Source organism: Triticum urartu, chromosome 7A (genome assembly GCF_056163025.1).
Source record: "Triticum urartu cultivar PI428250 chromosome 7A, HENAU_Tu73, whole genome shotgun sequence".
Lineage (NCBI taxonomy): Eukaryota > Viridiplantae > Streptophyta > Magnoliopsida > Poales > Poaceae > Triticum > Triticum urartu.
In genome coordinates this window covers 594,937,538-595,009,626 of record NC_141879.1, presented here as the reverse complement: position 1 = coordinate 595,009,626, position 72,089 = coordinate 594,937,538, and the positions used below count along the sequence as shown (strand labels likewise).

The window sequence follows — 72,089 nt, the reverse complement described above, 5'->3', positions numbered from 1 at the left end:
AACCCTAGAAGCTAGCCTATGGTATGATTGTTATTGTGTATGTTGTCCTACGGACTAAAACCCTCCGGTTTATATAGACACCAGAGAGGGTTAGGGTTACACAAAGTCGGTTACAATGGTAGGAGATCTGCATATCCGTATCGCCAAGCTTGCCTTCCACGCCAAGGAAAGTCCCTTCCAGACACGGGACGAAGTCTTCAATTTTGTATCTTCATAGTCCAGGAGTCCGGCTGAAGGTATAGTCCGGCCATTTGGACACGCCCTAATCCAGGACTCCCTCAATCAAGTTTGAGGCAAAGAAAGCTATCAAGTCCCAGGCAATAGCAGATTTCGTCACCGAGTGGATTGAACAACAACTGCCGACTCAGGTTCACTCGGAGCATTGGACCATGTTCTTCGACGGTTCCAAAATGCTGAATGGTTCCGGTGCCGGGGTGGTATTGGTCTCCCCCCGAGGAGATAAGCTCAGATATGTTCTTCAAATCCACTTTGATTCCTCCAATAACAAGGCAGAATATGAAGCACTTTTATATGGGCTGCGCATGGCCATTTCACTCGGCGTCTGTCGCCTCATGGTCTATGGCGACTCAGATTTGGTGGTTAATCAGGTGATGAAGGAGTGGGACGTCAGAAGTCCAGCCATGACTGGTTATTGCAATGCAGTGAGAAAGCTGGAGAAGAAATTCGAGGGGTTAGAACTTCATCACATACCCCGACTGAAAAATCAAGCAGCTGATGATTTGGCAAAAATAGGTTCCAAAAGAGAAGCCATTCCCAGCAATGTGTTTTTGGAACACATCCACACACCATCAGTTCAGGAGGATCCCTTCACTGAAGAGGCCCCGCAGCCAAAAAGTGCCACGGATCCGACTGAAGTTGAAGTTCCAGCTGTGGTCGACCTGATCATGGAAGTCTTGGTCATCACTCCCGACTGGACAATACTGTACATCACGTACATCCTAAGGAAAGAACTCCCAGAGGACAAAGAAGAGGCTCGACAGATCGTCCGTCGATCCAAGGCCTTTACAGTCATAAAGGGACAGTTGTATAGAGAAAGCACGACTGGAGTCAGTCAGAAGTGTATAACACCAGAAGAAGGTCAGATGATCCTTGATGATATCCACTCGGGGACCTATGGTCATCATGCGTCCTCTCAGACCATTGTGGCTAAAGCATACCGAGCGGGATTCTACTGGCCAAGAGCGAATGAAATGGCAAAAGAGATAGTCGACAAGTGTGAAGGATGTCAGTTTTACTCCAATATGTCACACAAGCCCGCATCAGCCCTGAAAACCATTCCACTCGTCTGGCCCTTCGCCGTTTGGTGACTGGACATGGTAGGACCACTGAGAACGGACAGGAGCGGCTTCACTCATGTGCTAGTAGCAGTCGACAAGTTCACCAAATGGATTGAAGCCAAGCATATCAAGAATCTTGATGCTTGCACTGCTATCAGTTTCATCAGAGAGTTGATATTCAGATATGGAGTTCCGCACAGCATCATCACTGACAATGGGTCAAACTTCGATTCCGACAAATTTAGAGCCTTTTGCGCCTCTCAGGGCACACGAGTCGACTACGCTTCGGTCGCTCACCCCCAGTTGAATGGACAAGCGAAAAGAGCAAACGACTTAATTCTCAAAGGATTGAAACCTCGATTGATGCGCGATCTCAAGCACGCGGCAGGTGTATGGGTCGACGAGCTTCCATCAGTTCTTTGGGGATTGAGGACAACCCCGAACCGATCGACCGGGAGAACCCCATTCTTTCTGGTCTACGGAGCCGAAGCAGTTTTGCCGAGTGACCTGCTTCACAACGCACCCCGAGTCGAGATCTACTCTGAAGATGAAGCGGAACAAGCCCGGCAGGACGCAATCGACCTCCTGGAAGAAGAAAGAGAAATGGCCATGATCCGATCGACCATCTATCAGCAAGACTTGCGTCGATTCCATGCCAGAAATGTGAAGAGTCGAGCCTTCCAAGAAGGAGACTTGGTCCTCTGAGTGGATCAACAGAAACCACACAAACTCGCTCCTACTTGGGAATGTCCCTTCATAGTCACCAGAGTCCTCCACAACGGAGTGTATCACCTTTATAATGTCGATCGCCAGATTGATGAGCCATGAGCCTGGAATGCGGAGCTGCTCCGCCCCTTTTATACTTGAATTCTCACTCGGATGAGATGTAATAAGAGAAACTCCTGTAGTTTATTTATCAAAGACAAGAGCGTTATAATTTTCCCAGTCATTGTTGTTGTTTTTGTTTGCGGAAGAAATCCCCCAGCGGGTGGCTTAGCTGCGAATCCGTTTCGCCTAAGTTTGTAAAAGAAAAATCCTACCGAGTGGAGAGCGACCCTCCCACTCGGGGGCTTAGCTGCAGTCCAGTACTCGCCTAAGTATTTGAAAATCCTACCGAGTGGTGAGCCAGCCTCCCACTCGGGGGCTTAGCTGCAGTCCAGTACTCGCCTAAGTATTTGAAAAATCCTACCGAGTGGAGAGCGACCCTCCCACTCAGGGGCTTAGCTGCAGTCCAGTACTCGCCTAAGTATTTGAAAATCCTACCGAGTGGTGAGCGACCCTCCCACTCGGGGGCTTAGCTGCAGTCCAGTACTCGCCTAAGTATTTGAAAAATCCTACCGAGTGGAGAGCGACCCTCCCACTCAGGGGCTTAGCTGCAGTCCAGTACTCGCCTAAGTATTTGAAAAATCCTACCGAGTGGAGAGCGACCCTCCCACTCGGGGGCTTAGCTGCAGTCCAATACTCGCCTAAGTATTTGAAAATCCTACCGAGTGGTGAGCGACCCTCCCACTCGGGGGCTTAGCTGCAGTCCAGTACTCGCCTAAGTATTTGAAAAATCCTACCGAGTGGTGGGCGACCCTCCCACTCGGGGGCTTAGCTGCAGTCCAGTACTCGCCTAAGTATTTAAAAATCCTACCGAGTGGAGCGCGACCCTCCCACTCGGGGGCTTAGCTGCAGTCCAGTACTCGCCTAAGTATTTGAAAATCCTACCGAGTGGTGAGCGACCCTCCCACTCGGGGGCTTAGCTGCAGTCCAGTACTCGCCTAAGTATTTGAAAAATCCTACCGAGTGGTGAGCGACCTTCCCACTCGGGGGCTTAGCTGCAGTCCAGTACTCGCCTAAGTATTTGAAAATCCTACCGAGTGGTGAGCGACCCTCCCACTCGGGGGCTTAGCTGCAGTCCAGTACTCGCCTAAGTATTTGAAAATCCTACCGAGTGGTGAGCGACCCTCCCACTCGGGGGCTTAGCTGCAATCCAGTACTCGCCTAAGTATTTGAAAATCCTACCGAGTGGTGAGTGACCCTCCCACTCGGGGGCTTAGCTGCAGTCCAGTACTCGCCTAAGTATTTGAAAATCCTACCGAGTGGTGAGCCAGCCTCCCACTCGGGGGCTTAGCTGCAGTCCGGTACTCACCTAAGTACGAAACACATCTCAATCCACAAGGATGATGAGGTGCAGGTCGACTGCCACGTTCTCCTTGGGAGCTTCGCCACAAATACAACGTGCGCTCCATCTCAATCCACAAGGACGACGAGGTGCAGGTCAACTACCACCTTCTCCTTGGGAGCTTCGCCACAAATACAACATGCGCTCTATCCCACTCCGCAAGGACGACGAGGTGCAGGTCGACTGCCACCTTCTCCTTGGGAGCTTCGCCACAAATACAACATGCGCTCCATCCCACTCCGCAAGTACGACGAGGTGCAAGTCGACTGCCACCTTCTCCTTGGGATCTTCGCCACAAATACAACGTGCGCTCCATCTCAATCCACAAGGACGACGAGGTGCAGGCCGACTGCCACCTTCTCCTTGGGAGCTTCGACACAAATACAACGTGCGCTCCATCCCACTCCGCAAGGACGACGAGGTGCAGGTCGACTGCCACCTTCTCCTTGGGAGCTTTGCCACAAATACAACGTGCGCTCCATCCCACTCCGCAAGGACGACGAGGTGCAGGTCGACTGCCACCTTCTCCTTGGGAGCTTCGCCACAAATACAACGTGCGCTCCATCGCCAACCCGCAAGGACGACGAGGTGCAGGTTGACTGCTACCTTCTCCTTCGGAGCTGCGCCACAAATACGAAAGTTGTCTCGAGTGAAGAACGAGTTCCACTTGACGGAGGATTCATGAAGATATTCAACGATAAACCAAGTTCAGATAAATCCTAAAGGTTCCGGACCACAGATCGAAGTGCTCGGGCATTCAGCCCGAAAGAGTTTAACAGTTACAAAAACCACTCGGCATTCCGAGGCAAATTTAAGGTGGGGCATAAAAGTTTGTTCACTCCGCAGGAGGAGGACTGGCAGGCTCGACGAACTCGTCCAGGTCGACGCCGTCGGCGATCCGAGTGGCTGCAGCGATGAAAGTCTCCATAAAAGATCGGAAATCATGCTTCTGGGTGTTGGCGACCTTGATTGCTGCTAGCTTATCTTGTCGCACCTCCTTGCAGTGGACACGAACCAAAGACAGAGCCACATCAGCACCACACCGGGCAGAAGATTTCTTCCACTCCTGCACTCGGTCAGGGATCTCGTTAAGTCGAGTCATCAGGGACTCAAGATCATTCTGGAGCGTGGCCTCTGGCCAAAGTGCCGTGTCGATCCGTGACGTGGCGACCTTCAGTCGAGCCAAGTAGTCCACAACACCGTCGATGCAGGATTCCAGTCGGAGCAGATTCATGGCAGTTTCATCTTTCACGGGAGAATTGATTGGGTCCAAACCTGGCTCAGTCCGCCCAGTCTCCTCCTCGAAGTTCTGGCAAAACTCTGCATTCACGATCCAAGGATAAGTCAATTTTCGTACGCTGAGTCGACAAGAAACATCAGTCGGAACAAAATGTGTACCTTCAAGCTTGATGAACAACTTCTTGGCAAGGCTCCTAAGATAGCTCTCCAGATCGTCCCTCCTGCGAGCGATGCCTTCCATCTTCTCGTACAGGTTGAGATTGTCCTTCTTCAAGCGCGTGCACTCCTTGTTGGATTCGTTCAGAGCAGATTTCATCTTGGTGTTCTCTTCTTCCAACTGGCCGACCGAAGCCAGTTTCTGTTCAGCCAAAGCGGTTCTGTCATCAGCTTCCTTTTGAGCAGCAGCCAAATCCTGATCCTTCTTCGCCACAGCTTCTCTTAGTTTTTCTGCAAAGAAATGGTGCTTGATTCAGAAAGAGCAGAAGGGTACTCAAGCCTAAGACAAACCAGTCAACAAGCTCATCTTACCATTGGCGTCGTCCTTGGCCTTTTGCAGGTCTGTCTTGGCTAATTCCAAGTCAAGGTTCGGTTGGATCTGCTGTTTCTCCAAGTCAGCAAAGTGAACTCCAAGATCACAAGATTTCTGCAATCAGGGAGGAGAAGTTATTTTACAGCGGAAAACGACAAAGACAATAACTAAGACTATGGTCGACTGCCTGCAGTCCACCATATGTTGGGGAACTAGTAATTTCAAAAAAATTCCTACGCACACGCAAGATCATGGTGATGCATAGCAACGAGAGGGGAGAGTGTGATCTACGTACCCTTGTAGACCGACAGCGGAAGCGTTAGCACAACACGGTTGATGTAGTCGTACGTCTTCACGGCCCGACCGATCAAGCACCGAAACTACGGCACCTCCGAGTTTTAGCACACGTTCAGCTCGATGACGATCCCCGGACTCCGATCCAGCAAAGTGTCGGGGAAGAGTTTCGTCAGCACGACGGCGTGGTGACGATCTTGATGTACTACCGTCGCAGGGCTTCGCCTAAGCACCGCTACAATATTATCGAGGATTATGGTGGAAGGGGGCACCGCACACGGCTAAGAATATGATCACGTGGATCAACTTGTGTGTTTAGGGGTGCCCCCTGCCCCCGTATATAAAGGAGCAAGGGGAGGAGGCCGGCCGGCCCTATAGGCGCGCCAAGGAGGAGTCCTCCTCCTAGTAGGAGAAGTGGGGAGGGAGAAGGAAAGGGGGGCGCCGCCCCCCTCTCCTAGTCCAATTCGGACCAGGGGGGAGGAGGCGCGCGGCCCACCCTTGCTGTCCCTCTCTCTCTCCACTAAGGCCCATATGGCCCATTACTTCTCCCGGTAGGGTTCCGGTAACCCTCCAGCTCTCCGGTTTTCTCCGAAATCACCCGAAACACTTCCGATGTCCGAATATAGCTGTCCAATATATCAATCTTTATGTCTCGGCCATTTCGAGACTCCTCGTTATGTCCGTGATCACATCCGGGACTCCGAACTAACTTTGGTACATCAGAACTCATAAACTCATAATATAATTGTCATCGAAACCTTAAGCGTGCGGACCCTACGGGTTCGAGAACAATGTAGACATGACCGAGACACGTCTCCGGTCAATAACCAATAGCGGAACCCGGATGCTCATATTGGCTCCTACATATTCTACGAAGATCTTTATCGGTCAGACCGCATAACAACATACGTTGTTCCCTTTGTCATCGGTATGTTACTTGCCCGAGATTCGATCGTCGGTATCTCAATACCTAGTTCAATCTCGTTACCGACAAGTCTCTTTACTCGTTTTGTAATACATCATCTCGCAACTAACTCATTAGTTGCAATGCTTGCAAGGCTTATGTGATGTGCATTACCGAGAGGGCCCAGAGATACCTCTCCGACAATCGGAGTGACAAATCCTAATCTCGAAATACGCCAACCCAACATGTACCTTTGGAGACACCTGTAGAGCTCCTTTATAATCACCCAGTTACGTTGTGATGTTTGGTAGCACACAAAGTGTTCCTCCGGCAAACGGGAGTTGCATAATCTCATAGTCATAGGAACATGTACAAGTCATGAAGAAATCAATAGCAACACACTAAATGATCGGGTGCTAAGCTAATGGAATGGGTCATGTCAATCACATCATTCTCCTAATAATATGATCCCGTTAATCAAATGACAACACATGTCTATGGTTAGGAAACATAACCATCTTTGATTAACGAGCTAGTCAAGTAGAGACATACTAGTGACGTTTAGTTTGTCTATGTATTCACACAAGTATTATGTTTCCGGATAATACAATTCTAGCATGAATAATAAACATTTATCATGATATAAGGAAATAAAATAATAACATTATTATTGTCTCTAGGGCATATTCCCTTCAGTCTCCCACTTGCACTAGAGTCAATAATCTAGATTACACAGTAATGATTCTAACACCCATGGAGCTTTGGTGCTAATCATGTTTTGCTCATGGAAGAGGCTTAGTCAACGGGTCTGCAACATTCAGATCCGTATGTATCTTGCAAATCTCTATGTCTCCCACCTAGACTAGATCCCGGATGGAATTGAAGCGTCTCTTGATGTGCTTGGTTCTCTTGTGAAATCTGGATTCCTTTGCCAAGGCAATTGCACCAGTATTGTCACAAAAGATTTTCATTGGACCCGATGCACTAGGTATGACACCTAGATTGGATATGAACTCCTTCATCCAGACTCCTTCGTTTGCTGCTTCCGAAGCAGCTATGTACTCCGCTTCACATGTAGATCCCGCCACAACGCTTTGTTTAGAACTGCACCAACTGACAGCTCCATCGTTTAATGTAAACATGTATCTGGTTTGCGATTTAGAATCGTCCGGATCAGTGTCAAAGCTTGCATCAACGTAACCATTTACGATGAGCTCTTTGTCACCTCCATATATGAGAAACATATCCTTAGTCCTTTTCAGGTATTTCAGGATGTTCTTGACCGCTGTCCAGTGATCCACTCCTGGATTACTTTGGTACCTGCCTGCTAGACTTATAGCAAGACACACATCAGGTCTGGTACACAGCATTGCATACATGATAGAGCCTATGGCTGAAGCATAGGGAACATCTTTCATTTTCTCTCTATCTTCTGCATTGGTCGGGCATTGAGTCTTACTCAATTTCACACCTTGTAACACAGGCAAGAATCCTTTCTTTACTTGATCCATTTTGAACTTTTTCAAAACTTTGTCAAGGTATGTGCTTTGTGAAAGTCCAATTAAGCGTCTTGATCTGTCTCTATATATCTTAATGCCCAATATGTAAGCAGCTTCACCGAGGTCTTTCATTGAAAAACTCTTATTCAAGTATCCCTTTATGCTATCCAGAAATTCTATATCATTCCCGATTAGTAATATGTCATCTACATATAATATCAGAAATGCTACAGAGCTCCCACTCACTTTCTTGTAAATACAGGCTTCTCCAAAAGTCTGTACAAAACCAAATGCTTTGATCACACTATCAAAGCATTTATTCCAACTCCGAGAGGCTTGCACCAGTCCATAAATGGATCGCTGGAGCTTGCACACTTTGTTAGCTCCCTTTGGATCGACAAAACCTTCCGGCTGCATCATATACAACTCTTCTTCCAGAAATCCATTCAGGAATGCAGTTTTGACATCTATCTGCCAAATTTCATAATCATAAAATGCGGCAATTGCTAACATGATTCGGACAGACTTAAGCATCGCTACGGGTGAGAAGGTCTCATCGTAGTCAATCCCTTGAACTTGTCGAAAACCTTTTGCGACAAGTCGAGCTTTGTAGACAGTAACATTACCGTCAGCGTCAGTCTTCTTCTTAAAGATCCATTTATTCTCAATTGCTTGCCGATCATTGGGCAAGTCAACCAAAGTCCATACTTTGTTCTCATACATGGATCCCATCTCAGATTTCATGGCTTCAAGCCATTTTGCGGAATCTGGGCTCACCATCGCTTCTCCATAGTTCGTAGGTTCATCATGATCTAGTAGCATGACTTCCAGAACAGGATTACCGTACCACTCTGGTGCGGATCTTACTCTGGTTGATCTACAAGGTTCAGTAGTATCTTGTTCTAAAGCTTCATGATCATCATCATTAGCTTCCTCACTAATTGGTGTAGGTGTCACAGAAACTGGTTTCTGTGATGTACTACTTTCCAATAAGGGAGCAGGTACAGTTACCTCATCAAGTTCTACTTTCCTCCCACTCACTTCTTTCGAGAGAAACTCCTTCTCTAGAAAGTTTCTGAATTTAGCAACAAAAGTTTTGCCTTCGGATCTGTGATAGAAGGTGTATCCAATAGTTTCCTTTGGATATCCTATGAAGACACATTTCTCCGATTTGGGTTCGAGCTTATCAGGTTGAAGCTTTTTCACATAAGCATCGCAACCCCAAACTTTCAGAAACGACAACTTTGGTTTCTTGCCAAACCATAGTTCATAAGGCGTCGTCTTAACGGATTTTGATGGTGCCCTATTTAACGTGAATGCGGCCGTCTCTAGAGCATAACCCCAAAACGATAGCGGTAAATTAGTAAGAGACATCATAGATCGCACCATATCAAGTAAAGTACGATTACGATGTTCGGACACACCATTACGTTGTGGTGTTCCGGGTGGTGTGAGTTGCGAAACTATTCCGCATTGTTTCAAATGTACACCAAACTCGTAACTCAAATATTCTCCTCCACGATCAGATCGTAGGAATTTTATTTTCTTGTTACGATGATTTTCAACTTCACTCTGAAATTCTTTGAACTTTTCAAACGTTTCAGACTTGTGTTTCATTAAGTAGATATACCCATATCTGCTTAAGTCATCTGTGAAGGTGAGAAAATAATGATATCCGCCACGAGCCTCAATATTCATCGGACCACATACATCTGTATGTATGATTTCCAACAAATCTGTTGCTCTCTCCATAGTACCGGAGAACGATGTTTTTGTCATCTTACCCATAAGGCACGGTTCGCAAGTACCAAGCGATTCATAATCAAGTGGTTCCAAAAGTTCATCAGTATGGAGTTTCTTCATGCGCTTTACACCGATATGACCCAAACGGCAGTGCCACAAATAAGTTGCACTATCATTATCAACTCTGCATCTTTTGGCTTCAACATTATGAATATGTGTGTCACTACTATCGAGATTTAATAAGAATAGACCACTCTTTAAGGGTGCATGACCATAAAAGATATTACTCATATAAATAGAACAGCCATTATTCTCTGATTTAAATGAATAACCGTCTCGCATTAAACAAGATCCAGATATAATGTTCATGCTTAACGCTGGCACCAAATAACAATTATTTAGGTCTAATACTAATCCCGAAGGTAGATGTAGAGGTAGCGTGCCGACCGCGATCACATCGACTTTGGAACCATTTCCCACGCGCATCGTCACCTCGTCCTTAGCCAATCTTCGCTTAATCCGTAGTCCCTGTTTCGAGTTGCAAATGTTAGCAACAGAACCAGTATCAAATACCCAGGTGCTACTGCGATTATTAGTAAGGTACACATCAATAACATGTATATCACATATACCTTTGTTCACCTTGCCATCCTTCTTATCCGCCAAATACTTGGGGCAGTTCCGCTTCTAGTGACCAGTCTGCTTGCAGTAGAAGCACTCAGTTTCAGGCTTAGGTCCAGGTTTGGGTTTCTTCTCTTGAGTAGCAACTTGCTTACTGTTCTTTTTGAAGTTCCCCTTCTTCTTCCCTTTGCCCTTTTTCTTGAAACTAGTGGTCTTGTTGACCATCAACACTTGATGCTCCTTCTTGATTTCTACCTCCGCAGCTTTCAGCATTGCGAAGAGCTCGGGAATAGTCTTATTCATCCCTTGCATATTATAGTTCATCACGAAGCTCTTGTAGCTTGGTGGCAGTGATTGGAGAATTCTGTCAATGACGCAATCATCTAGAAGATTAACTCCCAATTGAATCAAGTGATTATTATACCCCAGACATTTTGAGTATATGCTCACTGACAGAACTGTTCTCCTCCATCTTGCAGCTATAGAACTTATTGGAGACTTCATATCTCTCAATCCGGGCATTTGCTTGAAATATTAACTTCAACTCCTGGAACATCTCATATGCTCCATGACGTTCAAAACGTCGTTGAAGTCCCGATTCTAAGCCGTAAAGCATGGCACACTGAACTATCGAGTAGTCATCATCTTTGCTCTGCCAGACGTTCATAACATCTGGTGTTGCTCCAGCAGCAGGCCTGGCACCCAGCGGTGCTTCCAGGACGTAATTCTTCTGTGCAGCAATGAGGATAATCCTCAAGTTATGGACCCAGTCCGTGTAATTGCTACCATCATCTTTCAACTTTGCTTTCTCAAGGAACGCATTAAAATTCAATGGAACAGCAGCACGGGCCATCTATCTACAATCAAACATAAACAAGCAAGATACTATCAGGTACTAAGTTCATGATAAATTTAAGTTCAATTAATCATATTACTAAAGAACTCCCACTTAGATAGACATCCCTCTAATCCTCTAAGTGATTACGTGATCCAAATCAACTAAACCATGTCCGATCATCACGTGAGATGGAGTAGTTTCATTGGTGAACATCGCTATGTTGATCATATCTACTATATGATTCACACTCGACCTTTCGGTCTCCGTGTTCCGAGGCCATATCTGTATATGCTTGGCTCGTCAAGTATAACCTGAGTATTCTGCGTGTGCAACTGTTTTGCACCCGTTGTATTTGAACGTAGAGCCTATCACACCCGATCATCACGTGGTGTCTCAGCACGAAGAACTTCCGCAACGGTGCATACTCAGGGAGAACACTTCTTGATAATTAGTGAGAGATCATCTTAAAATGCTACCGTCAATCAAAGCAAGATAAGATGCATAAAAGATAAACATCACTTGCAATCAACATAAGTGATATGATATGGCCATCATCATCTTGTGCTTGTGATCTCCATCTTCGAAGCACCGTCGTGATCACCATCGTCACCGGCGCGACACCTTGATCACCATCGTAGCATCGTTGTCGTCTCGCCAATCTTATGCTTCCACGACTATCGCTACCGCTTAGTGATAAAGTAAAGCATTACAGCGCAATTGCATTGCATACAATAAAGCGACAACCATATGGCTCCTGCCAGTTGCCGATAACTTGGTTACAAAACATGATCATCTCATACAATAAAATTTAGCATCATGTCTTGACCATATCACATCACAACATGCCCTGCAAAAACAAGTTAGACGTCCCCTACTTTGTTGTTGCAAGTTTTACGTGGCTGCTACGGGCTTAAGCAAGAACCAATCTTACCTACGCATCAAAACCACAACGATAGTTTGTCAGTTGGTGCTGTTTTAACCTTCACAAGGACCGGGCGTAGCCACACTCGGTTCAACTAAAGTTGGAGAAACTGTCACCCGCTAGCCACCTTTGTGCAAAGCACGTCGGGAGAACCGGTCTCGTGTAAGCGTACACGTAATGTCGGTCTGGGCCGCTTCGTCCAACAATACCGCTGAACCAAAGTATGACATGCTGGTAAGCAGTATGACTTATATCGCCCACAACTCACTTGTGTTCTACTCGTGCAAATAACATCAACACATAAAACCTAGGCTCGGATGCCACTGTTGGGGAACGTAGTAATTTCAAAAAAATTCCTACGCACACGCAAGATCATGGTGATGCATAGCAACGAGAGGGGAGAGTGCGATCTACGTACCCTTGTAGACCGACAGCGGAAGCGTCAGCACAACACGGTTGATGTAGTCATATGTCTTCACGGCCCGACCGATCAAGCACCGAAACTACGGCACCTCCGAGTTTTAGCACACGTTCAGCTCGATGGCGATCCCCAGACTCCGATCCAGCAAAGTGTCAGGGAAGAGTTCCGTCAGCACGACGGCGTGGTGACGATCTTGATGTACTACCGTCGCAAGGCTTCGCCTAAGCACCGCTACAATATTATCGAGGATTATGGTGGAAGGGGCACCGCACACGGCTAAGAATATGATCACGTGGATCAACTTGTGTGTTTAGGGGTGCCCCCTACCCCCGTATATAAAGGAGCAAGGGGAGGAGGCTGGCCGGCCCTATAGGCGCGCCAAGGAGGAGTCCTCCTCCTAGTAGGAGTAGGCCTCCTACTAGGAGGGGGAAGGAAGTGGGGAGGGAGAAGGAAAGGGGGGAGCCCCCCCCTCTCCTATTCCAATTCGGACCAGGGGGGAGGAGGCGCGCGGCCCACCCTTGTTGCCCCTCTCTCTCTCCACTAAGGCTCATATGGCCCATTACTTCTCCCGGTAGGGTTCCGGTAACCCTCCGGCTCTCCGGTTTTCTCCGAAATCACCCGAAACACTTCCGGTGTCCGAATATAGCCGTCCAATATATCAATCTTTATGTATTGACCATTTTGAGACTCCTCGTTATATCCGTGATCACATCCGGGACTCCGAACTAACTTCGGTACATCAAAACTCATAAACTCATAATATAACTGTCATCGAAACCTTAAGCGTGCGGACCCTATGGGTTCGAGAACAATGTAGACATGACCGAGACACGTCTCCGGTCAATAACCAATAGCGGAACCTGGATGCTCATATTGTCTCCTACATATTCTACGAAGATCTTTATCGGTCAGACCGCATAACAACATACGTTGTTCCCTTTGTCATCGGTATGTTACTTGCCCGAGATTCGATCGTCGGTATCTCAATACCTAGTTCAATCTCGTTACTGGCAAGTCTCTTTACTCGTTTCGTAATACATCATCTCGCAACTAACTCATTAGTTGCAATGCTTGCAAGGCTTATGTGATGTGCATTATCGATAAGGCCCAGAGATACCTCTCCGACAATTGGAGTGACAAATCCTAATCTCGAAATACGCCAACCCAACATGTACCTTTGGAGACACCTGTAGAGCTCCTTTATAATCACCCAGTTACGTTGTGACGTTTGGTAGCACACAAAGTGTTCCTCCGGCAAACGGGAGTTGCATAATCTCATAGTCATAGGAACATGTACAAGTCATGAAGAAAGCAATAGCAACACACTAAACGATCGGGTGCTAAGCTAATGGAATGGGTCATGTCAATCACATCATTCTCCTAATAATGTGATCCCGTTAATCAAATGACAACACATGTCTATGGTTAGGAAACATAACCATCTTTGATTAACGAGCTAGTCAAGTAGAGACATACTAGTGACGTTTAGTTTGTCTATGTATTCACACAAGTATTATGTTTCCGGATAATACAATTCTAGCATGAATAATAAACATTTATCATGATATAAGGAAATAAAATAATAACATTATTATTGTCTCTAGGGCATATTCCCTTCACCATAGTCTCGGGGACTACACCTAGTGGGTGCACTTTGCGTGCCCCCACCGGTTATGATCCCACTCGACCGGCCCGCCGGAGTCGAGTGCAGGGAGTAAAAAAAAGGAGAGAAAGAAGAACTCAGACCATAGAACTCAGACCACAGTCGACTGCCAGCAGTCGACCGCGGTCTCGGGGACTAACACCCAGTGGGTGCACTTGGCGTGCCCCCACCGGTTCTGATCCCACTCGCCCAGACCGAGTAGAAGAGACAAACTACCAGTTCGGTTTACACTCGACGCGGCCAGACCACATCGAGCGAAAGAATCAAAATACAAAGACTACAGTCGACTGCCAGTAGTCCACCGTAGTCTCGGGGACTACACCCAGTGGGTGCACTCAGCGTGCCCCCACTAGTTCAAAAATTCAATCAACGCACCCAGTGGGTGTACAGATGCAAAGATTTTCGGAAAGAGAGTCTTCAGATAGCATATCCTAACAGAACAAGCGGTGACCAACTAACCTGAATGTTGCTTTGGAGAGCCGAGCTGGCGTCGTAGGCGGCCTGAGTGGCGTCCCGCACCGTCTTCATCTTCTCCATCATAATGCCCGCCTGGCGTATGGCTTCCTTGGCAGCATTCACTTCGTCCTCTGGGACATGATGGGTCGCAAAAACTGAAGGTGGGTCGACAAGGGCCTGAGCAGTCGACGAAGAAGGCAAGGCACTCGACAATGGCACGGCAAAGGTAACAGAACCCCGATTGGCGTCACCAGCGTCCTGAACGACTGGTTCCGCCCTCGGCGTCGACTGTGGCACCTTGCTTGCAGGAGCTTGCCTATTTTTCCTCGTCAAAGGCCTCTCGGGCTCTTCATCGTCATCATCGGGGAGGTCAATAATGTTAGGAGCTGTTCAAAGTTCAATCGCCAAAATCACATCACCCAATGGTACATATTGCAGTTGAGTTGACCAAATAAAGACAGAATGGCAGAAATCATACTCGGATTGGAAGTGACCGCATCCTCCATTACCTCATCCTCGTCCCTGTAAGCTAAGGTCCCGGAAGTAGCAGCGCTGCCAGTTCCAAAGTTCGTCTGGTTAAATCAAGAAAAAACAAACAGCACGGGGCGTCGAGTGAATACAAAGGGAGACACTCACGCAGAAGCGACGGGGATGTCAATCTTAATCTTCGGCAACGCCTTCCGAGGTTTCGGCTCTGCAACTTTGGGATGCTTTGACGCTTTTTCAGTTGGGGTTGGTGAAGAGATCCGAGGACGCTTTGAAGACTGACTAGCCTGAGCAATCGCCTTTTCACGGGCGCTCGGTCATTCTTGGTCAAGCTTGGATCGCCTCTCCCTGCGAGGAGGCGACTCGACTTCTTCTTCATCACTTGAGTCGTCACTTTCTTCATCCCCTTCACCGTCAGAATACCATTCGCCACTGTCGCTGCCGCTCGCCTCTCCTTCTAGGTCTTGCTCTTGCTCTCCGTTGGGCATTGAATACATTTCGATAAGAGCCTGAAAGAAAGCAGGAAGAATGGAGTCAGTCAACGCAGTATAGGCATCTGCGCGAGTGAATTCAGATTACAATCAAAGCTCAGAATCGGACCTTCTCTGGTACATGAGACTGGTTGAATGGAGGAACTCTCCTGGCTCCCCTGGGGTTGTCCTTGTTTCTGGTCATGCCCGACAGCCACTTCTCCAATGTGTCGTCATCGACCTCCTCCGGGTGAATCCGAGTGGAGTCGTCAAGACCCGAATACATCCACATCGGATGGTCTCGGTCTTGAAGAGGCTGGATGTGCCGCTGAAGGAAAACCTCCAAGAGATCCATACCGGTGACCCCATCACGGATAAGCTGGACCACTCGTTCGACCAGCACCCTAACCTGCGCCTTCTCCTCCGGGAGCACCTTCAAAGAGGAGGGTTTCCTCACTCGGTCCATGGTAAAAGGAGGGAGGCCAGTCGACTGCCCTGGCGTCGGCTGGTCTTTGCAGTAAAACCAGGTCGACTGCCATCCGCGAACCGAGTCGGGAAGAATCATGGCTGGAAAGGAACTTTTCCCTCTCATCTGAACACCAAGACCCCCACACATCTGAATCACTTGTGTTCTCTTGTCACTCGGATTGGCCTTTTTCACCGTCTGAGAACGACAAGTGAAAATGTGCTTGAAAAGACCCCAGCGAGGCCGACAACCCAAGAAATTCTCGCACAAAGACACGAAAGCAGCGAGATACACGATTGTGTTGGGAGTGAAGTGGTGGAGTTGTGCCCCAAAGAAATTCAGAAATCCCCGAAAGAAAGGGTGAGGAGGCAAGGAAAATCCACGGTCGACGTGGGTGGCAAGGAGAACACGCTCACCCTCCTGAGGTGCGGCTCGGACTCCTTCCCCGGAAGTCGCGCCGATCCATGGGGGATCAACCCTCCTTCGGCTAGGTCGTCGAGGTCTTCTTGGCGGATCGCCGAGCGGATCCAGTCGCCCTAGATCCAGCCCTTCGGCAGGCCGGCTCGCGAGGAAGATCCACCCCGACTGGTCGCCTTCCCCTTCGCCTTTGCCGTCGCCTTCTTCGCCCGCTCCAGAGCCGCTGTCTTCTCCTTCCCCATCGTCGCCGGCGAGACGCGTACGGAGCGGCGATGCTGGGGCGAGAGCGAGCGCGACGAAGAAGCCTGAAGAGGAGAAGAGGAAATGGGAATGCACTGTTCAAGAAACCCCGGTCCGACGCCTTATATGAGGTCGCTTCCGAGTGGCTGACTGGTAGGCCCGGGCGGTCCTGTCAAATCCTGTAACAATCGCGCGCGCAATACGTGGCGAAAAAGGTGGCGCAGAGATCGAGGCGGCTCCACCCTATCCCATCCGATTACTGCGGCCTCCCCCGTCCCACGCTCTTCCCAAAATTCGAATCCCGCTAAAACTGCGGGCAGCAGAACAACTTGTCAGACGGAAGATCTCCTCCACGCCGTCACTCGGAGCCTTTCAAGTAAAGAAACTCACTCGACAAAAAACTAAGAATGGATTAAGGCGACTGAAAAGGAAGTTGTTGTCGTCACTCAGGTTCATTGATCCGAAACAAGATATGCTCATGGCATGAAAAATGAGTCAGAGAAGTTCTCAACTCCTTCCCCACTCAAAACTCGATCCATTCGGGGGCTAATGATGAAGCTATGTACCTAGGGTAGGGTCATGGACTTGTCCCAACTGCCCTACTCAAGGACATCTCTAGAAGAAATCACCTTTCAATCGACTTGGAGGTGTTCCACTCGACAGACTCGAAGACACTCGACCAAGAAGCAATCGCTCGACCAAGATCCAACCACTCGACGGCCAGGAGACCTAAAGGCACTCCGCACGCTAACAGTCAGTTATTAAGTAGCTTTTATGGTCATCATAGCACTTTATTAGGGGCGTTACCAGTAACGCCCGACCTTAATGTATTTAAAACCCTGCACAACTGAGGGCCGGAGGGGTCCGGCGAACTCTATATAAGCCACCCCCCTCCTCAGTGTAAAGGGTTCGCACCCCTGTAATTCATACACGCATAATCCAGTCGACCGCCTCCGGGCTCCGAGACGTAGGGCTGTTACTTCCTCCGAGAAGGGCCTGAACTCGTAAACCTCGTGTGCTTACAACTACTCCATAGCTAAGATCTTGCCTCTCCATACCTACCCCCTACATTATTGTCAGACTTAGAACCACGACAGTCGCCGCAGGAGACGAAAGACGAACAGGGGAGACAGAGAGAGCCGCGGCTGTCGGGGCTTGAGCTGCAGGACTGGATGGAGAGTGGGGGAAGGAGGAGGAGAGTTACCTGAGGGAAGTCCTTTGTCCTCGTCGGACTTGTTGCTGGCGGCACCGCGTCCGTCCGCTCGTGCACCGTCGTGTGTGCCCGGAGGAAGCCGCAGGTCCTCGCGCGTCCCCCGCTGTGACTCGCGTGCATGGTGGCGGCAGGTGACTCGCGAATCCCGAGATTATAGGATGTGCCCGTGATTTGTTTCCTAATTGGCCAGCGTGGGATTTTTGTGTTTTTCTCTGCGGTGGAGTATGGTCAATCAAAGTAAATTGCTAAATGTACACACATAGCATATTAGGTTAAGGCTAGCTGTTGATTGAGTTTAGTGGATCTAACCAGACGGCGGTAATGGGTCCGTGTACAATTTGTAGGGTGCGTTTAAAGAAGACAATGTTTGATCTTTTATAAATAGTGTAGAAGTTGTAGATTAGTGGATCTAATCAGACGACGATAATGGGTCCGTGTACGATTTATAGGGTGCGTTTAAAGAAGATAATATTTGATCTTTTATAAATAGTGTAGATGTAGATGTAGATAGAAAAGCTGGCCTGCTAGCGGGCTGGGCGGAGCGAGCATACCGAGAGGAATGTTTTTATGGCATGCACGCTAAGTGTTGATTCATGTTCAATGTGTTGAATTTTGCTGCAAAAAAAGTTCAATGTGTTGCGTTCTCTATAAACCATTTTCCGTGACGATATTAGTAGCCTTGACACTTCGTTAAAAATAAAAAAAAACTCCTATGTTTTGTAACACACATGTTTGAATGTTCTATTCTCGCTCAATTTTGAAGCTTTTTGGAGTGCCTATTCTTTTTACACAAAAATATACATAGGGAAAACACTCAAGAATGTTTGTCTAAAAAAATTAAAAAAAACTTTACTCTTAAAACTAAACGGTTCACCCAGGTGAAAATGCACTTAGAAGCAGAATGACACATTCGGAGAGGCTCCCTACTATACTCGCCAGGTGTGAATTAATCATTAAAGACGTATTTGGTAGTTTGCATTAAGCTCAGCCAGACCGCTGGATGCATTTTTTCTTTTGTTTGCTTGCACGAGTTTCATCTACATCTTGGTCCGCACAAAACTTAATGCACCTTTAAGCTTAGCCCTGGAGGAAAGATCAAATCTCCCGTTTCTAGCGAGCCAGACCCGAGCGATGGGTGGCTCTGTGATGCGAGCTAGGTGGTTTTGCACGTGTTCTGTTTCACTCACCTTCCTTAATCCACATAACATAATCATGTCTAATTTACACAGTGGTGTTTCAATTCGGAATAGGCTCTACACGGAAAATATGCGCATCGACATTGTGATTCCATTCAGGCGATCAGTTCCTAATTTTGTGAACTGAAAATCTTTAAATTTGTGTTCATGTTTAGTGCTTTTTTAGACAATTCTCGACAAATTCTTCGCACACAGTCGACCGTTTGAAGTTTCCTTTCATTACTAGCCTCATCTTGCTGTTTCATACGACTTCACTGTTGTACGTTTTCTGTTTCAACGGGCGTAGACGAATAGATTCACATCTCCTACTGCATTGCACTAATGTGCTCATGCGTGCATGTTATGAGCCGATAGCAATTGAAGTTTTCATACACGACTAGCTTTGTCTTGTTTTTCACACGACTTGCGTGTTGTAAGTTTTTCTATTTTCAACTGTCATAGACGAGTAGAACTACTAGACTGCAGTAATATGTTCAAGTGTGCATGCTATGAACCGATGAATTTGGGCAAAATCTTTGCACAGAGTAGATCGCTTGAAATTATGTTTCACCACTAGCTTCACCTTGCTATTTCACACGGGGAAATGTCAGGTGCTCCCATCCTTGGGGTGCTCCCCATGCTCCAACATCAAAAAATCAATTTCAAATGTTTCAAAAATTCTGGAAAAAAATCTGAATGTTCACAAGGAATGTTACTACAACCTCTAAAAATTTCAGGTTCAAACTGAAAATGTACACTGAGAAAGAAAAAAGACAAATTCAGATGTGAATAGTGTCAAATGTTGCTTTTGTCTTTTTATGGCACCATTCATGCTAGATTTCACATTTTTTTCTTAATGTTCATTTAGAGTTTGGACCTGAAATTTGTAGGAGTTGTAGTCACATTCCAAGTGAACATTCATGGTTTTTTCAAAAAAAAAACATTTAGAATTGATTATTTTTTAAAAGTTAGAGCATGGGGAGCACCTCAAGGATGGGGCACTTGATATTTTCCCTATTTCACATGGCTTACGTGTTGTACATTTTATGTTTCGACGATCATAAGTGAGTAGAACTACATCTCCCTCTAGATTGCACTAACATGTTCATATGTGCATGTTACGAACCGGTGAATTTTGGCAAAATCTTCGCACACGCTCGACCGGTTGAAGTTTTCTTTCACCACTAGTTTCATTTTGTTGTTTCATACGACTTTCGTGTTTTACGTTTTTTGTTTCGCCGGTCGTAGACGAGTAGAACAACGTCTCCCTACTCACTGCACAAACATGTCACACATGGACGTCAGTCTACTGGAAAATAATTTGCACCCATTTGATTTTGTGGCTGTTGGATGAGCACCCGAGGGCTGCCAAGCCGGCCTTTCTCTTCTTTTTTAACACATGTTTTCATGTGAGGTAAGTTCACCACATGGATAAGGGGTGAGGTTAATAATTCGCGTGCACGTAATCAGACATCAAACACGTTGCATCTGGGGAGAAAATACTTTATCACTTCCTCCGTAAACTAATATAAAAGTGTTTAGAAACGCACTTATATTTCTTTACAGAGGGAATATTAAACAACCATGTGCATGTTTCTTCTTATTAAGATTAGGGAGAATGCAACAAAGCAATGTTGTGTAAAACATGGTTTTTAGTCTGTATTCACTCAACCGGACACAACTGACTCACAAATGCGAATACACCAAAATGATGTAGACGCGAATATACCAGAATGATGCAGACTACCAAACACACCCTCAAGATCCCGAAAAAGAGGTCTGTCGTCAGTACTGTATACGGATCTTGGGATGGCATTATGCCCATTGCCCTCCTATTCAAGCATGGACCAGATCGGGGTATTTTGGTAGGCCGTTGCTGAATCCACCCGTTCATTCATTCCAGCAAGCAAAACGTCGGATGGTCACGTGGTTAGGTGTGACCCTCCACGCAGCAAAAACGGCCAGGAGGTCTTAAACGCGGCAAATCCCTCGCGACGAAGCAAACCACACGCGAGGAGGCCCGAAACGGAAATCAAGCCTCCTTTTCTCCTGGCTTGGCATGCACGCAACTCGGACGGCCGGATCCGACGCCCCCGGGGCAATCCGACGGCCGGGGCTCGCAGAAAGGAACGTCGGTTCGTGCAAAAAGGCTCCAGCCAGACGTGCGGCGAGTCGTGCAACGACTCCTCCAAGCAAGCGAGCGCGTGCCGTTGCTTCCGTGCTAAGTTTCTTTCCGTGCGCTAAGCTTCGATCACCAATTCACCATGGTACATAACCAGTTTTTTTAAGGTTTGTTTCATCTGCTACCAAACTAAACCCTTAAAAACTGCTCGGCTTCGATGTTATCATCGGATGACAGTGCAGGCCTAGCTGTGGAGACAGATGGACACAGGAGCCGTTGGTTTGTTTGTTACAACTTGCAACCGTCTGTACATAAAATCCAAAACCCAATACTCCCGGCAGCACTTTATTAATTGCAAAATGGCACGGGGATCGAGTCGGAAGGCACCAGAACAGCAGAGAAGAGGACAAGGATCCCATTACGGCAAACCCCGGGGACCAGATCGAGTAAACTGCCACCGCTCGATTAGTCGGTAATGATCCCCCATAGAGATTCCCCTAGTTTAGGAAACTTTGCTAATACCCCCCTGGATCCTCCCTCGCCTCGCCTCGCCCGCTCTTCCCACCTCATCGGCCAACCCAGCCAGACCAGACCCAGGCGGGCGCCCCACTGTCTCTCCTCTCCTCCTCGGTATTCTATTCCTCTCCCGATTTCGCTCGCCATTCCTCCCTCCAATCCGCCCGGCGACGCCGCGCGCGCGCACGCGGGGTCCGACTCCTACGGCGCCGGCGACAACCCGGTGCTAGGGCTCCGGTGACCTAGGCCCTGCCCCGGGCGATCGCGGGGGGAGATCCATGTCCGCGGACACGCCCCCGCTCCCGCCGCCCGCGCCGCCGCTCGGCGCGCTGGATCCCGAGCCGGAGCCCGCGCAGCCGCTCGAGCCCCCCGAGGTGATGCACAAGACGAGGGCCGTTGACTTCCTCGGCCGCCGCACCCCCATCGTCTACCAGAACGACAACGGGCCCTGCCCGCTCCTCGCCATCTGTGAGAGCCCCCCTCCCCTCCCCTCGCCTCTCCTCCCCCGCTCGGGTCGACCCGCCGTTTTGGTGGATTCCGCGCGCGGCGCGGGCTGGTTTTGCTCCCGATCTCACCTGCGTGGGTTTTGGCGCGCCCGTTTTTTGTGCTGCAGGTAACGTGCTGCTGCTGAAGAACGTGATCAGCCTGAACCCGGATGCGGGCGAGGTGTCGCAGCAGAAGCTGCTGTCCCTCGTCGCCGACCGCCTCATTGACTCCAACAGCAGTGCGCAGGTTCGGCCAGCTGATCAGCATTCCCGCCGCTAATAAGTTTGTGGCCGTTTGCGATGTTCATTTCTGAAAATAGGGTTGGGTTGTGACTCGCAGGGCAGGGACGAGGAGTACGCCCGCAACTGGGAGCACAACATCTCAGACGCGATAGACCTTCTACCGCGCCTCACGACTGGCATCGATGTGAATGTCATGTTCAGAAAGTGCGTTCGATGTTTCCAGATTGATGTTTTATGGGTGCCCCTGGGTGTGTGTGTGTGTGTGTGTGTGTGGCATTTAGTCTGTTGTTCTGAGGTGCATTTATGTCAACGTTGCAGGGTTGATGACTTTGAGTTCACCCCAGAGCGCGCCATATTTGATCTTCTGGATATTCCATTATACCATGGATGGATAGTCGATCCTCAGGTATTACTTATCCCTATGACATATTAGGTTTACATGTTGCTTTCCTGCAATGACAAAACACACTACGAATTGGCTGTTACATGACCAACAAGTAACCTTTGATTTTGCTTGGTATTTATTGAGATTGGTATAGCCTGTCTCACCTAACTTGCATACAACAGCCCTAATACTTTAGGTGAAATGTAAATTTTTGACACATGAATGGCCAGGTTCATAAACGTGAGAAATCAGTATTTGTATGCCCGTGAACTTGATTAAAGGATTCAATGCTATCTTGCATATGGTCTTGGTACTTTTTCCATCCATGTTTATGTTTTTCAATTTTGGTAATCACACTATTGCATAGATGATGAATGATGTAGAATATACGCATATGGGGAATACTTAAAATATATGTGTATAAAACATTGACCGCTGTAGAGTGTGCAATGTCTTTGCTTCCGAAGGCATTATGCATGTGCAAGAGTGCAAGACTATACCATCTTTAAAATTTGGGTCTCCCTGAGTTCTGAGCCCTGTCAGCAATATTTACTACATATTCATTCTTAGGAGATATTTTTATTGTGATTGTTTGTGTGACTTTATTCGGTCTCTGAAGTCTGTTTGCTTGCAATTGCATGCCCTTTATCTGTAGTGCAGAGGAGTTCCCTGCTTTTACTAGCATTGGGATGTTCATGTGACATTAGTTTTCTTTCTTTTGACCTCTTGGTATTGGTAAAACGTACCACATTTTGTACGTTAGGTTGCTACCAACTGTATTCCAGTCTGCAGCCTAAACCATCGGTCATAATTATGGCTATTCTGTTGAGATGAATTGTCAACTGAGGGAACCGATTCTCTTACTCCGATGCCCCTCACTTTCACTCTTTGTGTTTCAATTGTCACTTGAGTTGCTTCTGCAAAAGGTTATGCTTGCATACGGACATTATATTTAATTCCAGTGTAGGTTTGGTAGACTTACTTTTTGTACTAAAAAAATCAATAATTGATGACCTGTTTATGTTGTGCAATGCAATTCCACGAACAAAGACGCATGACTAACACGGTTTCTGACTGTATGTATGTGAATGCTAGATGTGCTCTTGTTCAACATCCATGTCTGCTTAAATGTGTCACGTGACTCATGACTACAAAGTAGATACAGCATCACTTTATTAGCTGTGCCTATAACATCACTGACATGCTAATACTGCTTCATATCAATTTCTAGGATACTGACACTGCTAGTGCCATTGGATCAAAGTCATACAATGCTCTTGCTTCTGGGCTTGCTGAATATAAGTCAGAGAAACCAGCAGAAGAGGATAAACATGTTGCAGAGGAAGAAACTGTTGATTTTGCTGCCGCAACAGCAGCAGCATTAGGGGTTCCGTCACCTACTGTTTCTCTAGGGAAATCATTTGATGAAAGTACACTCTCAGATTCAGCTGAACTGCAAATGAGACGAGGTGACCGTGAGGAAGACGAGGAACTAAGGAGAGTCCTTAGTCTATCCAAAGCTGAAAGCACGAATGTTGTTGATGGATCTGTTTCCTTCAGCACTTCGCAGAGTCATTCATCCTCCAATATAGAGGATACACCACGTAGTGAGAGCTTTGTATTAGAGGCACCTGAGGTGGTAGGACTGTCAAATAAAGAGGAAGGTAGTCATGATTCTACATTACAGAACACAAATTCTGATGCTAATGTTAGTGAAGTTGCGTCTTCAGAATCTGAACAAGCTTTGACCTCTAAAGAAACAGAGGAAGATGGGAAAAGGGATGCGTTAGTAGCGCACCTTGATATACCTGTTCAATCTTCAGAATCTACTGTTGCCTGCCCTTCTCATGAATCTTCTGTTCTCGATGGCGAAGCTTCTGCTCCTGCTCCTGCTCCTGATCTCGCTGAAGCTAGTAAAGAAACCTGCAGAGAACATTCTACTATGCAAATTCATGACACTCAGTCTTCTGATACTGCCTCTCAGGTTTCTGATACTGAGAACAGCTGTGACTCGGCAACTGTAACTAGTCAAGCTACTCCTATGGGTGCTACACCTCAGGCTTATGATACTGCCCCTCAGGTTTCTGATACTGAGAACAGCTGTGACTCAGCAACTGTAACTAGTCGAGCTACTCCTATGGGTGCTATACCTGAGCAGGATGAGAAAGTTGCTTCTCTAGACACTGCTGTGCTTGCCTCTTCAAGCATTCAGGGGAATGAGCCAATCTATCAAGGAGAAGAGCACGTACTTGGCAGTGGAAACATGGCATTTCAAACTGAGGAGCCAGTGTATGAGGGTGAGGTGGTTCTTGCTGAGCAGGCTGACAAGATCGCGGAAAGTAGTCAATGCTTGGAAAATGGAGCTGCAGATCATCAATGTGAGATATTTTCCAGTTACCAGTTGTGCAATTGGGTCATGGATATCTATTCACAATATTTATCTTCACACTCCTTTGTTTGTTTGCAGGGGACCTGATTGATAATTTTCTACAGAGCACTGCTAACCAGCTGACTGTCTATGGGTACATATCCGTTCATAGGTTTAAGCGCATGGATTTCTCTTGTTCATAATTAATGTGGCAAAATTTTCATCATTACAGTTTGTTTTGTCTACAAGAGGGTCTCAAGGAAAGAGAGCTTTGTGTCTTCTTCCGCAATAACCACTTCAACAGTATGTTCAAGGTATGATAATTAATTAAGTCAGACTATTTAATTACTGTAATAAGCTATTAAGCTTGCTGTCTTTATTTTCTCCATGCTTTTTGTGCAGCATAACGGAAGTCTATATCTCTTAGCAACTGATCAGGGTTTTTTCAGCCAAACTGATTTGGTATGGCAAAAGTTGGATGAGGTATGTAATAGCCCTCTCCACCAACACTTCTATTCACTTGAAATGGAAGTTACTGATTTGTTTTGTTCTCAACTGGCAATCATTAGGTGAATGGAGATGGGGTTTTCGTCACTAGTAACTTCACGCCATTTACGGCTGAAAGTCCCAGAAATGATTCATGGAATCAACAGCAGGCCATGACGACTACTGCTGTATGTGCAACATCAATAAATTTTTGTGATTGTCATTGGGTTCTATTACCTCCGTCCCGAATTAGTTGACTTGGATTTGTCTAGACTCGTTTTAGTGTTAGATACATCTGTATCTAGACAAATCTAAGGGAGTATAAGATTATATAATCCATTGTCTATTCTATGTGCAGGACTATATTGCTCAATTTGACAATTCCACTCTGCCAAACTCATCTGGAGAGTATGCCCCTCCTACTCTTTTTTTTTGCCAAGTTCTATGTTGGCCGAAAAGCAAATCTTATCCAAGTTACTATTGCATAACGTTTTAACCTTTGCAACCATGTTAATATCTGTATTGTCAGATATGATGTGATATTATGATGCCAGTTGAAGCTATGTACAGTAGTATTTTCCCACTCTGCTGTTCTTAGTTATGCCTTTTGCTGTTCTTGGCTCTGTTCTGCACTTCTGCTTGTTTTAGGTTTGCAATCCAGTCTGTTCTACCGAGTGTTGTGGCTATTTCCCGTTCTAGTTCCTTGCCTGGTTGATGAGTTGGTTGGGGATCTTGAATTTTGTATTGAACTTCTCATTTCATGCTTGGCTGAATGACCGATATGGAGAGTAGGTTTTATGTAGAGTATACACATGACATGCTGTAAAAATGTTAAAAGGTTTATCTAGACATCTGGTTGCAAGGCGGCGGTAAAGCTGTTGTCTTGTGACCATGAGGTCACGGGTTTGAGTCCTGGGAACGGCCTCTTGCAGAAATGTAGGGAAAGACTGCGTACACAAGACCCTGCACAAGCAGGAGCTACATGCACCGGGCTGTCCTTTTTTTATCTATACATCTGGTTACTTAAAATACTGCCGGCAATCATAGTTTTAGATGCATTATCAGTATGGTATGATGGATCTCTGATGCAAAGAGATGGTTGTAGGCTTGTAGCACCTATGTGGTCTAGGTCCGTTTAACAGGCTAGCATGATATTAGCCTGACTAGGAAAGTGTGTATGAATTATCCTGTTCAACAAGATAGCATGACACTTAGCCTGATTAGGAAAATGTGCGCGTGTTAGCCCATTTAACAGGTTAGACTGACTAGGGAAATGTGTAGTGATAAAATTGCACAATGCATGTTTGCAGGCAATAGTAGAACCCTCAAGTATACTTGTATTTGCACGTGTACATTCCCAAGGCCTAACCTGTGCACATGGTTTTCTTTTATATTGGCAGCTCGGATTTAGAGCTAGCTATCGCACTTCAACAACAGGAGTTTGGGCAGCAACCTCAACGACAGGAGCCTCCACCACAACAGCAGCAGCCTCAGCAACAACAGCAGCAACAGACGCAAACACACCAGACACCCAATCAATCATCAGGCCGGCCAGGACTTGTTGTTGGCCCAAGGGTATGTTTCCTTTGGCTTGATGCATGTTGCTAATATAGCGAACGTTTAATCATCACGGCCAGTAAACATCTACTCCTCTGTTCATTATTATAAGACGTTTTGGATATTTCAATATTGGACTACATATGGATTGAAATGAGTTAACAAACACACTAAAACACGTTTATATACATCCGATTCAGAAAAAAGTTACAACATCTTATAATAGTGAACGGAGGGAGTAATTATCACGCATTACCTGCTACAATTATTATATTCTTTATGTCCTGACAACTGTCATCCCATTAATCCCATAGTTAAAGGTCAAATGTGGGAGATTTGTGAACCTGTATATACCATGTTGCAAAATGCAACAAGTACATGCTATAGTTTTGACCTAGTACTTTCATTTTATTTGAGTGAAACATGACCACAACCCAGCGTGTTTGGTTTGGGGTAATTAGATCTAGGGAATGGGAATTGAAGGGGTACGAGACTTCAAATCTATTGTTTGGTTGGGGGATTGGGAATTCAGAAGGGAATAGGCATGGGACTTTAGACTCCAACTCCCACCGTTTTATTAACAGGGGAGGGGGTGGGAATCACTTTTGTACTGAAGTTATTTTAATGTCAACTTGTGAACCATCTATGTTGTTGCTACAATGTCAAAAACTACCTATTTTCCATATTTTACATGAAATTAATATATTGCACAGAACCAGTAATTATCCATTTAGTCATGGATCCTAAATAGTAAATTCCTCTGTAGTCCTTGCACTGAAATTTATCATTCCTGGTGTTTTTAACAATTCTTATGGTATCAATGATTCACAATCGCTTAGTAACCAGGGGCGGCCTATCTTTGTCCTGGCCTACTTTACACATTTTATATCCTATATGTAATTCTTATGCAGCCGGTTCATCCTTTCACTTGTCTGAATCACTTGTGGTTTCAATTCTGCAGCAGAGGTCAAATGTCCCACCGCCTGCAAGAACCGAGTCGAAGAAAGAGAAGTGCATTGTAATGTAAAGATATTCCAGGAACAGAACAGGAGAAAGGAAAAAAGAGACAAGAAGCACCATACATATACTGTAAAAAAAATCTTCTTGTCTCGTGCCACGGCACGGCAGACTAATATTTTTAGCCAGCCTCCTTGATGCCGTTTTCTTGTTTTTAGCTCTCTTCGTTTCTCCTTTGTTTTCTCTTGTGTAAATACCCTCTCGGAAAGCCATAAAACGTGAAAACAGAGGTGCTGTCGATGTGTTGACCCTGCAATGTGATTGATCAAACTCAACTCATCGTCCACAAAAAACCGTCTTGCCTACTGAGTAAACTAAACTCATCGTCTTGGAAACGCTGCAATGTGATGACGTGTGACTTGTTTTCTCATACTTATCTCAGTTATAAGTGTTATGATCGTGCAGTACTAAAGATATAAACGTGCAAGGGAAAGTCAGAATTATCTTCCCAAAAACTTCTAGTTGATGTTACAGGTGCTTTCTATGTGCACATCCAATTCAACAACCATATGCAGAATCCATTGTGCCACAACACTCCTATCTACGCATATCCCTTCGAAGAACAAATGGAACAAAATTGCCGCACTGTACTGGTTAGCCAGTTTGAGATGCACAAAGCGGCAGAGGTATAAGCTGGACTTTGATCTGTCTCGACTAAACGGACAGTGGAGTGGCGCAATCACCCCTCTACACAAAGGAGGGGTAACAACTCCATCAACCATCAAACTGAGGGGTTACAACTCCATCAATCATCAAACTATCTCGATGTAAACCTCCCCGTTGATCCGGCCAGCAAAGAGGGCGATCATGAAAGGGAACCTCGCAAGGCATGCCACAAAGTCATCCCTGCTGATTTTGTCGTCGTCGTCAATGTCAAACGTCTCAAACAGCTTCGGCATCTGGAATCGGAGAACAGACAGGGTGAGTCAAGTCGGCACACTAATGTTGCATCCAAGTGGACCTGAAGGTCGAAAACTCACCCCATCGTCTGCTGGAGGAAGCATGCCCGACCGCAGGGCGTCGGCTAGCTGTGCAAGGGATATGTCAGAGGTCCCGGGGGCCTTGCATTTCTCGAAGGCGGTTTCGCACACTCCCTCAAACAATGGCTGCTTCCTGAGGTGCGCACACCCGACCAGGAACTGTGTACATCAGGTAGCGCCGTGGTAGCATGTTAGGAAAACATACAGCAAATAGCCTATGACGATACAGGGTAAACATATGCCAGCTACGAGATAAGACTGCGTTTCAAGTCCCATACCTGTCGGAATGTGATGGATTCCTTATTTTCAAAATCGAAGTAGTGAAATATCTGAAACAATTATGCGAGTTCAGCAAAGATGATAGTTTCAAGTAACTTTTCTGTCAATTTTGCTTCAAGGAAATTAAGCTTGATGGTATTTGCAGGGAGGAGAGTGTTAGTACCTTCTTGCATAGAGGACTGCAATATAGGCCAAAAAGAGCCCAAAAATCTTGTGCTTTAACACGTCCACTGCAAGAATTGGTTAATTGTATTTATCACTACTGCGGAATGACAGAAAAATAATAGGCGTGTCTACTTATAAACAGAGAACTGAAATAATGTTGCATCCTTTAAGCAAGCAAACGTTAATGACCAAACTTTTATAATCTTCTATAAGGTAATCCAGTAGTTGTCAGTTAAGGGATGAAGAACTTACTCGCTGTCTGGATTCATAGCCAAAAAGTGCTCCAAGAGTTCCATTGCTTCTGCTGTGCTTACACCATACACCTGAGAACAGAAGTAAAAAAGAAAATCAGATACTATCACATAGCTGAAAGCAGTATTCACAGTACTTCGGAAAGAGCCAACATGTGAAATAAAACGCTGCGTGGATCATGGAAAAAAGTCAACTACGTACAAGTCTACAACTATCATTCATCTATCCTCACAGAGAAGAAAAATGTCTCATTACAGTGAAGCAAGAGATAACTCTAGATGCACAAAGAAGCAAACTTAAAGGCAAATGAAATCAACGTTGTACCATAACATTTTCTTCAATAATAGCACAACTTCACAATCTTATGATGTTTCTTTGATAGGTTTGTTCACCAAGTTCTACATACAGTGTAATTTAAGAAAGACTTACTTCTTTTACCCAAGCCATTTCCACCATATAACTTGAGCAGTTGACCTGCAAATGGAAACTCAGCTTATTAGAGTCAAATTCCTACTTCCTACTCAAGTGAACGCATGCCCATCTCCAGTTACCGCCATTTGAAATTCTGGAAGATTCCATATTGTAAGGACTCCAGAAAACAAGGTCAAAACTGGCACATGAATTTAGAATAGAGACAGTGTTGTAGGGGGCCTGTTACCTTTCCAGCTTCTTCTGCTCTTGACGCAATCATTGAATCAGCATATGAATAAGAAGTCGGTAAAACATTAAGGGCGTGTGCCATAGCATAGCTGGTCTGTAGAATAAAAATATCATGACCGCATTGCTACAGAAACCATAGGAGTTGAAAGGACGATTCATTTGAGTAAAACAGTATTACATTCTCTGCAAAATGAAGGGCATTCTCTTGCTTGATCTCAGGGGGGTAGACAATAGGGAGGTACTCTACCTGTAAAATCAATTATTCATATAAGGAATGAGCTTATTGTGTGAGGAATTGCTGCCAATAAACATGAGAGACAGTGGTTGAGGTGTGCAAGAAATGCAGACCTCCATGAAGTTGTGAAACTGGGTGAACATCTTGAACATGAGTGCTATTAGTGATATGTTTCCCCTGAAACACAATAACAATTATGACAGGGAACAGCACAAAAAGAAAAAAAATGTGTAATCTTAGAGAAACTAACCAGGATTGGTCAAAGTGCACATGGGGGTAACGAACAACAACTGGTTGAACAGGGTAGCCAGGTATGAATGCTCCATGTTGGAATGAAATCAGGAATCTCCCATTTGTTGTAGTGCCTTCAGGGAACAACAGGACACGCGGAAAGCTATTGCCAGCTGCCTTTCTCTGAAAGCACATCCTAAAATGTACCATATGAACACAATAACTAATAGACAATCAAGTTGTTTGTCTTATGTCATAGTATGAGTTTCATGTAATCAACTTTTAAAATCAGTTACGCCGTGCACTTTAGATGACAAAAGTAGGAAGTGCAGAACAACTATGGGGTCAAAGGCCTGATGGGAAGCATCCTAACCTTTATTTCATTCACAGCTGACTTCCTTGAAGCTGGCGAGAATCTATCAACGTATATAACCTGTAAGATAGGTATAAATTGTCAGAAAGTTTGACACTTGAAAGGAACTTGCAAATTGAGATGCTTCAAGAGGAGAATGTAAAGGCACATGCCTGCATTGCTCTTATGATTGTTCCAACAAATGGTATGGCATCATGGGAATCCGATGAAACAATGGTTGGGAACAATTCATAGAAGAAGTATATGGGATCTATGTATGATACATGATTGGAAACGACTATAGGTGCAAGCTCTCTAGGCGCAGGCCTTCCTTTTCGTGTGATCCAGTGATACCTGAGAGTACAAACGAGTGGCCAATAAATATCAGGCAGTATTCAATAGCATTATAAGATGAGAAAATATGATATGTATGCGGTCAAAACCAGAAACCCTCCAGTAAGTATAAACAAGCAGTAGAGCACATTGTACAAATAATTTTTCGCCAGTTAGCTTTTCATTTTATTTCAAGGAAGGTTTGAAGCAAGGTTCCCCACCAGTCACCACTTTGACATCATTTTAAAAACATTCAATGAATTATATCCAAAACGTTCAAATTAGCAATTGCCAGTTGTGTAAAGAATAAGGTCGTACACCCCACAAGCAGAACCCATGAACTGTGCTTCCAGCATGGACATCATCATCATTTGAATTGTCTATACATTATTCCCATTTGAATTATCCACAGTCACACACATTACGGACCACCTGGTCCATGCCCCCAATTTACAAGGATGTAACCAAATTATCGGGAGTAATTTTGTTGAAATAATTGTCCTCTTCTATTCTTGGGTATAGCTCTCTCTCTCCTTGGGTATTAACAAGGATGTAACCAGCAATGTTGTGTGATCTACAAACCCAAGCAAAAGCTAACCAGAGGGAGAAGGACCGTGCAAGAATCAGTTTCCAACCTACGGTGAACTGTGATATTAACCAGACGGGCCCTCCCGTTCCTGTCGGTCAGCCGTATTAAGTGCATGTCGTAACAAACAAAGTCACCCGCACGGTCCTTCACCTTCCGAGCTGATACGGCGTCGGCGTCGCCCCCACCAAACAAAATCGCTGCCCACACACGTGCCGCAGCGCAAATCCCCCCAAATTCTGCAAACCAACCAAACATCTCCCGATCGCGTCAGCCATCTGCGGCAGCTTCGGCATGTGTCGCCTCGCGGCCGAAACCTAATCATCTAGTGAAAAAACTCGAAGCTTCCCAGCGGCTCATCGATCGAGCGCCAAATGTTCAGATCAGATCGAAACCCAATCCGAGCAGAGCTGCCGCTGCTGCTAACAGCGCTTGCTGAGGCAGAGGTATATACTGACCCGAAGGAGAAGAGGATGCAGCGCGCGGAGAGCCTGGTGACCCACATGAGCCGGCGGCGCCAGGCCGGCATGGGGCCGGCGCCCTCCCGCGGGCGCTCCCGCGAGTCGGTCCAGCCGCGCAGCGCCACCCACGTGGCGGCGTACCCGATCGCGATGGCCAGCCCGAAGAGCACGAGCCGCGCCGCCGCGACCGGCGCGAGCAGCAGCGTCCTGGCCCACCCGTACGGGCCGCCCAGCCACGGCGTCCTGTTGCGGAACGGGTCGGCGGGGGACGGGCCCGGCGGCCGCGGCGGGCGGCTGTCCCCCGAGAGGAACGCGAACGGGTCGCCGCCGTCGCACACCGAGGCGGCGGCGCAGAGGTCGTCGTCGCCGTCGTGGCCCCGCGCGTGGCCGTTGGCGGCGCGGGTGGGCGTGGTGGGCGTGATGGAGTCGGAGAGGAGGGGCGTGGCGAGGGAGGAGGCGGGGGTAGGGCCATGATTTCGAGAGGCCATGGATGGGGCGGCGGGGGGGAGGCCGGTGGGGACAGCGACGGCGGGAGGAAGCGGGAGGCTGGAAAAGGAGCAATGGAGGAGCCGAGTTATGGCTTATATGAAAAGCAAATAGCGAAGCGGAGGGAGGGAGGAGGAGATGATCGTTTTTGTGGTCGTGGGGCTCGTGGCCTCGTGGGTTCCTTCTATTTTGTTTTTGCGTTCTGGCACTTTCAGATATTGCTTTTCATGGATCGCCCCGGGTCAGAGAATGGTCCGAGATCCTTTTCCAGAGAAAAACTATAGAAAGCTGAAAATATAAAATAAAATTTGACGCAAGTAAAATTTGCAAGTAGGGCGGGGGGGGGGGGGGGGGGGGGTGTGCAAAACCTGAAAAAGGCAGGAGTATTTGTTTGGATAAAAATTGGGGAAATGCAAACAAATATGGTCTCGTGAGAGATTCAAATTCCCAACAAAAAATCAATAAGAATTTGGTGTCGCAGTTCTTTGATCCAAATCACTGCCATGGAAAAATACTCTAAATATATTCCTACAAAAGAAACATATACTTCCTCTATTCTTAAATATAAGTCCTTTTATAGATTTTAATATGGACTACATGCAAAGCAAAATAAATGAATCCACACTCTAAAATATGTTTATATACATCCTTATGTAGTTTATATTGAAATATCTAAAAAGACTTATATTTAAAAATGGAGAGTAAATCTTATACTCTAGAGAGGGCCTTCACCTTTTGTCATTTTTTCATTGACGACATATACGTCTTGATTGGGAATTAGCCAACCCCAAGTTGAATTTACAAATTTATCCATAGATGCATGAATTAATGTTCGCTTTCTTGTAAGAATTTGTTCATCTAGTACACAAAATGTGTTATTGTCTCGCTAGTTGATTTTTTTTAACATGATACAGACGCAAGCACTCATACATACGCGCATACACTCACCTCTACGAACGCACAAACACACACCCTACCCCTATGAGCACCTTCAAGAGACTAAGCCGGCATATCATTTTAAGATTTACGAAGTCGCGCCTCCTCGTCGACGGGAATATCTCCTCCCACTAAAAGCGCATTGCCGAAAATCTTTTAATAAATTCAGGAATAATGTGAGCACTAGGACTTAAACCCTGGTGAGCTAAGAATACCACTGTCACTCTAACCATCCAACCACAGGTTGGTTCACGTCTCGCCAGTTGATTTTACTAATATGTTAACGCAGTTTTTAAAAAGTACCCCTTGTTGTACTATACCCCACAGCAAGATAGTACAACAAGCAAATAGCGAAGCGGATGAAGGGGGAGGAGACGGTCATTTTTGTGGTCATGGGGCTCGTGGCCTATTCGGTTCGGTTTATTTCTTCTTTTTCTTGCATTCTGGCACTTCCAGATCCTGTTTTTCTTTTCTGTATTTCCCTTGGTCAGAGAACGGTCGGCGCTCTTTCTCAAAAAATACTATAGACAATGATCATATAAAATAAAAATTTGATGCAAGTAAAAAGTGCAAAACCTGAAAAATGGTAGGAGTATTTATTTCCATAAACATAGGGGAAATGCCAAAAACATATGGTCTCGTGAGAGATTGAAATTCCCAACAAAAAACCAACAAAAATTTGGTTTCGCAACAAAATCTTCTACTTTAGAGAGGACCTTCACCTTTTGTCATTTCTTAAATGAAGACATATACGTCTTGGGCGATTTGGGAATCAACCAACCCCAAGTTCAGTTTACAAATCTATTCATATATGGCTAAACTGATGATCACTTTCTTATAAGAATTTATTCATCATGTACACAAAATGTATTATTATCTCCACGGTTGATTTTATCAAAATGTTCATACTTTTTTTGAATTTCACCTTATTGTACTTTAGACTGGTAAGCTATAAAAGGAAAACACCTTGTTGTGTTACTTATTTCTTGAAGTTTAGCAAAAAAAGATCTTACATAGGTTGATGATCTTTAGTGTCTGTTAAGAACGGAAAAAATCTTGAGCGACTGTAAATTAGCAAAACCCTTTTTGTAATCTATCTACGTGCTTCTAATTGCATTTTTTCTGCATGCAATAGTTAATTTTAATTAATGGCATATTTGGCAACTTTTATTTAGTACGCTAGCCCATGATTTACCTGTCCATATTACCGCGGTTGTGCAAATAAGCATTTACCAAAATATATGCTCATAATTTACTTGCCAAATAAATTATTCGATTTGTAAACCCTTATTGCCTTACCAAAAAATAAGATTGTATTTGGTAATTAATTAAATATGGGGTAGCTAAAGTGTTTTTTAGGTAAAACAAATGAAAAAACTCATAGATATGATGGGAGGATCAAAATGGAGAGAAAAGGGGAATGTACTTAAGATTGTACTACTAAAGAAGCAGTGGATGATGGAACGTTATGCTTGCTAAAAAGGAATTTAGATAAGTTTTATTTGATACTTGAACAAGGTGGGTAGTGGGAAAATAGGTGTTGTAGAGGATGTTGAACTTCCACAAAAACCTCCTTTGCCTCAAGGTGTGAACGCTACTTCTATAGTACTCATTCAAAAAAAGAAATTATATGATTTTAGGCCCATCAGCACATGTAATCTAATTTATAAAGTGATCTCCAAGTGTTGTGTCTAGTGATTAGACCATGGCCTGTACTGGATGATCTTATCTCCCAAGAGCAAAGTGCCTTCGTTCCAGGTAGTTTGATCACTGATAATGCCCTTGCTGCCTTTGAGTGCAATCATTACATAAAGCAAGAGCTTCTATGCATACAAGTTGGATTTATCTGTGGCTTATGATAGTGTATTAGGGTGGATTGGGGTTTCCTGGAACAAGTGATGCAAAAGGTTGGGTTTCTCTCATCGATGGATTAACTAGATTATCACATGTATCACATCGATGAGGTTTCTGTTAAATTAATGGGGCCCTCTTTGGATTCATTTGCACCAACACATGGGCTTCGGCAAGGGGGTCCATTATCACCCTTTCTATTTCTTGTTTGCCGCTAATGGATTCTATGTTATTCTTAAGCATGGCATGAATTCCAATAATATCATGGTAAAAATCCGCCGAAGGGTGCCAAAAATCTCACACTTACTTTTTGTGGATGACACTATGCTGTTTTTTGAGGATTCTCATGATGAAGCTACGAACATAAAAAGTGATCTTGATTTATATGGAATGGCTACTACGCAATGCCTGAATTATAAGAAATGTTCCATCTTATTTCGTCAAGCATACCCAGTTCCTATGCAGGAGCAAGTGTGGGTTGTTTTAAGTATTACTAGCTCTTGTTTTGAGGGGGTTATCAGTTAGTCACACAAGCCTTGCCTATGTATAATATGGGAGTTTTTAAACCACCCTTCTCGGTGTGTGATAATTTGACTAGGATGGCCAGGAACTTTTATTGGGGATCGAAGAAGGGGTGGTGAAAGGACCATTGGAAAGCATTGAATCACCTTCCTTGGACACGTCGTTTTTCTAGTAATGTCTCATCTTCCTTGCTTGCGATTAGTCATGGCATTGATCTGCTAAAGAAGGACTTGCATGGTGTGTTGGTAACATAAGAGCCATCCGGATGTGGCGTGATAATTGGATTCCAAGACCGGATTCATATAAACTAGTAACAACGCAAGGGAGGTGCAAAATTCGATATGTTTCAGAGCTCCTGAATGATAATGTTTCCTGGAACCTTGATCTATTGATAAATTACCTCCTACCTTGTGATGTTCCATAGATCTGAAGAATAAGAGCATTGCCGAGGTTGGAAGAAGATACACTTGCATGGGGCTTGGAAAGTATGGTATTTTCTCGGTTAAAAGCCCCTACAACTTGGCCCTCATATGAAGCCTCCCGTGAACATGCAGTTGCGTCAAGTTTGGTGCCTGGTGGGCAACGGTCTTGCTGGAAACCAATTTGGTCCCGTGGTGTTCCTCCTACCATCTGGAATTTTGCGGGCATGTTGCTATAAACTCACCACCGACTTGGGAAAACAAACACAAGAGTGGCCTTGAGGTTACTACTATTTGCCCGTTGTGTGGAACAGAGCCTGAAGATAATTTTCATGCACACTGTAGATGCTCTCTAGCAAAGGAGCTATGGAACACAATGCCTGATGTGTGTAAAACCATTTGTTGGATGATGTTTGGAACACAGGGAAGGAGTGGCTATACCTGAAGTTGATGATATGGAGATGTTGACATGACCGAAATGAAATTGTGCATGATAAGGTTCCTCCCCCATGTAAGTCTCGAAGAGATTCTTGTGTAGCTATCTTTATTCCATTTTAGGCGTCTTGCAAGACCCTCTACCAGACCCTGGCAAAGGAAAAGGAGTAGTCTCATTTGATCATCTAGTAGTTCATGTACGTGAGAAACCAGCGGAAGCTTTTCTTCTTGTGTGGAGTCCTCCAGCCACTGGGTGGGTGAAGATGAACTCTGATGGTTCATTTGCATCAAACGGGGGTGCTGGTGCGGGCATCATTCTCCACGACAATCAGGGTGGTATTATCTTGTCATCGTGCAGAGAACTTCCTTGCCGAGTGGAAGTGGAACTGTGTGCTTGTATGGAGGGACTATAACTTGCTCTCATGAGAAGCTAATGACCTGTTGCTACCGAGGTCGACTCTTTGGAAGTTGTGAAAATGGTTCAAGGCAGTGGCATGAATAGATCGATTTACTTCTCCTTGGTGAAAGAAATCCAAAGCTTGATGGGTCTTGGGGAAACTTGTATTGACTATGACTTGGCACGGCTCCCCCCCACCCCCACACCCTAAGTGTGCTTTGACTCGCTTCCCTACTTGTAGTCGTCGGTAGATGGTCTACGGACCTAAGTGTAATTTGTATTTCTGGTGTTTTTTGTACGACCTTGACAGTTAATGAATACCCTCTTCGTTCGAAAATACTTATCATCAAAATGGACAAAAAAGAATGTATCTAGAACTAAAATACATCTAGATACATCTCCTTTATTCATTTTGATGACAAGTATTTCCGGACGGAGGAAGTAGATCGCAAGTTTTTCCTAACAAAACACCACTTTGGTTGAGTCATACAACAAGTGTTCTCTCACGCAAAAACCAAAAAAATAATAATCTTGCGGGTTGTTTCTTCACGCGTACGCAGAGATGGAGCCTGTCGTGATTTACCATCACTTTTGGGTAGCAAAATCAAAAGATGGATACTATCAGGAACCCACGGCTCGCATTCGTTGAGTCGACCCCCGCGGGACCCGACGCCCGCTGCCCCGCTCGCAGACATGTGGTCCAAATGGCGCACTCCAGTTCGGACAGGTACAGCCGACCACGCAACCAGCGTACGTGCTCCCGTATACAATTTGTTTTTAAAAATTGTTCGTGGCATCACGTGGCCGTTTTTCTTTTCTCTACCGTCAAAAAGGAAAACTCTCCAACTCAGAAGAAAAAAACAATCTTTCTCCGGGTCCTGGGACAAGACTGGAGAGCTGGTACGCAACGACGACAAGCACCCCAAAACGTGCCCCGCGAGGCTGCCGCGGAACGACGAGTCCACGTCAAATAGTCTCTCACGCTTTTTTTAGCCTGTCTGACGTCAAGGAAAAGAAGAAGAAGCCTGTCTGGTGTCTAGCTTGGTCCTACGCAGTGGACCGTTTAAATCCGCGGTTGCCGACGGAGCTTAAAATCTCCCGGTCGGTGAAGCCAAAGTGTTTCCCTCCTTGACTCCATCAATCTCCACTTTGTGTCGCCCATAAAAACTCTTTTTTTTAGAATAAACTCTTTTTAAGGTTAGAATAAACTCTTCTTTTTGTCATCATGCTATCGTATGATCGTGACCGAAATAGGTCCGCACGTTACAGTGTGCACGTACACGGTACACCATAAACAATGACAACTTTGCGATACAAAACACGAAAATCACCAAAATGAAGAGGAAGTGCAGCTATTAAAAGATAGTATGAAAAGTGGTTTTTTCTCTCTCGAATATGAACGAGTGTGCATATCATATATTAAAGAAGATAAGGCAAAGAGTGCCTCCACTATAATTTACATGGTTATTAGTACAAGCTAATCCTCACCACTCACCCACCTCTCTACCCTACGGAAGAAGGGAGTTGCATTCCCTTTTAGTAACCCAACCGATAGCCAAACTAAGCCCTCATTACAAAACTTTGTTAGCAACAGGAAGACCGACGGTCGCGCCCCCTCAAAAACTATTGCATTCCTAGTGAAGACACACGTGAGCATAAGATGATTGATCGTTTCCTCCTCTTGATCACAGAAAGGGCATGCGGCTTGATGTGGTAGGCCTCTCCATGCAAGACGGTCCGAGGTCCAACATCTGTCTTTCATGGCCAACCAAGTAAAAAATTTGCATTGCAATGGAGCACGCGATTTCCATGTCAAGCCTACCGTTGGGATTACCTCTCTTCCCCAAAATCTAGCCGCATACGCTGATTTCACTAAGAACCGGCCATTTGCCTCCCATGACCACTTAATCTCATCCTGCACATCATTCTCGGCTGGCTCCCACGTACCAACCACTTGCCAGAGCGTGAGGAATTCGTGCGGAGTATCCAGGCCAAAGCTTGGGGCGAAATCCATAGCCCAAGTTCCACTCTCCATGGCCGAGCAAATCAATCTTGTCCTCCGTACTCTAGGGGGAACCAAGTCATACACACGCGGTGCAATCTTCTGGACTCTCCGGCCATCTAACCATCTTTCTTTCCAAAAAAGTGTTGTGCGACCCGACCGCGCTATACTCCTCATAGCTGCCTGGCACAGAAGCCTTGCATCATCCGCGACTTTTATTCGAAATTCACTCCACGGTCTTGTCTCATCCGTCTTTTGTAGCCACGGCCAACGAGCCTGCATGGCAACGTTCATCCAGCGTAGATTCGGTAGCCCCAAGCCACCTGACCACTTGGGCGAGCAAACCATGTCCCATGCAACCGCACAGTTGCCACCATTTGCTTCCGCTCTCCTACGCCACAAGAAACCTCGACAGATCTTGTTCATAGCTGCGATAGTTTTCATCGGGAGATCTAGCGCCAAAATAGCGTGGATTGGCATGGCGCAAAGCACGGAGTGAACCAATATTAGCCGGCCACTCTTTGGCATTAGTGCTGCCTTCCACTTTGGAAGTCTATTGGCCATATGATCCACCAAGTACTGAAGTTGCGTTGCAGATTGCTTCCTTAACGATAGCGGTAGCCCAAGGTACTTGATCGGGAATGATCCCAAGGGACACTCGAGCTCGCTACAGGCCATAGATCTCTCATCCTCAGAGCACCTGATAGGTAGGGCTGCAGACTTGCGTAAGTTTATTCTCAGCCCGACTGCCACTCCAAACAGCTCAAATAAGCACTTGCAGACTTGAAGATCGAGCGGATTAGGCTTGACGAACAATACTATGTCATCCGCAAAAATGGACAAATGCTTCCTCGTCCCTTCTCGCGCTAGTGGTGATAGAACGCTTCGACTCATAGCCACCTCGAACATCTTTTGTAGGGGCTCCATAGTTAGGATGAATAACATTGGTGAGATGGGGTCACCCTGCCGTAGCCCTTTATAGTTGTAGATCATGTCACCCGGGTCGCCATTGACCATGATCTTAGTTGTTGATGTTGCAAGGATCCCACATATCCATGATCTCCACCTCGGTCCAAAGCCCATGTGTTGCAACACCTCAAGGAGGAACAACCACTTTACTGAGTCGAAGGCTTTTGAGATGTCAAGCTTGAGCAGAACAAATGAGCTCTTCAGAGCGTGCAGTCTCTGCGCCATGCTCTGCACAAACATGAAGTTATCATGCAAAGATCTGCCTTTCACAAATGCGCTCTGGTGATTACCAACTATCTTGGGCAGCTCCTCCACCAATCTACAAGCGAGCACTTTCTCAAATATCTTGATAGCCCCGTGCACAAGGGTTATTGACCGAAAGTCCCCCACCTCCAGTGCTCCTTCCTTCTTCGGCAAAAGGGAGACAAGAGATTTATTGATGGCGGCTAAACCCCTCATGTCTCCTTTATAGAAACAATCCATTGCCTTCATGAAGTCCTCCTTAATAATGCACCAACATGTTGCATAGAACCTGCCGGTAAACCCGTCCGGTCCCGGGGCCTTGTCTAGTGGCATGTTCTTGATTACCTTCTCCACTTCATCAGCTGTAAATGGTTGCTCTAGATGCAATAAGTCAAGGTGCGGTAGCCCAAGAATACCCAGGTTGATAGTATGATTCCTAGGCTCCGAGGTGCCAAATGCCGCACCAAAGTATGCATCAACTACTGACGCAACTTCCTCCTGCCCAACATATAGGTTTCCGTTGTGCTTCACCACTCGCATGGCATTCTTCCATTGCCGGTGGCTGGCCTGTTGATGAAAGAGTCTAGTGTTGCCGTCCCCTTCGCGCAGTTGTAGTAACCAAGACCTTTGCCTCGCAATAGTCCTCTCCAAGGAACTCAATCCAAGCAGCTTCCTCTTCAGGCACTTCCTCAGCTCCCACTCAATATCAGATAGGGCTCTTCCTTCCATGGCTGTGTCAAGCTGCTTGATAACCTCGAGAGCAATAGCTATTTGCAGCTTCACGTTCCCGATCCACCTGTCACTCCACCTTTGGAGACTCATCGTAGTAGCTTTTAGCTTGCTTTGTAGCGTGAGATAATCGTTTGAAGCCTCCGGTGTTGAGCTCCAAGCAAGTTTAACCACATCCATAAACCCTTCCGCTCTAGTCCAAAATGACTCAAACTTGAACCGGCTTTTCGTACTGATACAGACATTCATGTCAAGCACCAACGGACAGTGGTCGGAAATCGCCGTACCCAAGGCCGATAGAAAGCAGGTTGGGTACGCCAGATCCCACTCATTCGACACGAACACGTGATCGATTTTCTCCAAGGTGGCAACTCTCCTTTCATTCGACCACGTGTATCTTCTTCCATTCAAGTATATCTCCTTCAGTTCGAGGGAGTTGAGCTTAGAACGAAACCTTCCCAACATCCTGCGATTGATCATGGCATTATTCTTGTCCTCCTCACAAGCAATGAGGTTGAAATCCCCGACCATAAGCCAAGGCCCAGCGTGCAAGTCTCTAATATCCACCAAGTCCTGGAGAAACTCCACCTTGTCAGACTCCTCGTGCGGGCCATACACACACGTGAGCCACCAAGGTTGCTCATCCTTTGGACATTTGGCTAGCGCCGTTAGTGTATGATTGGTAAAGTGCGGGTTAGAGAGTTGAACCAAAGTGGCATCCCAGGCCACCCAAATCCCTCCACGCGTTCCTAACGCAGGCAAATAGAAAAACTTCTCAAATTTAGCACCGAGGCATTATCGTACAACATTAACGGATACATCATGCAACTTTGTCTCTTGAAGACACACTATGGCCGAGCTGGCTGCCGTGACCACCTGGTAAACTGTGTTCCGCCGGGCAGGTGCGTTTAGCCCGCGAACATTCCACACTAACATCCTCAAGGGTTGAGTATTCATGACAATGTCCTGCCAAGCCACCGGCATGGCCCTCGACACATTCCGACCCCCTCTAGGGGCACCTGCATGAAAAGTGGTTACCTCCCTAAGCTTAGGAGTAAATAAGGGTTAGACACTTTTTGGTGAGGCGCAGATGACCTCTCCTTTAATGGACATGGACCTTGGTTCAATGTTTTTTTCTTGATATGGTCCGGGTGCTGCCTTCCGATAGAACCTGCTTGAACAAAAAAAAAAGAAAACAAAATATTTTTGTACGTTTGGAGTTTTCTTTATATTTTTAGCACAAAGGGTTAGCTCACAAGTGATGAAAATATTTGCCTCATTGAGATTGGTTCGTCTACCTAAGCACTGTGCTTAAGGCGGTAAACTAAGTCCAAGAGTGGTCTACTCTTATATTTGAATAAAATATACATGAAAGAAAACACAATTGTGTAGCTCCTAGGTGCCTAATTAAAAAGAGACATCAAGTGGTCTACTCTTATATTTGAATAAAATATACATGAAAGAAAACACAATTGTGTAGCTCCTAGGTGCCTAATTAAAAAGAGACATCACACTTAAGGCGAGAAGCTAAACAACTTCTATTTAAGCGAGGTTTAAGGTGAAAAACATTTCCGGACACTATAGTTGAAACACGTCGAATCAAAGAACCAAGCGGCATGTGCGGGTCATTATACGATTGACACCATACCGTACACGTATCTACATAAGGTCCAAAGTCCCTACAAAAATAACACACACACACACAAAAAGAATCGACACGGTATACGAATGGGCCCAACCGAGAAAATAAAAGAAAAGAAAACATGGATCACTACAAAAAAATAATTGGTTAAGGAGCTTCAAAGATAATTAATAAAAATTAGAAAGCAAACGAGGTTAGGAAATATCCGTCGATCGCAGACGTAAAAAGCAAATCAAACGAGGGTATTTTTAGCCTGATGCGAGCATTGACGTTTTCTTTTGAAAAACAACTCCATATATTAATCAGCTTTAAAAATTCTTACAATCATTCATTACAGAATACACCACGCAGGGCAAAACACTGTAATAAAGAAGACCGTCCGACTTATTGTCAAAACTAAACTTGGCAATCTCATGCGCCGCCATGTTTGCCTGGCAATTGATCTTGACGATCTTGAAATTATTTGCAAGCTTCATAATGCTTCTTGCTTCCCTCTTGCGATCAACAAAAGGGGACCTATCAAGAAAATCATTTGCAAGAAGGGAGACCACAAAAGAGCTACCATATTCTACAGTAATGGGTTTATTGAGACTGATACCGACATAGAGCCCGGCAAGGCACACACGAACCTCCGCTTCATCTACACACATGCACGACCCAATAAAATCCCAAGAAGAAAGGATGACTTGGCCCGTATGGTCCCTGGCAATAACCCCCACACCGGCAGCACTCATGCTCTCCACGAAGCTGGTGTGAACGCTAATCCTAAAGACCTCGGACGAAGGAGACTGCCAAGTCCCTCGATTCCTTTCTGAAATATCGACGGCCTCTTGAACATCCACTACCGTCTTACCTTTCTTGCTCAAATCCGACTGTTTCTTGGAATGACAGGAAGTGTAAGATGCCTAGCTTTCCAGAAACAAAGCAGCAGAACAGACAGATTCCCTCCCTTTATGAAAAATAAGATCATTCCTTAAGTGCCAAGCTCTTCAGAAAATGAATAAAACTTGCTCATAGACAAGAGAATTCAGTTGATCCAGAATAACAAGGAGCCAATCTGGACCTAAGAATTTAAAGATCTTTTCTTCTGGAATATTCCATACATCCCTCATAGCAAAACGAAGAGCACGAGCCTTCAGACACATCACAAGAGCATGATAAATATTTTAGTCCTCAATACCACAGATAGAGCAGATAGCACAGTCAGTTTGGTGATGAGAAACTCTGTTTACCTGAACCGCCAAACTATTTGAAGCCGCTCGCCAGGCAAAAATCCCGATCTTTTGTGGGACATTCGCCTTCCAAATAATATCCCAAAGCCGTCTCTCCCCATCCACAGCACCACTGGATTGGCCCAGATATTCGTTGCGATCCTTAAGATTCATCGCCAGTTTGTACGCGCTTCGAACAGAAAACAACCCATTCTTTTCAAAGTGCCATGCAACAAAATCATCATCCCCTGAAGACTGAATACGCATCTTTAGGATCTACTCAGCATCATGAGGATAGAAAACATTGTTGGGGAATGCAGTATTTCAAAAAAATTCCTACGATCACGCAAGATCTATCTAGGAGATGCATAGCAACGAGAGGGGAGAGTGTGTCTACGTACCCTCGTAGACCGATAGCGGAAGCATTTAGTAACGCGGTTGATGTAGTTGAACCTCTTCGTGATCCAACCAATCCAAGCACCGAACATATGGCACCTCCGTGTTCAGCACACGTTCAACACGATGACGTCCCTCGAGCTCTTGATCCAGTTGAGGACGAGGCAGAGTTCCGTCAGCACGACGGCATGGCGACGGTGATGATGAAGTTACCGGCGCAGGGCTTCGCCTAAGCACTACGACGATATGACCGAGGTGTGTAACTGTGGAGGGGGGCACTGTCGGTGTCAAAACCGGCAGATCTCAGGTAGGGGGTCCCGAACTGTGCGTCTAAGGATCGAAGGTAACAGGAGTCAGGGGACATGATGTTTTACCCAGATTCAGGCCCTCTTGATAGAGGTAATACCCTACGTCCTGCTTGATTGACTTTGATGAGTATAGGGGTTACAAGAGTTGATCTACCATGAGATCGTAATGGCTAAACCCTAAATGTATAGCCTATATGATTATGATTGCCTCTACAGACTAAACCCTCCGATTTATATAGACACCGGAGGGGGCTAGGGTTTGTACAGGGTCGGTTTACAGAGAAAGGAATCTTCATATCCGTAGGCTAAGCTTTCCTTCCACGCCAAGGAGAGTCCCATCCGGACACCAGGAAAGTCTTCCTTCTTGTATCTTCACGACCCATTAGTTCGGCCCATGTTGCATAGCCCGGACGCCCAAGGACCCCGTAATCCAGGACTCCCTCAGTAGCCCCCGAACCAGTCTTCAACGACGACGTGTCCGGCGCACAAATTGTCTTCGGCATTGCAAGGCGGGTTCCTCGTCCGCTGATCTCCAAGCGTCTGAACCAAAGGACTGTATTCGGATTTACATATTCGGTCCTCGATCTTCGGCTTTACATTAAATGTTATATCCTTCGGCTTCTGCGCCATCGCCGCTCCAGCTTCCACGTGTCAGACGAATACAAAGGGTCCAAGCATTTTTACACATAACACCCGGGCCGTGTAAGGAAAGCATCTATTTAAGGAGATTGAATCTCAGATGCCATTCAACACAAGTTGGAAAATCCTTAGAGCTTGTCACAAGAAACCACACAAACATGGCCAGCGCTCCTAGTTCTTCTTCCCGCCCCCACGGTCCGCAATAAGGAGATTGGGAGAGCTATTCTGTATCCCATGCCCAGCTGACCAAGCTCCAGATGCAGGGATATCTCCCCCCCGCGGATCTAGTCCCCGTTCGGGCGGGATTAACCTCTTTTACTGGCGAAGCCTTGGCGAAAAATTTCCCCAATCCTTCAGAAGGGGAGCGAGTGTGCTTCGTTTCCTTCTTATTAAGAGGCGTCGGATTTCCAATCCATCCTTTCCTCCGAGGTCTCCTGGAGTACTATGGCATCCAACCTTTCTGCCTCGTCCCTCGCTCCCAAAAGGGATCCATATTCGAGGTGGGCGGCCCCGAAGTGTGGCGCATAGCCGGGACAGGATACGTATCCGGCACTCCAAAGAAGGCATCCGACGAGTGGCCCTCGGAGTGGTTTTATATTGAAGATGTCGTACTATTTGACCCAATCCGACGAGGCCTACCCGCATTTTCCAATGCTCCGTTAAAGAAGCGCCACAGCTGGCGCCCCCGAAGCCTCGAGGAGGAAGATAGTGCAGAGGTACAGATGCTAATGGACAAGATAAAGACACTCGCCCAATCCGGATTGTCCATTGTTGAGGTAATGGCGATTTCAATAACGCGGGGAGTTTATCCACTCCAATCCAGAGGACTCCCCATGTGGCACTACAACGGAGAAGACGACGCATCACGATGCAGACGTAAGGGTCTGGACAACTTCGCCGCCTTGGCTGCCATGCTGGCCTATCTTTTTAAGGGGGAGAAAGACGAATTCACTTGCCTTAAGTGCCGAGATGGCTTTTCCATGTACAATCCTCCTAGCTAGGTAAGCCTTCGCTCAGTAATTTTACTTAGTACTCCTCCTGAGTCGTACCCAGCTGAACTTAACCCCACCATGTCTTGACAGGAATGGAGGAAAGTTGTCGCAGAGATCTATAGCCCCGCCCCGCAGCCGGAGGACCATAATCGGGACCTGGATCCCGAATACGAAGAGGATCCGGATATATCCGTAGAGCTCAAAGAGGGGGTTTTCTATCAAGCGAGTTATGATGGCACGGAAGTGGCCACTATAGCCGATTACCCCGGCCTTCTCCCCTCCTCCCACGTAAGTACCCTGAAGATGTCTCCTCAAAAAGAGTTTTCCCACTGCGCTTCACCCAATGCAATGTCTTGTGTTTTGCAAAAAGGGGCGGCGCTCATCTCGCCACGCCGCATCGGGATCGTCCCTTAAGAAGGGTACGCCGACACAAGGCGGATCTTCAAAAAGAAAGGCGGACAGCGATTCTTCCAAGTTCCGACCTTCATCAAAAGGTACAACTTTTGATACGCCCTGCAGCAAACATGCCGAACTGTGACATTTTTCTCCTCCCCATATTCTAGGAAGAGCACTCACCGGACTATATCCGGAGACCTCGCCGGACATACGCCCATCAATCCGACCCCGGACCCTGCCCCTAGGGCAAGAGTTGATATGGGTGCCATGCCGGATTGTTCCTCTCCAATGATTTGGATAATGTATCTGTTACCAACTCCGAGGTGGAGAGTGCCATGAACCACCGGCGCCGGAGGGCAGCTATGCGCGATCCTAATTTTACTGAAGAGGCATTCAATGCCTTCAGTTCGGCGGATGCATATATCCGAGCTGCTCGAGATGGGCTTGCTGGGGCCACTCGCCAGCTTTCAAAGGATATGTGGGTAAGACCATTTTGTGTAGATTAAATAGCCATATACCAGTAGCCCCCGAGACTTGAAAACAGTTGAAGCAACTGATTTTAAGGATCGATGTATAACCAAATACTTACGGAGAAGAACAACATGCTATCTCGGGAGTTGGAGCAGTGTCGGACCCAGCCGACTGTTGTTACTGCCGAACTGGAAAAGTCCAAGAAAGCACCGACTGGTAATGTTTCCTTTTGTCCGAAAAAATAATCATGTTCCAGTCATGTTTATGCAAATGAACACCGTTGCGTTTTATAATGGCAGGATCGGTGGCGCATCTGGAAGAGAAACTAAAAGCCGCGCAGGCGGACAAAGAACATGCCGAAAGGCAAGAGGCCACTGGTCATCATGTACTGACACGGACCAGGGACGAGAAGAACAAGCTGCAGGATGCCAACACCCAGCTCAACGAGGAGCTGAAAGATGTGTGAGCCCAACTAGCGGACGCCTTGAAGGAGAACAAAAAGCTGAGAGGCGGCATATTCAGTATGCCTTTAACTTATTGTCCCTATAGTTCGCTGATGCGAATCCTAACAAGTTTATGTCTGTAGGTGTGTTGACTGGGCGGCCCGAAGAAGAGGTGTCCGGATTTCAGGGCGACCTGCTACAAGAGCTGTCGAAGGTGCATGAGCGAGCATGGAAGGCAATGAGGAACACTGCTAAGGTTTTATGGCCAGCCGATTCTCCTCCAGGAAGTATGGAGGACCTCCTGAATTTATTCATGGGAGGTCGGCGCCGTTTTGGGCTATGGAAGATATCGGCATGCCGAGAAGGTGCTCGGGAAGCCTGGGCCATGGTAAATACGCGGTACACCGGACTTGATCCCAATCATATGGCCCGGGTCGGACCTCGAGGATCCGACGGACAGGAAATTCCGGTCAGCCTGGTGTACAACCAAGTGAAGGTGGCTGCCAAGTTCTCCCAACAAGATTGTAAACTAGACAGCCTGTTAGAGGGTCTAGAGGAAGAAGTTTTTGAGTCTAAGTCGCAATGTACTTTTGTCAACAAACTTGTCTCCAGCCGAATTTGTAAAATGATTGTCATGGAAGACTTTTTGCTTCGACCTCCAAAAACCCTAGGTTAGGAGTGTTTCCGAATACTATACCATAAGTAAACACCAAATTATGTTCGGAAACTAGGCATTCCGGTCATCGTTGCTTGAACAGTCAAGTTGTATTCGGGGAGTTATATTATATTACATTGGATTGTAAGAAACATCTTTCAGAGAGAATAGTTCCGTTATGGGTTCCTTTCCCTGGGCTAGTATGCAGTACTTTGTGCATACCGAAGCTGTGATGCTAAAAAATCACAGTACGCGCTTATACTCTGGGGGTTGGTAGTGCCACGAGGGTAGTTCTTCTTTTGCTCACCGACCAATCATTCTATTAAGAACGCTAGCTTTCGGCTTCACCCGTCTGAGGTACATGTCCGGATGACCCGACTGTAACAATCGCAGAGGTGCTCCCTTTATGCCCTAGCCGAACAAACGGGAACGTAGGGCATAAGCACAGGAGCCAGGCAACCCAGCTTGGAAAAAACTTAAGTCATAAAGGTGCATATAATGGTGAAGAAAAGACATATATGGATAGATGACACATATATACGGTGAGCTTGATGCTCGAAAAATAATAACAAGAATAAGCTTCTTGTGAGAAGAAGCCCCCAGGTATTGTGGGGTATGTACATTTGAGGATGTCTACCCTTCAGGTGTGCGGTTTATCCGAACACGAGCTAGAATTCGTATAGAAACGAGGCAAAAAAGGGAAAATTATAAAAGGGAGAAAAGAGAGAACGAGAAAAAGGTATATGTGCGGACTTAGGCGTAGAATCTTCGAAGCCTTGCAGCATTCCATGGGTTTGGCTCCAAGCGATTGTCCGAAGCATTGCGAAGACGATAGGCTCCTCCAGGAGAACTTCATCTATAATGATGGGACCTTCCCATTTGGGCTTGATCTTGTCCTTTTTCTTTTCTGGTAGGCGTAAAACTAGTTCACTGACATTGTAGGTCTTTGCCTGTACTTCTCTGCTTTGGTATCGCTGAGCCTGCTGTTGATAGAATGCGGAACGGGCCTTCATGACATCGCACTCCTCCTCCAGGCCGTCCAGCCGATCGAGCTCATCTTCTCTCTCTTCATACATGCGCACTCGAGGTGAGTAACGAATAATGTCGCAAGGCAAGACTGCCTCCACATCATACACCATGAAAAAGGGTGTATATCCGGTCATGCGATCGGGCATGGTCCGCAGCCCCTAGAGTACGGAATCGAGTTCCTCGACCCAGTGTTTGTCTGATTCTTGCGGAGATCGTACTAATCTGGGTTTAATGCCACTCATTATCATGCCATTAGCCCGTTTGACCTAACCGTTTGTCTGAGGGTGGTATACGGAGGCGTAATCAAGCTTGATGCCCAAGTTGGCGCACCAAGTTTTCACCTTGTCGGCTGTAAAGTTAGAGCCGTTGTCAGAACTAATACTATGCGGGACACCGTAACAGTGTACGACGCCGAATATGTAGTCTATCACCGGTTCGGCTTCAGCCGTTTTAACTGGTTTGGCTTCTATCCACTTAGTGAACTTGTCGAGCATTACCAACAAGTATTTCTTCTTATGGCTTCCCCCTTTAAGAGGTCCGACCATATCAAGCCCCCAGACCGCAAAGGGCCAAGTAATGGGGATTGTTCGAAGAGCAGTAGGCGGCATATGGCTTTGGTTAGCGAAAAGCTGGCATCCGACGCAGCGCTGCACGAGGTCTTGTGCATCTGCCCGGGCTGTGGGCCAAAAGAAACCCATGCGGAAGGCTTTACTTACAAGGGCCCGAGCTACGACATGATGGCCGCCAAGACTAGCGTGTATTTCAGTCAAGAGCTGTCGTCCCTCGTCTACGGAGATACATCGTTGAAGGACCCCGGTAGTGCTTTTCTTGTATATTTCTCCTTCATGAACTTTGTAGGCATTCGAACGTCGAACGATGTGATGGGCCTCAGTCTGATCCTCAGGGAGCTCATTCCTAGTGAGGTAGGCAAGGAAAGGCTCGGTCCATGGGGCAATTATAGCCATAATTTCGTGGGCCGATGGTGTTATTTCTGTGCCCGAGCCCCCGATGATATCGGGACTGTGTTCGGAATCGGGGGTATGATCGGCTCCGGGTCGGTGCTCCCGTTCTCGTCCTGCCACACCACGGATAGCTTGAAGAGCCTTTCCACAAAGGTGTTAGGTGGGACGGGGTCGCGTTTAGCGCCCATGCGAGCAAGGATGTCCGCGACTTGATTACTCTCTAGAGCCACGTGATGAAACTCGAGACCCTCGAACCGAGCTGATATTTGGAGTACGACGTTGCGGTAAGGCGCCATCTTCAGATATTTTGCATCAAAGTCTCCATTTATTTGGGATATTGCAAGGTTGGAATCCCCGCGCACCTCAAGGCGTTGTATGCCCATGGAGACATCCATCCGGAGGCCATGCAATAGGGCCTTGTATTCGTCTGCATTGTTAGAGTCTGTATACAGTATTTGGAGCACGTAACAAACATTGTCTCCTGTGGGGGATGTCAAGACGACACCAGCCCCCAGTCCGGCTAACATTTTAGAGCCGTCAAAGTGCATCACCCAATTGGAATACGTGCCGTACTCTCTAGGGAGTTCGGCCTCTGTCCATTCAGCGATGAAGTCAGCCAACACCTAATATTTAATGGCTCGGTGTGGTTTGTACATTATTTCAAACGGTAGGAGCTCGATGGCCCATTGGCAATCCTGCTGGTGGCATCCCGGTTGTTTATAATATCATTGAGTGGTACTTCAGAAGCCACCGTGATTGAGCACTCTTGAAAGTAGTGCCGTAGCTTGCGGGATGCCATAAAGACCGCATATGCTATCTTCTGATAATGCGGGTATCGGGATTTGCATGGTGTAAGCACCGTCGATACATAATATACTGGTTTTTGGAGTGGGAATTTATGTCCCTCCTCTTCTCATTCGACGACGAGCACACCACTCACCACCTGGTGAGTTGCCGATATGTAAAGCAGCATTGGTTCGCCAACATTTGGTGCGGCCAGGATGGGGTTGCTTGCTAGCAAAGTTTTTATTTCCTCCAGTCCGGTAGTTGCCGCATCCGTCCACGCAAAGTGGTCGGTGCGTCAGAGCAGGCGATACAGTGGCAGTGCCTTTTCTCCTAGTCTGGAGATAAAACGGCTCAAGGCTGCCACACACACAGCTAATTTTTGGACCTGTTTGAGGTCGGTTGGTGTTGCCAATTGCGACAGGGCTCGAATTTTGGCTGAGTTTGCTATGATTCCTCTACGGGAGACAATAAACCCGAGCAGTTTGCTGGCGGGAACGCCGAAAACGCACTTTTCCGAATTGAGCCCTATGTCATATGTTCGGAGGTTGTCGAATGTGAGGCGTAAATCGTCCACTAATGATTCAACGTGCTTTGTTTTGATGACTGCGTCATCTACATATGCCTCCACAGTCTTGCCGATTTGCTTTTCCAGGCATGTTTGAATCATGCGCTGGTAAGTGGCGTCGGCGTTCTTGAGCCCGAAAGGCATAGTGTTGAAGCAGAAAGGCCCATACGGGGTGATGAATGCCGTTGCGGCTTGGTCGGATTCCTGCATCTTGATTTGATGGTATCCGGAGTATGTGTCGAGGAAGCACAGCGAATCGTGTCTCGCGGTCGCGTCGATAATCTGGTCGATGCGAGGTAGTGGGAAGGGGTCTTTAGGGCAGGCCTTGTTAAGGTCTTTGAAATCGACACACAGGCGCTAGGATTTATCCTTCTTTGGTACCATGACCAAGTTCGCTAGCTAGTCTGGATGTTTGATTTCTCTGATGAACCCGGCTTCGAGTAGCTTGGCTAGCTCCTCCCCCATAGCCTGTCATTTGGGTTCGAAAAATCACCGGAGTGTTTGCTTGACCGGCTTGTATCCCTTTAGTATGTTGAGACTATGTTCGGCCAGCGCGCGTGGGATTCCTGGCATATCCAAGGGGTGCCAGGCGAAGATATCCCAGTTTTCGCGCAAGAATGCGCGTAATGCGACATCGACCGTCGGGTCTAGCTGTGCCCCAATGGAGGCTGTTTTCTTGGGGTCCGTCGGGTGGACTTGGAATTTGACTATCTCGTCCGCTGGCTTGAAAGAGGTGGATTTGGACCTTTTATCAAGGATTACGTCGTCCCTATCCACTGTGGAACGTAGTGTGGTGAGTTACTCGGCCGCTAGGGCTTCGGATAGTGCCTCAAGGGCTAGGGATGCGATTTTATTTTCAGCGCGGAGTGCTATGTCCGGATCGCTGAAAATAGTGATAACACCATTGGGCCCAGGCATTTTGAGCTTCATATACCCGTAATGAGGTATAGCCTGAAAGCGTGTGAACGCGTCTCGCCCTAATAGGGCATAATATCCGCTGTTGAAAGGAGCCACCTGGAAGATTATCTCTTCGGACCTATAGTTTTTTGGTGTGCCGAATACCACATCCAGCTTAATTTTCCCCAAGCATCTTGCTTCCCTGCTGGGAATGATTCCTCTAAAGGATGTGTTGCTCTACTCGATGCGACTCCTGTCCATTTGCATTTTATTGAGCGTGTCCTCGTAGATGAGGTTCAGTCCGTCGCCGTCCATTAGCACTTTAGTGAGCCAAAAACCATCCACAATTGGGTTGAGGACTAGAGCGGCTGGTGCTCGGACTGGGGATCTTGGTTCGTCATCGGCATTGAAAGTAATTGCCATATCGTTCCAAGGGTTTATTGCTGCTACATGGTAGACCTCGGCAAGGTCGCGAAGCGCCCGTTTGCGCCAATTATTTGATGAGAAGGTCTCGAAGACTCTGAGTACTTCGGGATCGTGTTCCAAAAAGTACTTTTCTGGTGTAGTGCTGGTGAGGATACCCTCGCCGCTCTTGGCCACCTGCCAAAGTATCCAACATGCCCGTAGGCTATGCGTTGGTTCGGTATCTGGCATCATGTGTATTTGACAAGGCCTGTCAAGCCATTCTTCGAAGACAGTTTTGTGTCCTGTAAAGGGCTTGAATTTCTTGTCCATGGTGATTAGGTGCCCCGCGAGGGTGCACATTTTTGCCCATCCGGGAGATGGCTTAAAGGCCTGCAGTTCCCAGTGGGCTGTTTGGGTTTTCCAGGCGCTTTCCATTGCGCAATACTTCTGTACTATGTGTGCCAAATCTGTGGAGTGCAAGATATGGCGGTGATTGAGGGTGTTAAGGATTCCCTCGTCTGTACAGTTGTTGCGAAATACTGAAATTGCGTCGTCGTCGTAGCAGTCTTTTACCTTGTTTTTAACAAGGAGGAATCTAGCCCAAAAGTGATGGTCTGTATCCCGGGGTTGCCGCCGCACATACATTAGGTCGCATATGTCCGAAGGGCTAGAGTTTCTTGGAGAATATTGCTTGTGGTGGGTGGGCGGGTTCGAATTCGCACCCTGACCCGTCATGGAATCCGGAGTTTGAAGAGTTTCTGGGGTTACCGGCCCAGGCTCCGGAGTGTCCGGGGAATTCTCAGGCTTAACGTCCGATCTTGCGTTCGGAGGACAGGGTGTGTCCTCTCGAGGGCAGGTATCTGGTTCTCCGGGTTCGGAAATCCGAACATAGTTGGTTCTCAATATAAGAGAGGAGTATTGCAGCCTGTTCCTCCACAACCGCTAGCTGATGGGTGATCGGTGGATATTTAATTTCTCTCTGATCGGGTTTGAGCCCAATCCGATCATAGTCAGTTCAGACTCCCAGGGTGGCGATGCGATCTAGCAGCTCGTTCAAAGATGATAGATCTGCCGGATCCATCTTGTCGGAATATTCGGGGCTGATACAAAGGGGATTTTCGGTGGCTTGGGGGGTTGCCTTTGGCTTAATGGCTGGACGGGCACCCATACTGAAGTCGCCGAGCTGGAGGGCTTGCCCTGGAATTAGGGCTCCTTGGGAAGTGATACTATCATTGATGACAAGGTGAGCCATCGATCCTTCCGTTGACGCCACATAGGAACTCTCAATGAAAGCACCACTGTCGGTGTCAAAACCGGCAGATCTCGGATAGGGGGTCCCAAACTGTGCCCCTAAGGATCGAAGGTAACAGGAGACAGGGGACACGATGTTTTACCCAGGTTCGGGCCCTCTTGATAGAAGTAATACCCTATGTCCTGCTTGATTGACTTTGATGAGTATAGGCGTTACAAGAGTTGATCTACCACGAGATCATAATGGCTAAACCCTAGATGTCTGGCCTATATGATTATGATTGCCTCTACGGACTAAACCCTCTGGTTTATATAGACACCAAAGGGGGCCAGGGTTTGTACAGAGTCGGTTTACAGAGAAAGGAATCTTCATATCCATACGCTAAGCTTGCCTTCCACACCAAGGAGAGTCCCATCCGAACACAGGGAAAGTCTTCCATCTTGTATCTTCACGGCCCATTAGTCCGGCACATGTTGCATAGCCCGGACGCCCGAGGACCCCGTAAGTCAGGACTCCCTCAGGCACTGCACACGTCTAAGAGAAGACTTGGTGTGCCTTTGGGGTGCCCCCTCCCACATATATAAAGGAGGGGGGACGGCCAGGGAGGAGGCGCGCCAGGTGTGGGGAGTCCTACCAGGACTCCCTAGTCCTAGTAGGATTCCCTCTCCTTTTTTCCTTTTCCGGAATAGCAAAAAGGGGGAAAGAGAGGAGTAAGAGAGGGAAGGGGGGGGCACCGCCCCCACCCCTTGTCCAATTCGGACTGGCAAGGGGGGGGGGGCGTGCCACCTCCTGGCCGGCCCTCTCTCTTCTCCACTAAGGCCCATGTTGGCCCATTAACTTCCCCCCCCGGGGGGGGGGGGGGTTCCGATAACCCCCGGTACTCCGAAACTTCCCAAAACCATTCCGGTGTCCGAATGAACCTTCCAATATATGAATCTTTACCTCTCGACCATTTCGAGACTCCTCGTCGTGTATGTGATCTCCCCCGGGACTCTGAACAATGTTTGGTCATCAAATCACATAACTCATAATACAAATCGCCGTCGAACATTAAGCATGCGGACCCTACGTGTTCGACAACTATGTAGACATGACCGAGACACATCTCCGGTCAATAACCAATAGCAGAACCTGGATGGTCATATTGGCTCCTACATATTCTACGAAGATCTTTATCGGTCAAACCGCATAACAACATACGTTGTTCCCTTTGTCATCAGTATGTTACTTGCCCGAGATACGATCGTCGGTATCATCATACCTAGTTCAATCTCATTACCGGCAAGTCTCTTTACTCATTCCATAATGCATCATCCTGCAACTAACTCATTAGTCACATTGCTTGCAAGGCTTATAGTGACGAGCTTTACCGAGAGGGCCCAGAGATACCTCTCCGATACACGGAGTGACAAATCCTAATCTCGATCTATGACAACTCAACAAAGACCACCGGAGACACCTGTAGAGCATATTTATAATCACCCAGTTACATTGTGACATTTGATTGCACACAAGGTGTTCCTCCGGTATTCGGGAGTTGCATAATCTCATAGTCAAAGGAACATGTAAAGTCATGAAGAAAGCAATAGTAATAAAACTAAATGATCATAATGCTAAGCTAGCGGCTGGGTCTTGTCCATAACATCATTCTCTAATGATGTGATCCCATTCATCAAATGACAACACATGTCTATGGTTAGGAAACTTAACCATCTTTGATTAACGAGCTAGTTTAGTAGAGGAATACTAGGGACACTCTGTTTCTCTATGTATTCACACATGTACTAAGTTTCCGGCTAATACAATTCCAGCATGAATAATAAACATTTATCATGATATAAGGAAATATAAATAACAACTTTATTATTGCCTCTAGGGCATATTTCCTTCAGTCTCCCACTTGCACCAGAGTCAATAATCTAGATTACATAGTAATGATTCTAATGATACGTCTCCAACGTATCTATAATTTTTGATTGCTCCATGCTATATTATATACTGTTTTGGACATTATTGGGCTTTATTATCCACTTTTATATTATTTTTGGGACTAACCTATTAACCGGAGGCCCAGCCCAGAATTGTTTTTTGTCTGTTTTAGGGTTTCGAAGAAAAGGAATATCAAACGGAGTCCAAACGGAATGAAACCTTCGGGAACGTGATTTTCTCATCGAATACAACTCAGGAGACTTGGACCCTACGTCAAGCCACGTAACAGGAGGCCATGAGGTAGGGGGGCACGCCTACTCCCCCAGGCGCGCCCTCCACCCTCGTGGGCCCCTTGTTGCTCCACCGACGTACTTCTTCCTCCTATATATACCCACGTACCCCCAAACAATCAGATACGGAGCCAAAACCCTAATTCCACCACCGTAACTTTCTGTATCCACGAGATCCCATCTTGGGGCCTGTTCCGGAGCTCCGCCGGAGGGGGCATCGATCACGGAGGGCTTCTACATCAACACCATAACCCTTCCGATGAAGTGTGAGTAGTTTACTTGAGACCTACGGGTCCATAGTTAGTAGCTAGATGGCTTCTTCTCTCTTTTTGGATCTCAATACAATGTTCTTCCCCTCTCTTGTGGAGATCTATTCGATGTAATCTTCTTTTTGCGGTGTGTTTGTTGAGACTGATGAATTATGGGTTTATGATCAAGTCTATCTATGAATAATATTTGAATCTTCTCTAAATTCTTTTATGTATGATTGGTTATCTTTGCAAGTCTCTTCGAATTATCAGTTTGGTTTGGCCTACTAGATTGATTTTTCTTGCAATGGGAGAAGTCCTTAGCTTTGGGTTCAATCTTGCGGTGTCCTTTCCCGGTGACAGTAAGGGCAGCAAGGCACGTATTGGTATTGTTGCCATCGAGGATAACAAGATGGGGTTTTCTTCATATTGCATGAGTCTATCCCTCTACATCATGTCATCTTGCTTAAGGCGTTACTCTGTTTTTAACTTAATACTCTAGATGCATGCTGGATAGCGGTCGATGAGTGGAGTAATAGTAGTAGATGCAGGCAGGAGTCGGTCTACTTGTCTCGGACGTGATGCCTATATACATGATCATACCTAGATATTCTCATAACTATGCTAAATTCTGTCATTTGCTCAACAGTAATTTGTTCACCCACCATAGAATACTTATGCTCTCGAGAGAAGCCACTAGTGAAACCTATGCCCCCCGGGTCTATCTTTATCATATCAATCTCCTACTACTTAGTTATTTACTTTTCTATTTACTCTACCTTTATTTTACTTTGCATATTTATCATAAAAATACCAAAAATATTATCTTATCATATCTATCAGATCTCACTCTCGTAAGTGGCCCTATAGGGATTGACAACCCCTATTTGCATTGGTTGCGAGGATTTATTTGTTTTGTGCAGGTGCGAGGGACTCGCGCGTAGCCTCCTACTGGATTGATACCTTGGTTCTCAAAAACTGAGGGAAATACTTACGCTATTTTGCTGCATCATCCCTTCCTCTTCGGGGAAAACCAACGCAGTGCTAAAAGAGGTAGCAAGAAGGATTTCTGGCGCCGTTACCGGGGAGGTCTACGCAAAAGTCAACATACCAAGTACCCATCACATACCCTTATCTCCCGCATTACATTATTTGCCATTTGCCTCTCGTTTTCCTCTCCTCCACTTCACCCTTGCCGTTTTATTCGCCCTCTCTCTCTCTCCTCCCTCTATTCGCCTCTTTTTGTCCGCTTGCCTTTTGTTTTCTTGTGTGTTAGTTTGCTTGCTTGTCACGATGGCTCAAGATAATACTAAATTGTGTGACTTCACCAATACCAACAACAATGATATTATTAGCACTCCGATTGCTCCTCTTACCGATGCTGAATCTTGTGAAATTAATGCTGCTTTGCTGAATCTTGTTATGAAATATCCATTCTCCGGCCTTCCTAGTGAAGATGCCGCTACCCATCTAAATAGCTTCGTTGATTTGTGTGACATGCAAAATAAGAAAGATATGGATAATGATATTGTTAAATTGAAGCTATTTCCTTTTTTGCTTAGAGATCGTGCTAAAGCTTGGTTTTCGTCTTTGCCTAAAAATAGTATTGATTCATGGAATAAGTGCAAAGATGCTTTTATCTCTAAGTATTTTCCTCCCGCTAAGATCATCTCTCTTAGAAACGATATTATGAATTCTAAGCAACTTGATCATGAACATGTTGCACAAGATTGGGAGAGAATGAAATTAATGATACGTAATTGCCCTACTCATGGTTTAAATTTATGGATGATTATACACAATTTTTATGCCGGATTGATTTTGCTTCTAGAAATCTTTTAGATTCGGCCGTGGGTGGCACTTTTATGGAAATCACTTTAGGAGAAGCTACTAAACTCCTAGATAATATTATGGTTAATTATTCTCAATGGCATACTGAAAGATCTACTAATAAAAAGGTGCATGCGATAGAAGAAATTAATGTTTTGAGTGGAAAGATGGATGAACTTATGAAATTATTTGCTAATAAGAGTGTTTCTTCTGATCCTAATGATATTCCCTTGTCTACTTTGATTGAGAATAATAATGAATCTATGGATGTGAATTTTGTTGGTAGGAACAATTTTGGTAACAACGCGTATAGAGGAAATTTCAATCCTAGGCCTTATCCTAGTAATCCCTCTAATAATTATGGTAATTCCTACAACAATTCTTATGGAAATTATAATAAGATGCCCTCTGATTTTGGTTCTAATATTAAAGAATTTATTACTTCACAAAAGAATTTTAATGCTATGATTGAAGAAAAATTGCTTAAGATTGATGATTTGGCTAGGAACGTTGATAGAATTGCTCTTGATGTTGATTCTTTGAAACTTAGATCTATTCCACCTAAGCATGATATCAATGAGTCTCTCAAAGCCATGAAAATTTCCATTGATGAGTGCAAAGAAAGAACCGCTAGGATGCATGCTAAGAAAGATGCCTTTATAAGAGCGTGTTCTTCTAGTTCCTATGAAAATAATGATGAAGATCTAAAAGTTATTGATGTGTCCCCTATTAAATCTTTGTTCTGCAATATGAATCTTGATAATGATGGGACTGATTATGATTCACCTTTATCTAGAAGGTGTTCCAAGAATTCTGAATCTTTTGATCTTGATGCTAAATTTGATAAAAGTGGGATTGAAGAAATTAAAACCCTAGATGTTGCTAAACCCACTATTATGGATTTCAAGGAATTTAACTATGAAAATTGCTCTTTGATTGATCGTATTTCCTTGTTGCAATCCATGCTAAATTCTCCTCACGCTTATAGTCAAAATAAAGCGTTTACTAAACATATCGTTGATGCCTTGATGCAATCTTATGAAGAAAAACTTGAATTGGAAGTTTCTATCCATAGAAAACTTTATGATGAGTGGGAACTAACTATTAAAATTAAAATTAAAGATCATGAATGCTATGCTTTATGTGATTTGGGTGCTACTGTTTCCACGATTCCAAAGACTTCGTGTGATTTGTTAGGTTTCTGTGATTTTGATGATTGCTCTCTAAACTTGCACCTTGAGGATTCCACTATTAAGAAACCTATGGGAAGAATTAATGATGTTCTTATTGTTGCAAATAGGAATTATGTGCCCGTAGATTTTATCGTTCTTGACATAGATTGCAATCCTTCATGTCCTATTATTCTTGGTAGACCTTTCCTTAGAACGATTGGTGCAATTATTGATACGAAGGAAGGAAATATTAGATTCCAATTTCCAGTAAGGAAAGGCATGGAACACTTGCCTAGAAAGAAAATTAAATTACCTTATGAATCTATTATGAGAGCCACTTATGGATTCCCTAGCAAAGATGGCAATACCAAGATCTATTCTTGCTTATTATGCCTAGCTAGGGGCGTTAAACGATAGCACTTGTTGGGAGGCAACCCAATTTTATTTTCATTCCTTGCTTTTTGCTCCTGTTTAGTAATAAATAAATTATCTAGCCTATGTTTTGGTTGTGTTTTTTGATTTTAATTAGTGTTTTTGCCAAGTAGAACCATTGGGAAGACTTGGGGAAAGTCTTGTTGAACTTGCTGTAAAAAACAGAAACTTTAGCGCTCACGAGAACTGATGTCATTTTTATTTGGAGAGTGCTATTGTAACGCCCACGATGCAGCTATATCTCCCATGTGTCGAAGCACGACTTAGAGGCATAACCGCATTGTAAGCAATGTCGCAAGTGGGGTAATCTTCACACAACCCATGTAATGAATAAGGAAAGAGATACATACTTGGCTTACAATCGCCACGTCACACAATATCATAAATATCATTACATTCATCCAGATATAATCAAGGTCCGACTACGGAACCAAAATAAATACAACCCCAAATGCAACAATGTCCCTGATCGCCCCAACTGGGCTCCACTACTGATCAACTGAAACAAAACAACACAATGAACGAGATCTTCATCGAGCTCCTCCTTGAGCTCGGTTGCGTCACCTGCACGGTATCATTGGCACCTGCATCTGGTTTTGGAAGTAATCTGTGAGTCACGGGGACTCAACAATCTCACACCCTCGCGATCAAGACTATTTAAGCTTATAGGAAGGGTAAAAGGTATGAGGTGGAGCTGCAGCAAGCACTAGCATATATGGTGGCTAACTTACGCAAAATGAGAGCGAGAAGAGAAGGCAAAGCACATTCGAGAATCTATGATCAAGAAGTGATCCTAGACTACTTACATTCAAGCATAACTCCAACACCGTTTTCACTTCCCGGACCCCGCCGAGAAGAGACCATCACGGCTACACATGCGGTTGATGCATTTTAATTAATTTAAGTGTCAAGTTCTCTACAACCGGACATTAACAAATTCCCATCTGCCCATAACCGCAGGCACAACTTTCGAAAGTTCAAAACCCTGCAGGGGTGTCCCAACTTAGCCCATCACAAGCTCTCACGGTCAACGAAGGATATTCCTTCTCCCAGGAAGACCCGATCAGGCTCGGAATCCCGGTTACAAGACATTTCAACAATGGTAAAAGAAGACCAGCAAAGCCACCCGAATGTGCCGACAAATCCCGATAGGAGCTGCACATATCTCGTTCTCAGGGCACACTGAATAAGCAATCCGTACAACTAAAACCAGCCCTCGAGTTTCCCCGAGGTGGCGCTGCAAGGGGCTCTAGTTTGGACCAACACTCAGAGGAGCACTGGCCTAGGGGTTTAAATAAAGATGACCCTTGGGTTGGCCGACCCAAGGGAAAAGAGGCTAGATGGCAAATGGTAAAACCAATGTTGGGCCTTGCTGGAGGAGTTTTATTCAAGGCGAACTGTCAAGGGGTTCCCATTATAACCCAACCGCGTAAGGAACGCAAAATCAAGGAACATAAAACCGGTATATAGGTGCGGCAAGAGTGGAACAAAACACCAGGCATAAGGCCAAGCCTTCCACCCTTTACCAAGTATATAGGTGCATTAAAGTAAATAAGAGATATTGTGATATCCCAACAATAAACATGTTCCAACATGGAACAAACTCCAATCTTCACCTGCAACTAGCAACGCTATAAGAGGGGCGGAGCAAAGCGGTAACATAGCCAAACAACGGTTTGCTAGGACAAGGTGGGTTAGAGGTTTGACATGGCAATATGGGAGGCATGATAAGAAAGTGGTAGGTATCGTAGCATAGGCATAGCAATAGAGCGAGCATCTAGCAAGCAAAGATAGAAGTGATTTCGAGGGTATGGTCATCTTGCCTGTAAAGTTCTCCGAGAAGACGAAAGCTTGATCCTCGAAAACGTACACGACGGGTCCTCGAACATGAACTAGTCTCCCGGCTCTACCCACAGAAAGAACACAAACAAAGGGAGACACAATCAACCACGTGCAATGCACAAGCAACATGATGCAAAACATGACATGATATGCGGGATGTGATATGCTATGCATATGCATGCTTCGGAAAGGAAAGATTGAACCTGACCTCAACTTGGAAAACCAAGAGTGCCGCTGTAAAGATGAGTTAATTTCGGTCGAAATCGATATAAAGATCACCGGAATCGGATGCACGGTTTGCAAATGGCAAGCAAAACAAATATGGCGCAAAGCTGCGATTAACAGCACAAGGCCATCTAAATGCATCAAGAACAACAAGCTACTGCACTCTAACATAGCAACAAAATACATGGCAGGGATCCACTCAAGATGCTTGAGAAAGATGAACACTGAGCTATGGCTAATTCACTCAATAGCAGGTTCAAACAAGCATGGCAAAAGTGCAAAAGATATCAGGTTACAGAGTTAGAGAAAATAACATCAAGTCAGGAATTTAACATCAGGAATCAATGTTTAGAGCAAGATAATAACATGCTACATGAACCTACCATGGCAGATCAAGGCATGGCATGAAGCCACTCAAAGCATACATCAAAAGTCTCTTACTGCCAAAAGGGATCAGAAAATACAATGGCATCCAAGTGAACATAGCAACTTTCGTTAACAGATTCAGACTTAGCAGAAAACTGGAACATGGCAAAACAGATATTAAGTAGGCATGTTTGCGAGCTCGATGCACTCACCACAAGGCATTGCATGACAAACTAAGCATACACCCAGCAAGTAGACATGGCATAGAAGCTAAACATGGCAAGAACAACCTCATAGCATGCATGGATAAACTACAACAACCTCGGCAAAAATGCTTAACACGTAAACATTCTGCCAGGAACATTTTATAGCAAAAGTAGAGCTCGATTAAGTCAAGCTAGGGTGCTCCATAATTGCAAACAAATACATGGATGGATAGAGCACAACATTAACTACAAAACATCCTTACTGATCATGCTCAAAAGAGGCATGGATCACTCTGTAGCAACAAGAATACATGGCATAAAAATATTAACAGGGCAAAGACTTAGAAGATTTCTAAGTCCCTGAAATCAGCAACATTACGAGAGCTACTTTGTATGCTTGTGCTAGTTACCACAGAGACCACCAAAATACATGGCATACACCCCTATAAAGATGGCATGGCATACTTCAAAACACATGTAGGGCTCAAGTTCATAGGAGGCACACATTAATCATGGCAAAAATGACAAAAGTCCAATTGCTGATAATAAACTGAAACAAACATTGCATAGCCCTCTGGCAACAACATTTAGGGCATCAAGATGAGCTCAAATGAACATGGTGCAATGAGATGAAATGAAGTACTCGTTGAGACGAACAATTTGATATATCATGTGCATGAAACGGAGCTACGGATGAGGAGTTATGGCATGATGAACATGAGCACATGAATCTGGAATCTCAGGACTTAGCCGTTATTGAAAAAATAGGAGGAGCGCTATATATTATAACGTGCCCTGGGAGGGGTTTAGGTGGTGCCTCACCATGGGCTTGGCCCAAGACGGTGGTGGATCGGGCCGGCGGGGATCTGGGCCGGGAGTAGCAGGCCGGGGCCCATGAGGCACCGCGCTGGAGGAGGCCCGCGCAGTGGTCCTCCTCCTCCCGATCCCGCCTGGATCGAGGAGGCCGGAGCAGCGGCGGCGCCCATTCGACGAGGGGGGGGGGGCAGCGGCCTGAGCGGGCAAGGAAGGGCGGAGGAGGCTGGGGAAGACCAGGAACGAGCGGATCCGGTCACGGGGACCCCGGATCTGGCCATGGTGGTCGACGGCTGCGCTCCTGGAGGTGGGATCCGGTGCGGTGGAGCTCGGGGTCTCCCATGGCAGCGCACCTCCACGAGGTCCGGCAGGGAGCAAGGCGGGGCGGCGGGGAGCCGGCGCGGGAGGCGCGGTGCGGTGGCGCCGACGAGAGGACCAGTGACGCGAGGCAGTCGGGCGGTGCCGCGCTGCGAGATCCGGCGATGTGGAGCGGATGCCGAGGAAAACTCCAGTGGTGGAGCTCGCCGGCGACGACGGGGACGAGCGGCGGGGAAACTCCGGCGAGACGGGCGCGGGAGGCGGCGCGCTCGGGCCCAGATGGGCTTGGGCGGGTCGGAGATGGATCTGGCGGGCCCGCACGGTGGAAGGCTGCGGCTGGCACTGTTGGGGCACGGAAAACGAGGCGGATTTGGGTTAGGGTGTTCTCTCTCTCAGATTTGGACGGGGGAAATGATTATTTATACGCAGAAGGAGTTTGGAGTGTCCAAATGAGGTGCGGTTTTCGGCCACGCGATCGTGATCGAACGACCGAGATGATGGAGGAGGTTTAGCTGGGTTTTGGGCCACTTTGGAGAGGTGTTGGGCTGCAACACACACGAGGCCTTTTCGGTTCCTCGGTTAACCGTTGGAGTATCAAACGAAGTCCAAATGGCACGAAACTTGACAAGCGGTCTATCGGTAGCGAACCAAGGCCGCTTGGAAAATCTCGGTCCAATCCAAGAACATTTAAAACCCGCACATGAAAAGAGGTAGAAAGGGACACCGGAAGACATAGGAGCGTCGGATTGCAAAACAGACAACAGGAAAAATGCTCGGATGCATGAGACGAACATGTATGCAAATGCGATGCACATGATGACATGCTGTGAAATGCATGACACGCAAACAAATGACAAGGCAACAACAACGAATAACTGGAAGACACCTGGAACATCGGTCTCGGGGCGTTACAACACTCCACCACTACGAGCGGATCTCGTCCCGAGATCTAGAATGGCACCGGAGGAAAAACGGAAGAGAAAGAGAAGAGGTAAAACTAAGTTGCTTCTTTGACAAACGAGTGAAACCAAGGAACCTTGACACGTTGAACAAAATTGAAAGAAAGAAAGCAACGGAGATAAACGAAGTTGAAAGCACTCCGTTAGGAAAGAGGAACAAGGAAGAACAAATTCGGCAGCACTCCGGTTGAAAAGTGATATGAAACTTGATAAGATGAAAAGAACTTGAGCTAAGGCACAACACTCCGGTTAAATGGATAAGCATGAAAAGATCATGATCTTGACAACTTGAGATGATGAGAGAAAGGATGGAGAAGAAAAGGTCAACTAATGCCACAAGTGAGCTTGAAAAAAGGCATCCTTAGGATAAAGGTCGAACGGAGTTGTTGGAAAACCAACAACGAAAGGATAAGCTTGATATGGGCTTAAGGAATACATCTCAAAATTATGAGGTGACAACCTGCCACTCACGGAAAAAGATTGTATTGATATGAACAAGGAGATGAGAAACTTATTTAATCGGAAGGATAAATGAAGAACTTGGATCATTTATAAGCACCATAGATAGCAACAATCCTTAGGGATATAACCCAAGATAATTCCAACGAAGAGGTTGATGGATTTAAAATACCTCATTCTTAACAACATGTGAATCATGAAACATGAACTCAAATTATCAAGAATGACATAATACCACCTCCAATGATACAAAAGAAAGAATTGCACTCCGGATTGCAAGATGAAGAATGCTTGAGCTCCTCTGAAAAGAATCTTGATGAACACTTCGAGAAGGAATTAAATCCTTGAAGAACCATCATGTAGAGCCTCCATGAAGAACTCCGGTAACAAAATGATGATAAAAATAAAGAGAAGTTGAGAACACAAAGTGAAGCCTTGCAATTATTAGATGGATCTTCATGACGAGAAAATTGAGAGAGCTTGGAACTCCGGGAAAAGAAAGATGAATCAAGTGAAACCGAGAATTTGATGAGCCTCCGGAATAGGGAATTGAGTTTACTTGATGAAACAAGAATAAGAATTACATTATGCTCATCCTTAACCAATTAAATTGATGACAAGCAATGGATTTGACATACTACTTATTCTCGTAGAAAGGATTAAGATAGATATAGCGCAAACTTGAGAAGGTCTTCAATGATCCACCGGTAGGCTTGGAAAGAACGAATGAATTGCTATGATAAACAAAGGAAGAAGAGAAATCTTGAACGAACCACCAGTAAGAATTGAAAATGAACGAAGAAAAGATAAAGAACACCGGGTAGAATTGGGAAACGAATGAAGATACTTGAGGGAATTTAGATGCAAGAGAACGAAGAGATCATGAACTGATTAGAGGATATTTGAACGATGCACCGGTAAGACTTGGATAACGAGAGCTGAACGCTGGAATGAATAATTCTGAGATGATGGGCTTCGAAGGAAAGAAATGAAAACAACTCATGAGATGATCCGGATGGATGAAAAGAATTCTCACAATCAAAAAAATTATGAGAGGATGGCAAAAGGCTAGAATCACGAATCTTTGAGAGAACGGATAAGAATTGTAGGAAAACTCTACTTCGGTCTTCAAAATCCGAGAATGACAATGAGAGACACTGCCATGAATTGTTGAGATCTCTGGGTTGAAAATTACAAAGGTTGAGCCAACGATGAAAAGAAATTGAGAGATCTTTGAGAAACACATCTGGTTGATGAAAATTCATTCTTACGTCAAACTTCGAAAAGAATTTGAGGATAGCTCCGGGAAAATAGAACAGTCAGGTAAGATCCTGGAAAAAGGCCTGTGGGTTAGGGCCCACTCAAAAGATACACCGTTGAGCAATTACTTGAAACGGAGATAGCACTGGTTGAATTAAATGGCTTGAATGAGATAACAACCTCGAAATAAGTTGAACGGATCTTGAATGTCAAGACGATCCTTCTGAGATATCTTTAGCACTCCCGAACAAATGAATAGCGAGAAGTGAATGATTATGAGGTGCACCGGCATGAGAAGGTATTTGACATGAGGAAAAGGGATATGATCAACACCAAAAGCTTGATTGAATCCACCGGAGAAGAAATAGAACGAAGAATGTTGAACTTGTAGAGCATCTTCACGAGAACCACCGGGTAAGAACATTGACGGAAAAGAATGGAGAGACTTCACATCAATAAGATGGATACTTGATTAAGATATCCGAGTCCTCTAAGAAAAGGGGTGGGAGGGTGGGAAAACAAAGACAACTTGGGATGGATGAAACGAACACCATTGAGAAAGCTGAGATTGAATCTTGCGGATGTTGAGAGTGAAACGGATCCACTTGAAGAGAAAACACACCGGTTGAAAAGGATTGAAATGACAATCTCGATTATCATGAAGGATTGGTATTCACATCGGATTATGAGAACACCGCTTAGGAAAGGTATGGAATCAACACTTGACATTGAAGCAACTCGAATACCACAACTGAAAACAAAACAAAGGATTGGCTTGCAAAATAAGCCGGAACAAACATATGATAGAGATTTCGTCCAAAGTTTTTGTGGTGGGGCCTACATGGGCTCGATCGTACATCACCATCATGTACAAGGCAGTGCACATGACATACGAAGCGTCCCCGAGTCAGCATAGCCAAGGACTCTTTAAGACACAATGAGACCACTGTAAAACCAACTGTGGATAGGCGGACCACTAGACGTCGAACCCCAATCTCATATCATGCATCTGTCGGAAAGATATCCTAAGAGCTACTTGAATTCCCACTTATAAACTCCCGAAACTTTCTAGTTATGCAATCAGGTGTTGGGGGTACAGGGGAAGCATAATATCTCACCCAAAACTAGCAAATCCTACATCCAGCTGTATCTATCCTTCAACACATAACCAAGAAACCTTCGGAAATCATTTACCTCAACCTTCGAAAAGCATCCGTTATACGAGTTATGGCAATACTCCCTAACTCCTGCCCCAGTACTAGGTGGCGTCGAGGTTATCTCACCAACAACTGCATAAAAGAGACTTTCGATGTCGGCGAAACTCAGGTATTCCAAAACTGCAACGGTAAAATTGTGATGACAACACCTCGGAGCTCAACTCCCCGGGACACTGCCACAACCCCTAAATGTCAGGAGGCACCAAGAACAATGTTCTCGTCACAAAACCATCGGAACGATTCCAAGATACCCGCGTGATCCTAAATTTTTTAGTGAAATTTGAGAAGAGAAGAGTCAAAACTCTACGTCAGGATGCCTCACCAGAGCGACGAAGGGACTGAGGAGTAAAAAGAATCCTACTCTCCAATATATATAATCCTAAATGACTCAAAACATTTTTCTAGACTCAACAACGCCAGCGATTCGATCAAGCAGGGGGCTCCTACGTCGGGGAAGGCTCTGATACCAACTTGTAACGCCCACAATGCGGCTATATCTCCCATGTGTCGAAGCATGACTTAGAGGCATAATCGCATTGTAAGCAATGTCGCAAGTGGGGTAATCTTCACACAACCCATGTAATGAATAAGGAAAGAGATACATAGTTGGCTTACAATCACCACGTCACACAATAGCATAAATATCATTACATTCATCCAGATACAATCAAGGTCCGACTACGGAACCAAAATAAAGACAACCCCAAATGCAACAATGTCCCCGACCGCCCCAACTGGGCTCCACTACTGATCAACTAAAACGAAACAACACAATGAACGAGATCTTCATCGAGCTCCTCCTTGAGCTCGGTTGCGTCACCTGCACGGTATCATTGGCACCTGCAACTGGTTTTGGAAGTAATCTGTGAGTCACGGGGACTCAACAATCTCACACCCTCGCGATCAGGACTATTTAAGCTTATAGGAAGGGTAAAAGGTATGAGGTGGAGCTGCAGCAAGCACTAGCATATATGGTGGCTAACTTATGCAAAATGAGAGCGAGAAGAGAAGGCAAAGCACGTTCGAGAATCTATGATCAAGAAGTGATCCTAGACTACTTACGTTCAAGCATAACTCCAACACCGTGTTCACTTTCCGGACCCCGCCGAGAAGAGACCATCACGGCTACACACGCGGTTGATGCATTTTAATTAAGTTAAGTGTCAAGTTCTCTACAATCGAACATTAACAAATTCCCATCTGCCCATAACCGCGGGCACGGCTTTCGAAAGTTCAAAACCCTGCAGGGGTGTCCCAACTTAGCCCATCACAAGCTCTCACAGTCAACAAAGGATATTCCTTCTCCCAGGAAGACCCGATCAGGCTCGGTATCCCGGTTACAAGACATTTCGACAATGGTAAAACAAGACCAGCAAAGCCACCCGAATGTGCCGACAAATCTCGATAGGAGCTGCACATATCTCGTTCTCAGGGCACACCGGATAAGCAATCCGTACAACTAAAACCAGCCCTCGAGTTTCCCCGAGGTGGTGCTACAAGGGGCTCTAGTTTGGACCAACACTCAGAGGAGCACTGGCCCGGGGGTTTAAATAAAGATGACCCTTGGGTTGGCCGACCCAAGGGAAAACCAATGTTGGGCCTTGCTGGAGGAGTTTTATTCAAGGCGAACTGTCAAGGGGTTCCCATTATAACCCAACCGCGTAAGGAACGCAAAATCAAGGAACATAACACTAGTATGATAGAAACTAGGGCGGCAAGAGTGGAACAAAACACCAGGCATAAGGCCGAGCCTTCCACCCTTTACCAAGTATATAGGTTCATTGAAGTAAATAAGAGATATTGTGATATCCCAACAATAAACATGTTCCAACATGGAACAAACTCCAATCTTCACCTGCAACTAGCAACGCTATAAGAGGGGCTGAGCAAAGCAGCAAGATAGCCAAACAACGGTTTGCTAGGACAAGGTGGGTTAGAGGTTTGACATGGCAATATGGGAGGCATGATAAGAAAGTGGTAGGTATCATAGCATAGGCATAGCAATAGAGCGAGCATCTAGCAAGCAAAGATAGAAGTGATTTCGAGGGTATGGTCATATTGCCTGTAAAGTTCTCCGAGAAGACGAAAGCTTGATCCTCAAAAACGTACACAACGGGTCCTCGAACATGAACTAGTCTCCCGGCTCTACCCACAGCAAGAACACAAGCAAAGGGAGACACAATCAAGCACATGCAATGCACAAGCAACATGATGCAAAACATGACATGATATGCGGGATGTGATATGCGATGCATATGCATGCTTCGGAAAGGAAAGATTGAACCTGGCCTCAACTTGGAAAACCAAGTGTGCCTCTGGAAAGATGAGTTGATTTCGGTCGAAATCGATACAAAGATCACCGGAATCGGATGGACGGTTTGCAAATGGCAAGCAAAACAAATATGGCGCAAAACTGCGATTAACAACACGAGGCCATCTAAATGCATCAAGAACAAAAAGGTACTGCACTCTAACATAGCAACAAAATACATGGCAGATATCCACTCAAGATGCTTGACAAAAGATGAACACTGAGCTATGGCTAATTCACTCAATAGCAGGTTCAAACAAGCATGGCAAAACTGCAAAAGATATCAGGTTACAGAGTTAGAGAAAATAACATCAAGTCGGGAATTTAACATCAGGAATCAATGTTTAGAGCAAGATAACAACATGCTACAGGAACCTATCATGGCAAAGCAAGGCATGGCATGAAGCTACTCAAATCATACAACAAAAGTCCCTTACTGACCATAAGCCAAAAGGGATCAGAAAATACAATGGCATCCAAGTGAACATAGCAACTTTCATTAACAGATTCAGACTTAAGCAGAAAACTGGAACATGGCAAAACATATATTAAGTAGGCATGTTTGCGAGCTCGATGCTCTCACAACAAGGCATTGCATGACAAACTAAGCATACACCCAGCAAGTAGACATGGCATAGAAGCTAAACATGGCAAGAACAACCTCATAGCATGCATGGATAAACTACAACAACCTCGACAACAATGCTTAAAACGTAAACATTCTGCTAGGAACATTTTATAGCAAAAATAGAGCTCGATTGAGTCAAGCTAGGGTGCTCCATAATTGAAAAAAAGACATGGATGGATAGAGCACAACATTAACTACAAAACATCCTTACTGGTCATGCTCAAAAGAGGCATGGATCACTCTGTAGCAACAAGAATACATGGCATAAAAATATTAACAGGGCAAAGACTTAGAAGATTTCTAAGTCCCTGAAATCAGCAACATTATGAGAGCTACTTTGTATGCTTATGCTAGTCACCACAGAGATCACAAAAATACATGGCATACACCCCTGTAAAGATGGCATGGCATACTTCAAAACACATGTAGGGCTCAAGTTCATAGGAGGCACACATTAATCATGGCAAAAATGAAAAAAGTCCAATTGCTGATAATAAACTGAAACTAACATTGCATAGAACTTTTGCAACAACATTTAGGGCACCAAGATGAGCTCAAATGATCATGGTGCAATGAGATGAAATGAAGTACTCGTTGAGACGAACAATTTGATATATCATGCGCATGAAACAGAGCTACAGATGAGGAGTTATGGCATGATGAACATGAGCACATGAATCTGGAATCTCAGGACTTAGCCGTTTTCGAAAAAAACAGGAGGAGCGCTATATATTATAATGTGCCCTGGGCGGGGTTTAGGTGGTGCCTCACT

The 72,089-nt window shown here is 45.7% G+C and overlaps 2 protein-coding genes across 3 annotated transcripts; one reads left to right on the top strand and one right to left on the bottom strand.

The window, feature by feature from the left end:
* Window positions 1–21,730: 21,730 nt before the first annotated feature.
* Window positions 21,731–28,515, top strand: LOC125519753 (FAM63A-like protein (DUF544)). 2 transcript variants are annotated; one of them, XM_048684506.2, is made up of 12 exons: window positions 21,731–22,167; window positions 22,313–22,431; window positions 22,525–22,631; window positions 22,746–22,833; window positions 24,044–25,190; window positions 25,280–25,334; window positions 25,413–25,494; window positions 25,583–25,663; window positions 25,750–25,854; window positions 26,025–26,074; window positions 27,067–27,241; window positions 28,188–28,515. In XM_048684506.2, exons 1-12 carry the CDS (start codon window positions 21,978–21,980, stop codon window positions 28,248–28,250), a joined length of 2,262 nt encoding a protein of 753 aa, XP_048540463.2. In that variant the 5' UTR covers window positions 21,731–21,977; the 3' UTR covers window positions 28,251–28,515. The 2 variants fall into 2 exon arrangements, with proteins under 2 accessions (XP_048540463.2, XP_048540462.2); XM_048684505.2 differs by having other exon boundaries at window positions 21,733–22,167; window positions 28,185–28,515.
* Window positions 28,516–28,656: 141 nt separating this feature from the next.
* On the bottom strand, window positions 28,657–33,363 carry LOC125519754 (calcineurin B subunit-like protein). The gene is made up of 13 exons (XM_048684507.2): window positions 32,772–33,363; window positions 31,568–31,748; window positions 31,416–31,475; window positions 31,062–31,225; window positions 30,925–30,988; window positions 30,755–30,823; window positions 30,575–30,670; window positions 30,346–30,390; window positions 29,917–29,987; window positions 29,663–29,729; window positions 29,499–29,549; window positions 29,221–29,379; window positions 28,657–29,139 (listed from the first exon to the last, which is right to left on the bottom strand). Exons 1-13 carry the CDS (start codon window positions 33,260–33,262, stop codon window positions 28,993–28,995), a joined length of 1,665 nt encoding a protein of 554 aa, XP_048540464.2. The 5' UTR covers window positions 33,263–33,363; the 3' UTR covers window positions 28,657–28,992.
* Between the last annotated feature and the right edge of the window lie 38,726 nt (window positions 33,364–72,089).

What these genes read in the sequence shown, in the direction of transcription:
- LOC125519753 (XM_048684505.2), top strand. Translation starts at nt 21,978, where the DNA reads ATGTCCGCGGACACGCCCCCGCTCCCGCCGCCCGCGCCGCCGCTCGGC. An exon ending in CTGCCCGCTCCTCGCCATCT is followed by an intron (nt 22,168 to 22,312) that starts GTGAGAGCCCCC and finishes TTTGTGCTGCAG; the next exon opens with GTAACGTGCTGCTGCTGAAG. An exon ending in ACTCCAACAGCAGTGCGCAG is followed by an intron (nt 22,432 to 22,524) that starts GTTCGGCCAGCT and finishes TGTGACTCGCAG; the next exon opens with GGCAGGGACGAGGAGTACGC.
- LOC125519754 (XM_048684507.2), bottom strand. Translation starts at nt 33,262, where the DNA reads ATGGCCTCTCGAAATCATGGCCCTACCCCCGCCTCCTCCCTCGCCACG. An exon ending in GTGCACTTTGACCAATCCTG is followed by an intron (nt 30,989 to 31,061) that starts GTTAGTTTCTCT and finishes ATTGTGTTTCAG; the next exon opens with GGGAAACATATCACTAATAG. An exon ending in AATCCATCACATTCCGACAG is followed by an intron (nt 29,380 to 29,498) that starts GTATGGGACTTG and finishes TGATGTACACAG; the next exon opens with TTCCTGGTCGGGTGTGCGCA.